The sequence below is a fragment of the Benincasa hispida genome, chromosome 1 (genome assembly GCF_009727055.1).
Source record: "Benincasa hispida cultivar B227 chromosome 1, ASM972705v1, whole genome shotgun sequence".
NCBI classification, from domain to species: domain Eukaryota; kingdom Viridiplantae; phylum Streptophyta; class Magnoliopsida; order Cucurbitales; family Cucurbitaceae; genus Benincasa; species Benincasa hispida.
Window position 1 is genome coordinate 31,825,997 of NC_052349.1, and position 56,219 is coordinate 31,882,215.

Genomic DNA, 56,219 nt, shown 5'->3' on the forward strand with positions numbered 1-56,219 from the left:
ATTAAGCTGTAAGCCCTGAGCTCGAGATTGGTTGTTAAGGTGCTAGTTTTGGCAGCAGAGTTCGTCTCTTTATAATTAATTCGGTATCGTTTATTAATTGCATATATTCAAAAAAGGGTAGTCCCTTCCCCAGGTGCACCTAAAGTGCATATGATGATCCCTTTCAAACTCAGGTTAAACCATGCAGGCTCAACTAAGAAAACCAATGCTGGAGAGCTCCTCTAGTACATCCCTGAAATCCAGGGAGGTGTTCTTGAAGAACATGGCGGACTCCAAGCTATACCTTCTCTGCTACCGAAATCATCAGATCTTTCAGAGAAGACCAAAGCGATGAGCTTACTCGATTCGCACTCGAAAATATGGAGATGTAATAGCTGAAACCGAGCGTTGCAACTTTCATTAGTTTTAGCCCGACCTCAGGTTACTGGACACGTAGGGCAACTGGCCTTGGTTTGCCGCACAACGACTATTCCGCTTGAAGAAATACCACACCACCTTTTCTGGAGTAGGAACCTGAACGGAGCTCAAAACTGGCGCCTTTCATTGGTTATCACAAGTTGCTAGCACTGATAATAGATTCAATTAGAAGGTCGAATGTCTCCTCTGCTCCCCGGGTCCTGGCCCCTTCTTCGATCTTATCTACAGCTTTTGCTCCTTGGCTCCATACAGCTCAGCCTGTTGCTGTAAATAACTTGCTTCTCGGAGTGGCTTCGCACCCAGGTGGTGCGGCTGGAGCCAGAAGATGGGCTCACAGTCGGCCTTTTGTTCGCGGTCACGGTAAGGCATGATTAGTTCCACAAATCTCACTGCACTGACCACTAGTAAACTCCTTCTCAGTTGTACCAAAATGGAGATCTAATTTAAACACCAGGTACAAGCATCACATTTGACACCTGGAGGAAGGGTACACGCCCAACTATGGGTACATCAAGCAAGGTGTTCTACAATAATACGTAGATGAGTTTTGGCTGGTAGAACCACATCTATGTCCATTTCTTAATAACGTGATTGGCCATTCAGATCACTCTGGAATCAGTATAACTGTCAAAAAGTGAGTGACTGGTTCATCCGAAACTCGTTATAGTCAGAATACTCATAAGTCAATAACCGTTGATTCCAAATAGCTTCGTTTTATAGTACAGGCTGGATCTACTACTACCTCGTCCATTGAGTATAAGAGAGCAAAGGATTGGTATTGCAATGAACATCGGAATGATACTAGGAAAATGGTCCAAAGAAACTCGATAGTAGTTCCATGAATAATCTTTGCGGTATTGATTTTTTTGATAGTGGAAATGCCATAAAGCGCGAACCAAAGCCTCACGGTGTGCCTGACTGGCAAAGTCTGCCATCTCCACGGCTTTCCCTTTTGCGGGCAGCTCCTCAAGCCTTCGAGTTTTGATCTTCGCTTGGGCCAGCTCCGAGGCTCTACCCTGGTTTTTCATTGGTTCCTCCCAACCAATAGGCTCTTTTTTCTCATATCGCGCATGCATCATTCAAAGAGAAGGCTCGAGTACATAGACGAGGCGTGGTCCCGGGAATGAAAGCCATTCCCTCGTGCTCTGGAACTCCTTTACTTCGGTTGAAAAAAAAGGTTCAATCTTGTTCAACCGTAGCGTAGGCGAAACCCGGCAAGCCCGCCAGAGTTTGACCTTCTCCGGTCCTAGAAGGAAAACCCACTGAACTTTCCTTCCCCCAGCGGGCAACAACACTGGGAGAAAGACATACTCGGACAAAGCCTAATACGATTATTAGAGGGGCCCGCCTCACCACTCCCCCCTCCCTTTCTCACAGAAGCAACCTAACCAAAGAGAATTCCCCATGAGAAAGGCCTGCCTTTCAGTACGTGAAAGATGTCCTACTCTTTTCACTGTCTTACTTTGGCCTCTCTCTCGATAAATCCAAACCGAGGAATTCTATTCAATAGTAGCGGCTCTTGACTATTTGCATCTTTCTCTTAGTTGGCACTACCTGGCACTTTCCTCATTAAGAACCTAACAAGAGCACTCGTAAAGGCCGACAAATGGATGGTAAGAGTCTCCGTCTTTCAAGCAGCAATGAGAGCTGCAGTTAGTTAGTTCCTGCACCTCGAAAGGGAGCGAAGTGAGTCCCGAATAAAAAAAAAAAGTGAATTTGGAACTTTTAGGAGAATGTGGCTAGAATAGAGATCGCTAGCTTCAACTCACTCTCAGCAGCAGTCTTCAAGTATAGGGGGACTCGATCGGTTCATCCAGGGCTTTGTAGGCGGTGAATCGGGTTGAAAGTGAAAGTCGCCAAAAACTGGTGGAATGCTCTTGAAACCCATTCACTTGAGTGAGACAGAGGAGAGTGGAATTTCGTGTGTAGGGGTGAAATCCAGAGTTCTACGAAGGAACGCCAAAAGCGAAGGCAGCTTTCTGGGTCCTTACCGACGCTGGGGTGCGAAAGCATGGGGAGCGAACGGGATTAGATACCCTGGTAATCCATGCAAAAACGATGAATATTCGCCCTTGGTGCGGATCAGGGGCCCAGCTAACACGTTTGTAATTTAAATCATGCATACTAATATATTATAACACTTATAATATAAAATTATGCATGAAAAATAAATGCATAACCTATGGTGGGTTTTAAAACTATATGACATATGTTATGGCATATAAAACAAACATACATCACATGTATATTTAAATAAAGTTGATGAACCGAGATAGGAAATCTCAAAAATCAGAAATAAAGGCTAACATATTACAAAATTGACTCCACCAGTTTGGAACAAGTGAATCGGGTCTTGAACCGCTCGCCTCGAACCGCTCCACCAAGAACCCTTGCAGTTGATCGTGTAGCAAACTCCTGATCGTCTAGTAACAAGGCGTCGAGTATAGATGATCATTTATATGTGATCGCATAGGTTTTGACTATGCGATAAGCATGAAAGTCTACGCGATCGTGTAGTGTGCATCGAGTATCGCATACCATGTGATCATGTAGCTAATGACTATGTGATGAGCATGAAAGTCGACACAATCGTATAACGAGCGTCGAGTATCGTATACTATGCGATCGTGTAGCTAATGACTATGTGATGAGCATGATAGTCTACACGATCGTTTAGCACACAAGCTTGCGTCGAGTATTATATATCGAGCGATCGTCTACCCATCGAGCGTCTATGCGATTATGCAGCTAATGCAACACGATCGTGTAGCAAACTCTACACAATCGCGTAGCATTAGCTATGAGATTGTTTAGAAAACGCTACACGGTCATGTAGTAAACTCTACACGATCACATAACAAAATCTAAATGATCATTTAGCTCCAACTACACGATGTGACCTCCTTCTTTTCGTCTTCTCCATCAAAACACTCTGCAACTTTTCTTTTGAAGCCTCACTAGTGATTCAAAACTAAACGAATACATACTCGATTATAATTTATTGCCCAAAAACGCAGTGGCCCTTACTGTTGGGAATGTCTTAGATCTCGCAATTCGTAAATTTTGTGTTAAACATTCTATTTATCAATATAAAATTATTGAGTATCTTATTCAATAAAGTTGTTTTGCATTCTATTATGAAAATCCAATAAACGTATCCATGGCTATAGTATGAATACTTTAACTTTATATGTTGACATAAACAAGATCAAGTTAATATTATATAGCCTAAATGGTCTATAAGTATATAGATGAAATTGGGTATCTCATTCTGATAACACTATTGGTTGCAGCCTATTTTGTATAGGTAATACAAATGATGTGATCCACAGATCATTCATGTAGAGACATGTGAGTGGAGGCATCCTATGCAATAAGTTTGCATATAGACTGGACCATGGAATAGTCACTTTTCTTTATAACGATCGTTTACTGTTAAAACTGACTATTTCATACTAAAGTAACCTAGGATAATTCGATCTTAATCCTGAGCTAGCTATGAACTCTTGTTTATTCGAGATTATCTTTGATCTGCATGGGTGAGAGTAGCCCAACAGCACTGCTCAATAAGCCTTCCATTTTAGGGATACGACTGAATGGATAGATGGGGACATAGCCCTGCAAGATGGAATTCGCTCTTACCTGTTTTAGGGTTAGCAGATAGGTTGTTCTCTTAAGTGTTGATTCCAGGTCTTAAACAATCGGGGCCCCGCCTTCTCATGATTGAGAGGGACATGATTCATAAGTAGTATTATGAATCAAATTGTTCATTAGAGGGTCAATGGGAACTTAAGAAACAAGATGTATTTACAGAGGTAAAACGATAATTTTGACCCAGCTGTACTTATGAAGGATCTGTGAAGGATCGACTTATTGATTATAGTTTACATGGACAGAAATATATCTACAGTGGGGAGAGTGCAACTATTGAGCTATAGTGGTGTGTCTTGATAGTTAACGAATAGTGATTAATTCAATTAAAGAGTTTAACGAATTAATTACAGATCGTTGGAGTTCATGATCTATAGGTCCATTAGGTCCCTCTACTAACTCTTAAATTGGAAAACAAATTGAGTATTGATATATGAAATTAGAGTTATGAATTTGAAATGTTCAAATTTCATTTTTAGAGTTTTCGATTGATTGCATATGTACAATTAAAAATGTTTAATTTAATTGAAATAAAATGAAATTAGAATCAATTAATATTTAAATTATGATTTAAATATAAAATTGATTTATTGGTGAAATTGATATTTTATTGATTTAATATTAAGATTCTAAATTAATATTAATATTATTTTAATTAAAAAGTTTAATTAAAATTAGTTTTATTTAAATTGATTATTTTTTAATTAATTTTATAAAACTAATTTAAATAACAAAGGAAATCATTTTTTAAATCATTTTAAGTTAATGGATTTTTCTATTTTTTTGAAAAAACCCACTAACCACTTTGATGGATTATCACCCAAATCCATTTTAATCTTGTGATGATCTCCAAGGAAGAGCTGCCCTCCATGCAACCCTGTATATTTGCATGGATTCTATCTATATATAGAAGCTCCATACATAAAGATCATCAAAAAATCTGAGTTTTACTTATGAAGTGAAAACCTGAAAACCCTACTCATCTCACACTTGTTCATCTTCAATTCAACTTGATTTAAATGTTTCCACCACACATTCCTGCTTGAGCATAGTGGAGAAGATCTTAGTGGTAGTCTTCTTGAAGATTCAAGACTCTATCTTGGTGGATTTCAGCTAAATTCGTGGAAGAAATCTTCAAAGGTAATATGTGTTTCAAACCCTCTTATGAATATCATATGAACAGCATGTTTAAAACTTAAATTAAATGTAGATTAAGTACTTATTGATTCCGAAGTCTTCCGTTGCATGTTTTATTACTCCTTCACTTACAAATTAACTTTGTAAAATTTAAACAGAAACCATAAATAGAGACTTCTATCCCGTAAACATCCATCACAAACCATCCACAAAGATTTATCTCATAAACGCAATGCAGAAACTAAAACCCACCACTACTGTAAACGAATTCAATACATAAATGGAATTTGGAATCAGAACTACAACCTGGCTCTAATACCAATTGAAAGAACTCGTTTTACAAGGAGATCCTTCAGCGTAAGCGGATCGTCCAAATTCCATTTTTATTGAAAATTGAATTTACAGTAAATATACAAGATATGCATTCATAAACAAATTACAACATGCTTTTTACAAAGAAAAATGGTTCAAAAGATATAATCTTTGAAGAACCTTTCTTCGTGTATATCCCTCGAATGGTCACGAGCCTCGAACTCAGCAAAAACTTGAAGACCTTCTTCAAGAACTTCACAAACCAAACGGAGACACTACCACAATGAATCTTTGGAATTCTCAGTGTGAGAACCCAGGAGTAGTGGGCTCTAACTATTTTGGTTTTGAGGGTTTGTTTGAGTTTGAAGGAAGATGAAGATTGAAGAACACAGAACGATTCTATGAAAACTCTATCGTATAGGCAATGAACTTCAATCGTACAGTGTTTCACGTTAGTCTTTTTAGGAAGAAGAGAAACTAATTTCTTTTATTCCTTTTTGCCATAAAACCAAATAAGCACCTACTAAGGTGGTTGGAGTGAAAAAAAGGAATTTATTATTCAAAATAATAAAATAATATAAATAAATATGATAACTAACTTATCATATTATATTTATATTAAACTATATGTTATATCAAATATAATCCATAACCTATAGTTTTAATATTGTATCACAGTATAAACTATTGTTTTTTTTCTCTATTTTATGGCATTTAATATAAATCATATTTATATTAAATTTAACAACTATGAATTACATTCATAGAAAATATTTTTGAATCCCATTCAAATATTTATTTCCTCCAATTAAACTATAATGTATCAAATACATTATAACAATTATATCATATATAATTGAATCAATTTAATTATATCAACTAACCCAAAAACTATAATGTATCATATATACAATTATATTCCCTCTTATTAATTTGAACAATTCAAATTAACCCAAAAACTTATTCTCAACTAAATTCTTTTGAGATACTAAGGGGACCTCATGGATCTGTAGCTGGAAGCTCCAACAGTACGTGAATAATTAATTGAACTCTTTAATTACATTATCCACCATCTGTTAACTATTGGGCACTCCACTAACGACCAACAACTGCACTCTTTGCACTGCAGATATATTTATGTGTCCATTGGATATAACCAATCAACCGTACGATGACCCTTCCCAAATTGCTTGTAAGTACAACTAGGCCAAATTACCATTTTTCTCCTGTAGTTACATCTAACTCATTAAGTACTACTGATCCCTTTAATGAACAATATATCATAGTCTCACTATGACTAAACCCCTCTCGAGCCAGGAGAGGGTGTGGCGTCATATTGTTCAAGACCCGAAATCAGCCCTTAAGGGAACAATTTATCCACTTACCCCTGTTTTGAGGAAAGAGTGAATTCCATCTTGTGAGCTATGTTCCTAGCTCCCCAATCAGACGAATCCCCAAAATGGTAGGCTTATTGAGTCGGTGATTTGGCCACTCTCACCCATACAAATTAAAGGATTGCCCTCATAGGCAGGAGTTCACAACTCACTCAGGATTCAAGTCATGTTACCTATGGTCATCTTGTTGAAATGAAAGTCTCTATTATGAACAGTGTTATATAATGAGACTAAACATTTTGTGGTCCGGTCTTATACAAACTTCTTTGTATAGAATATCTCTGCTCGCATGTCTAATACATAAATGATCAGGATCAAGTCATTTGTAGTATTTTACAACAATTGTAACACCTACAAAGGGGGTTATACTCGTAGTGTCACAAGGATAAGGTACCTAGCCTTATTCATATACTACAGACCATTTAGGTTATCATTTAAGCATGATCCACCTGTATGTCTCCACATACATGTTTAAGTTACAACGATAATCTTGGATGTTAGTTTATTGGTTTGTGGTTAATGCAACTAAAATATCACATATTTTATAGACAAAGAGAATAAAATATCATATATTATTAATCACATAAGAGTTTGTTCATACAAAGTTTACAAACTTTAGGACCCTACGAGATTTAGGGCATCAACCTCAACAGATGTATCAGCCCCATCAACAACCCTTGTTGAAGTCCCAGTAGATCCATTAGAAATTTCACTTAAAATAATTTTGCTTCATGACTCATGATCTTGCATATGGTCTTCTTCCAAGAAGGTAGCATTTGTCAATACAAACACTTTATTTTCACTTAGATCAAAGAAGTACCCACCTCTCGTTTCCTTGGGGTAGCCTACAAATAGGCATATTTTTAACGAGGTTTCAACTTTTTGGGGTTTGTCATGAGCACATGGGTTGGTGATCGATGCAAAATAGGTGTCGCTAATTCTATCTTACCCAAGCAAATGAAATTTATAATGCTCAAACAACTAATAAAACTAATATGTTGTTAAAGTGGAAATAAGAGATCGATCCCAAGGGAACCTCAACTAATTGGCTAAAAAATTGAACTTTAAATTCAAAAAGATAAAAATTGGACCGGGGGGAAGAAACTAATAGAATGCAAATAAAAGTAATAGATTGCTTTAAAAACATAGGTTATCATGATTATGACATTCAAGAAACACATTGGAGTAAATTTCAAGAATGATTGTATGAATGTTCTAAATTAAGAAATTCAAGAGTTACCTTCGGAAAAAATCCTAATTAAAACAAGAAAACTTAATTTTTGTAACCTATGTCACCATTATGCAATAGTGCCAAGCAAGAATTACATACAAGAAATCAATATAATTAAAGCATCAATTATCTTCTATTAATTTCTATTCATCAGACCAAGAACATTTAAGAATGTAGAAAGTTCAAAAAAATATACAAAAGAACTCAAGAATTTAAACTTGGATTAAAGATTTCCCAAGAAATTGCTTACCTAGTCATAGAATTGAGAAGTCTTGAAAGAAATCCTTGAAGATATGATTAAAATCATGAAGCAATTCACTAGGGAATTGTCAATTTTACAAGAAATTCCCTCCAGATAAAAGTAAATTCTTCAAATTCTCTCTAATTTCGAGAACTCTCTGCTTGTCAACAAAAAAAATGAATTTTTCTCCTCTTCGTGAAGTCTAAAACTGAAACCTTTTTGTTCTGAAGAGGGTCTCTACGTTGCAACGCTGCAAATAAGGAGTCCAACACTGAGTTGCACATAGGCGCACGCGTGGCTTTTTAATTTTTCCGTCAACTTTGAAGCGTTGCAATGCTACGTAGAGCGTTGCAACACTGTCCTGTTTTGCAGAAAAATGGTGCATTTTGTCCTTTAGCTTTGAGCTTAGTGTTGTAAGGAGCATTGCGATGCTCTGAGCATTGCTGAAGTATGTTGAATTGATCCTTTTAAGGGGCAATGCGGTAACTTGTCTTGGCTCTGTGATTCATTGGTGTTGTTTAGCTTGATTTAGCTCTAAATTCTTCGAAATAACTCCATTTGTGTCGGGAATGGATTTTACCTATAAAATAGACTTTTTAAGCAAACAAATTGTATATAATTGAGGGATTTAGTACTAATAAGATAGCTCTTTACAAGACCTAGCAAAATACCCCCAACTTTACTCTTGGTTGTCCCGAGCAAGTTAAGAATAGAAGTATGCATTCATTCAAGCAAATATGAATTGGTTGTTTGTTATTCAAAGTTTCATTCATTTATTCAAATGGTCTTACATTTTCGTCCACTCATTCATATACATTCTAATGTCTTGCATAATGATTTGATTCTCATCTCTTTTCTCAACAATCAAGGAAGTAGTGATATAAGCAAGCATTTAGAAATTTAAAGTTTTACTAACAAAAAGTTTTAAACTTATTTTTGAAGAGAAAATGTCATTTTCTTGCAAAGTCATAAAAGAAAAGACTATTGAGTTTTAGTTTATTTAAAGGCCAAAACTAGTAGAAAGGTGAGATCAAACTCTCAATTCTTCTTCATCCTACACTTGCTCAGTTATCGATTTAAGATATACCTAACTTGCAAAAAAGAGAAGCTATTCTAAGACAAGGGTGCTTTTTTAAAACTCATGGACACGAAAGTTAATTGGCATTTCTTTTACCTAGAGGGATAGCTTTCACACTCATACCGTAGGGAACCTATCGTTTTTTTCTCACGGGCCCTAATTGTTCATGATGAATGTAGCTCTTTTCACCTCTATCCATGCACTCACACACACGTTAGTGAAAGTTATGTTAATTTTGCAAGCTTACTTTATTTTATTTTTTTTTTATGCTAGCAATTCTCTTCTTCTTTTTTTAGAAGGCTCTATTTTATTCTCTTTGTCTAGACTTGCTTCTAAAACAAGTTGGTTGTTCTTAGACCAAAGGTTGTCCTATCGAGTAACAAAGAAAATTGAGTAGATATGACATTTCTAAAAGTTTTAAGATTCTAAATAAATCTAAAAAGCTAAGTATTCGATTTTTTTTATAAAATTTTAAAAGAAAAAGAATTTTTCTTCTGAAAAATTTGATTTCAAATTTTGTTTGAAATTTTTAAAAGATCTAAAATTTTATTTGTATCTTTACTTAAAAGAGTGCATCATTGAAATTCCATTGATAAGAATGAAATGATTGTGTAAATTAAATGATGGCTAGAATAAAGTGAATGAGATTCTTTTATTATATGCTTTCATGCATTTATTGCATTCAAGACAAAACGGTCTTTTGGAGTATAAAGAATTCAATGGTCATGCTTTCAAAGAATTGAAATTATGCCATCAAAATGAATTAGAGCCTCAAATTTACCTAGATATTTCATATCAGAGTTGCAAAATTTATGTAATCAGTCTAACTATCAACAATCAATTAACCCGAGCTCAGATGCTCAAAAGTTCCAAGCATGCATTTATGATTCTATATAAATCATTATAGAGTAAAAATTTTCAGTAATGAAGCCTTAAACTGAATTTTTCGTCAACAAAAAAAAAATGAATTTTCTCTTCTTCGTGAAGTCTGAAACTGAAGCCTTTTTGTTCTGAAGAGAGTCGCAGCATTGCGACACTGCGAATAAGGAGTCTAACGTTGCGTTGCATAGGCACGCGCAGCTTTTTACTTTTTCGCCAACTTTCAAAGCATTGCATCACTGCGTAGAGCATTGTGACGGTGCCCTATTTTGCAGCAAAATAGTGCATTTTGTCCTTCAACGTCAATCTAGTGTTGAGCTTAGTGTTGTGATGAGTGTTGCAACACCTCGAACATTGCTGAAGCATGTTGAATTGATTCTTTGAGGGGCAATGAGGTAACTTGTCTTGGCTCTTCTTCTAAAGTGATTCTTTGGTGTCATTTGACTCGATTTAGCTCTAAGTTATTTGAAATAACTCTATTTGTGTCAGAAATTGATTTTGCCTATAAAATAGACTTTTTAAGCAAAAAAATAGTATATAATTTAGGGATTTGGATTTAATAAGATAGCTCTTTACTAGACTTAACAGCTGGACATCCCCAAATTATGAAGTGGCATAAACTACCTTTATGGCCTCTCCATAACTCAAAAGGTGTTTCAGAAACACTCTTTGAGGGAATGTTGTTCAAAATATAAACAGCAGTCTCTACTGCATATCCCCAAAACGAGTCAGGAAGTTGAGCATAGCTCATCATCGATTGAACCATGTTCAACAGTGTTCTGTTTCTCCTTTCTGATACACCATTCTATTGAGGTGTACCAAGGGTTGGGAGCTGAGACTTAATTCTATGTTCTATCATATAGTTTTGGAATCTTAGGTCCATATACTCTCCACCACGATCAGATCGTAGTGTTTTTATCTTTTTACCTAACAAGTTTTCAACCCCAATCTTGTACATCTTGAACTTTTCAAGTGCTTTAGACTTATGTTGCATTAGGTTTAGATACTCATATCTAGAATAATCATCTATAAAAGAGATAAAATATTCATACCCTCCTCAAGCTCTTATATTCATCGAACACAGAGGTCTGAATGTATAAGCTCCAAGGTCTCTTTGGTTCTACAACCTTTTCCAGTAAAAGATCGTTTCATCATTTTGCCTTCAAGGCATGACTCACATACAGATAAAGAGTTTTCTTCTAAAACATTTAGAAGTCTACTTTTTACCAATCTCTCAATCCTATTGAGATTGATGTGACCTAACCTTAGATGCCAAAGATGGGCATTTCTTTAGGAGAAACTCTCAGTCTTTTAATAATTGTTGTCGTTTTGAACATTTCAATATTTAGCACGACTTTTATAACTAACGGTCTTAGTACATACAAGTTACTTTTTATTGAACCAAATCCTAATTCCATGAATACTTTTGTTCAATTAGACAAGAAACTGAAATTAAGTTCATCATGATTTGAGGTACTACATATATGTCATCCAATAACATATATCGTTTCTTGTCCAAAAATAACTTAAGCCTGCCTATAGCAATAGCTAAAACGACCTCACCAGTACCGACTTTAAGAGTCATCTCTCCAGCTACCAATTGTCTCTAGGAATTAAATCCTTGATGAGAAGAATATACGTGATTAGTAGCTCTTGAATCAACTATCCAGGCAGAATCATCATTCTCTACTAGCACGTCTCCAAGAAAAATAAACCAGATTTATTTTCTTCAGAGTTCTTCCTCTTTTGGAGAGAAGTGAGATAAGCTCCATAACTCATATCATAAACTTCAAGTTTCATCTCAAAAGACAATCCTCGTTGATTAACTTCACCAAATTTAGCAATAATTTCTTTCTCTATTTGTCCCTTGATGCTCAATATGGACTGGAACTTATTTAGCGAGCTGACATTACTGGTTTCATTGTCATCAATCCCGTTTTGCTTGAATTGTGATAATTTTTGCTCAAGCAATTCTTGCATTGATTGCATGATCTGATATGTAGTGATCATGCTTTCAAATCTTTTGGCTAATGCATCAAGTATGCTTGCCAAAATGTGAACCCTTGCCTTAGAATTAGCCTTTGTCCATATTTCATATGCATCACGAACTTTTCGTGTTGCATCAGGGGTTGAAACTCTAGGACAATCCTCAGTCATGACAATGTTGAGGTTGTTAACCACGAAAAATATTTTTAACTGAATCTTTCCATGAAAAATCGTATAATTAAAAACGGTCAAATTAGAGGCAACTAACGGAAAATTACAGTTTGACATTTTTGCCAAAAAAGAAACAAATTGATCTACATTAGATTTTAGTATAACTTTGAAAAACATCCAATCCATTTTAGCAAAAACTAAATGAACCCCATATAACATCTAATTTTACAATGATGCTTCAGTGATTTAGGATAAAAGTCATCGAAGGGTGGTCAGTTGTCCCTTCATTAAATCGAGATACTCTCAACCAATTATTGCACCAGAATAACTATTCCTATAATAATCGGTCATCATTTATTTGGTCAAGAAATCATTAACTAGCTTAACAATTTCTCGTAAGTGTGACCGTTCATTTTAGACCCTAAAGTTTTGCCACAATGAGCCAACCGAAGGGAAAAACTGATTGGGGCAAAAACTAAAGCAATCCTATCCATTTTTGGAGTTCGCCTTCTACTGCACAAACCATCCAAAGGGGGATGCTCCCAGGGTGCCTCGAGGCCATGCAAGATCTCATGTTGCAAACCAATTAAGGAGACGTAGGACATGTTGACACACATCCCTCTCCCACTTACTATAAATACTCTCTCCATTCACCTTAATATTGACCCATGCAACACCATCTGAAGGGGGACGCTCCCACGGCCAAGCATGAGTCTCACTGTATGAATATTAAGGGAGAAACATGAGTGGAAAAATTGACGTATCATATACATCTTTTTCCTCCCACTAAATATTTTAATAACCTAGGGTTTATTTTACTTAGGAAAAATATGACTAATTATTTTTACTAAGTGATTGTTAAAGTTTGCCTAAAAGTAACACTTACTTTGGATAGTTTAAAAAAATTTTATTAATGTTCGTTAAACACTTTAACAAACTTTAATCAACAATTGCATGCTTGTAGCAAATCTATCTAATTCACCTTTCCAAGTCAGTTTCCAGGTAGGAGTGTTACGTTTCCGTTAACTTAAATACCCCAACTTAGACATAACTAGCCTCAGACAAAAGATACCTTACAAATACGTTTGCTACAAATTTAATCTTTTATTAAAACCAATTTAATCCTATTAAACTGATTAAAAAGATTAAACTAATTTCTAATCTCACTAGAAACTTGTGATCTTAGGTCTATGTGAATCATATTTTAAAACTATTTTAAAAACTGATTTTACCTAAGTTTGCATACAATTCTGAATTATTGATTTTAATTTCTAATTTCATTTAATTATAACGATTATAAGATAAATAAAAAAAATTAAAATACATTGCATTGTATGACATACTTTATAAAAATATAACAATTATAAAATTATCTAAAGTAATGTCATGCATCATGCAATTCCCATTTCATTACTATATATACATAACATTTATCTATTAGGGTAATGAAATAAATAACATACATTGCATCCATATATCCAAACTATATATTATAACTATTATAATATAAATGATGCATGGTTATGTTATTAATGCATGCAACCATATAGTAGAACACTTATATTATATGATGCATAAGGATGCTATAAAAATTAATCATGCAACTATATATTATAACATTTATAATATAAATGATGCATGAATAATGCATAACCTATGGTGGAATTTTACTATATGATATACATTATGGTATATATAACATAATTAAACCATACATCATATGCATAATTTAAATAGAAATCATGGAACGGAATTGGACTTCTAAAGCATTAATTAAATTAATATAACATTTATAGTAATTTAATTAATAAAAAAAACTAATTATTACAATAGAAAAAGTTCCAACCAGTTCTAAACAAGTGAATCAGGCCTTGAACCACTCAAACTAGACCACGTACTGCTCGAACCAGTCACGAAATGGTCCAGAAGAACCCAAACCACCCGAACCGGAGAATCCACAAACCGAACTAGACCGACAAACCATGAGCTGCACGCGAACCAGAGCTGAACCGTGTGTCTTCTCCATCTCGGAGCATCGTGACGTCGTGCCCTAACATTGCGACGCTACGAAGAAAAGATTTCGTCCGCCGCATTGCAACATCACGATGCTACCGTACAGTCGCCCACTGTATAGTTTCGAACTTCTTCAAAAAACAACCTCCAATTTTACCCTCGTTTTCTCCAGATCGTCATCGGGAACACCACGAGCAACTCAAAACAACAAATTACAGACTCGATAGCGATTAAACGCCCCAAAACATGGGCTCTTACAACCAAATTTGTAAAATAAAAGCTGTAAAAACTAAAAGGTCAATCCTGAAACATCCATAATAGCAAACCATTCAATAAATATTCATCATCATGAATAATTTACAGAATTCAACCCACCACTGTAATTAAATTCTGGAAATAAAAAAATTGGTATTGAAACCGGCTGCTCTTATACCAATTGAAGGAAACTGATGAAGGTCCCTGTGCGGAAGCGAGGATTGTTCCCAATTTTAATTTTTTTCAAAGAACTTTAAATTACAAAATAGAAACAAAACATATGCCTTATCAATCTAGACTTTATAGCATGCTATTAATTCGAGAAATAGGGAAGAAGAATTAGTTACCCTTGAAGCCAAACTTCTCCGTCAATAATGCATTTTGCCTATTTAATGCATTTTCAAAATGTCTTAATTGTTCTATTTAATGCATTTTCAACTTCAACCTTAAATTCTTTGAACTTTTCAAAGGATCCAGACTTATGTTGCATTAAATAAACATACCCATATCTTGAATAATCATTAGTAAAGATGATGAAATATTCATACCCTCTTCTTTCCTTTACATTCATCGAAATACAGAGGTCTGAATGTACTAACTCTAAAGGTTCTTTGGTCCTATGACCTTTTCCAGTGAAGGATCTTTTAGTCATTTTACCTTCAAGGTATGACTCACACATCGGTAAAGAATTGTTTTCTAACTCACTTAGAAGTTCATTCTTCACCAACCTCTCAATCCTATTGAGATTGATGTGTCTTAATCTCAGGTGCCAAAATTGAGCATTTTCTTTTGGAGAAATGTTAAGTCTTTTATTACGAGTTACCACAATTTTAAACATTTCAGTGTTATAAAGGGTTTTAGTTGCTAATGGTCTTAGCACATAAATATTGTTTGCCAACTTTTCAGAACAAATATTAACACCCTTCTTTGGAATAAACACTTTATTTACCGAAAAGTTAATACAATATGAATGTTCTAACAAACATTTTATAGAAATTAAGTTCCTCTTCAAACCAGGAACTACATATACATTTTCTATTAAAATATATTTATCCTGTAAAGTTAGTTGGAGACCTCCCACTACCACAACTGAGACGACGCGTCTAGTTCCAACCCGCATCTTCATTTCCCCAGCTTCTAGTTGCCGTTAGGAACTAATTCCCTGAAATAAAGAACAAACGTGGTTAATGGCACTCGAATCAATTATCCAGGTCGAATCATCATTCTCTACTAAACAGGTTTTCAAAACAAGCAAATCATATTTACCTTACTTGGCCTTTTTCTTTTTCACCAAGTATTTAGGATAGTTCCTCTTCCAATGTCCTTTCTAGTTGCAATGGAAACAGATTCCTTTTGCAATCTTGGCTTTCTTGCCATTTTGGGCAGCAAGTGGTGGGTTAGCTTTCCCTTTTCCACCTTTCTTCTTCTTCTTCCACTTTTTGGTGTCGGAAGAAGAAGGCACTGACTTCGTCCCAGAGGTTGAACCTCTGTTAAAATTCTTAGAGGATGAAGCAATATTTGCTTCATTCTTCTTTTCCTTGGTTTTCCTCAAAGATTGGAAGTTTTGTAGTTCGTAGAGCAAGGTGGTCAGGTTGTTATCAATCCTGTTCATTACAGCATTGCTATGGAATTGTACGAAAATTTCAAGTAAAGATTTCAGAATGTACCAGGATTGGACACCTTAACAAATAATTAAGTTAATATAACACTTATATTAATTTAATTAATTAATAAAATCTAACTATTACAAAATAATTATCAACTGGTTCGAAACAAGTGAACTGGGCCTTGAACTGCTCCAATCAAACCGCCCACCAATGATCTCTCAGTAGCGATTTCTTAACAAACGCTGAGGGATCTCTTCGCAAACACTGAGAGATCTCTTAGCAAATGCTACACGATCTCTTAGCAGATGTTACGCGATTTCTTAGCAAATGCTACACGATCTCTTAACAAACATTATGTGATCTCTTAGCAAACACTGAGTGATCTCTTTCTCATCATAGCGTTGCTTTGTTTTTCCTCTGAAACACACTGGAAATAGCACGAGTGACTCAAAACTTTAAATTACATACTCGATCGCAAACAATAATACCAAAAATAGGGGCCCTTACAAACTAATTTGTAAATTGAAAGCAATAAATCTAAAAAGTCCAATCCCAAAAACATCCAATAATTGTAAACTATTCACATTCACAAACATTCATCACGTGAACATATATAGAATGCTACCAACCAATTCTGTAAAATTAAAATTTGGAACAATAAAAATTGGGGATCTATGCTCTGTTACCAATCGAAGGAACCTTTGAAGGACCTTGAGCAGAAGCGTGGAGATCGATCCAAAATATATTTTCACATAATCAAAATTACAGAGTACAAATGTTATGCATAATCATAAATTTGCAGCATGCAAACAAAAAGGAAATGAGAGAATTAGGGTGAGAGAAAACTTACACTTGAAGAACCCTTCTTCACGTATTTCCTTTCTTCGGATCTATCACGAACAAACTCGATCCAAATGGTCACCACCACGAAAAGAGCCTCCTGTATTCTCTAATGGGATGAGAATCACTAAGGAGTTGTGGGCTCTTAGGTTTTTGGAAGAAATGAAGTAATTGAGAGGGGGGAAAATCAAAGAAAAACTTCTATCTCCTTTTTGGAATTCTGTAAGTCTATTAAGCACTACATCCAAACATGCACTAAAATAGAGAGACATAAGGGGAAGGGAGTTACAACTCCCTCCAAAAACCATTTTCAAAAAAATAAAATAATTTAATATATAAATATATGATAACTACCTTATCATGTAATATATATCAAATACAATTATAACCTATAGTTTTCATCCTCTCAACAATGCATGATATTTAATATAAATCATATTTATATTAAACTTAATTATATGAATCTAATTCACATAATTAATATCTAAATCAAATTCAAATATTTATTTTCTCTCAAATAATGTATCAAATACACTATAGTAATTATATCATATATAATTAAGTAGAATTAATTATATCACATATAATTCATTCCCTCAATTAATTTGAACAATTCAAATTAATCCAAAATTGATTCTCATTTAATCCCTATTGAGCTATAGAAGGGACCTCATAGACCTGTAGATTGAAGCACCAATGGTACTTGAATAATTAATTAAACTCTTTAATTAAATTATTCAGCATCTATTAACTGTTAGGCACTCCACTAAAGATCGACAGCTGCAATCTTCGCATTAAAGATATATTTCTATGTCTATTAGATATAACCAGTCAATAGTAGAATAGTCCTTCACAAATTGTTCGTAAGTACAGCTAGGCAAAACTTACCATTTTGCCCCTGTAGTTACATCTAACTCCTTAAGTACCACTGATCCCTCTAATGAACAATAAATCATAGTCCAAATATGACCAAACCCTTCTCAGACTAGAAGAGGATGTGGCGTCATATTATTCAAGCCCCAGAATCAGCCTTAAGGGAGTAATTTATCTACTTTCTCCGACGTTGTGGAATGAGTGATTCCGTCTTGAGCTCCCCAATCAGACGAAACCCAAAAATAGTAGGCTTATTGAGTCAGTGATCTGGCCACTCTCACCCATACAAATCAAAGGACTATCTTCATATGCAGGAAGTAGTTCACAACTCAATCAGGATTCAGGTCATGTTACCTATGGTCATCCTAGTGAAATATAAGTCTCTATTATGAATGGCGTTATATAATGAGACTAGTCATTTCGTGGTCCGGTCTTATACAAACTTCTTTGTATAGAATATTCCCCCCCCCCCATGTCTCGAATGATCAGGATCATATCATTTTAGTACTTTACAACAATTGTAGCATCTACAAAGTGGGCCATTCTCGTAGTGTCACCAGGATAAGGTATCTAGCCTTATCCATCTACTACAGACCATTTAGGTTATTACTTAAACATGATCCACCTGTATGTCTCTACATACATGTTTAAACTACAAGATAACCTTGGATGTTAGTTCATTAGTTTGTAGATTAATGCAACTAAATGTCAAATAAAACATCACATATTTTATTAAATAAATAATATATTTGTATAATACAATTACATACTATAGGACCTTACGAGATTTAGGGCACCAACCCCAACAGCGGAGACATAAAAGTGGATCATGTTCGAGTAAATAGCCAAAACGTTCTATAGTGTAGGAATAAGGCTGGGTACCTTATCCTGGGACACTATGGATGCAGCCACTTTGTATTTGATATAAACGAAATGATCCTAAATTGTTCATATGGAGACATGTGTGTGGGCGCATTCTATGCAATGAGTTTGCATAAGACCGGACTACAAAATAGTCACTTTTACTTTTTAACACCATTTATTGTTAAGACTGACTATTTCAATATAATGAACTAGGCAACTCGATCTTAATCCTTAGCTGACTATGAACTTATGCTTAATCTATATGGGTGAGAGTGGCTCGATTTCACCGACTCAATAAACTCCCCATTTTAGAGATAAGACTGGGTAGATAGCTGGGTACATAGTTCTGTAAGATGGAATTCACTCCTATCCGATTCTAGGGATAGTAGATAAGTCGTTCTCTTAACTGCTGACTCCGAGTCTTGAAGAAAAGGTCTCACCCTCTCAATGGCCCGAGAGGGCCTTGGTTTGATGGTTTGACTACAAATCAATTGTTCATTAGAGGATCAGTGTGACTTAAGGAATAAGATGTAATTACAAGGGTAAAACGATAATTATGACCCAATTGAAATTACAAACAACCTGTGAATGATCGACTTACTAATCATGATTATATCGAGTGGACATAAATATATCTACAGTGAGGAGAATGCAACTACTAGGCTATAGTGGAGTGTCCCGAGAGTTAATAAATGTTGGTTAACTAAGTTAAAGAGATTAGTCGGTTAATCTTGGATCGTTGGAGCTCATGATCTGTAGGTCCATTAGGCCCCCCTACTAGCTCATATCGAACTAAACCTCAAAACAGTATGATGAGAGAATTTGAATTGTTCAAATTCACTTAAAGAAGTAAGTATTAATTATATGTGATATAATTAATGACTTATTATTTAATTATGAAGTGAAAAATATGGACAGTTGGAAAAACTTAAATAAGATTTAAATATCACATGAATAGGGATTTATGATCATGATTGATGTTATTAATTAATTTAATATTTGATATTAAATTAATTTTATTAATTAAATTATTTAATTAATTATTAGAATAATTTTATTTAAAAATTAGTTTCAAATTAATTTAATTTAAAGATTAATTATTAGAATAATTTTATTTAAAAATTAGTTTCAAATTAATTTAATTTAAAGATTAATTATTAGAATTAATTTTGAGAAAATTAATTTTCATTTAATTTGTTTTGGAATTTTGAAAATTCAAAGAAATATATGTTAGTGGGTTTTCCCCACATTTGAACACTTTTAACACCTCAATTCCCATTTAATAATCTTTGATTTGGTGTCACTTTATGATAAATTAATGAGCATGATTTCTTCTTTAAATAGAGAAAAGATGGCTGAGAATTTTGTTGGAAAATTTTGGCTTTTGAAGTTGTGATTTTCCTCTCAAATTATTTAGCCCCAAATTATCTCCAACTCCAATTTTCTTTTAAAATTCATCACAAACTTGGATCCCACAATCCGTTCTAAGGCTAGAGAATAGTGGAGAAGACTCTAGCAATGGTCACGAAGTGTTCATGATCAAAAACCCAAAGGATTACTTCAATTTCGAACTACACTAAGGGTTGTTCATCAAACTATGTTTTTCTATTTTGAATAAGCATGTTTGATCCTTAAAATTAATGTAATTATAGTGCTTAATATCTGAATTGTTTTTGCTTGCTTGTTCCTAACTCCAACATGAGGGGCAGTTGGCAACGCTTGGCTCGCAAAAACACCCACACTATCGAGACTTTGGTTTTCATCGTCTCACCAAGCATTTACTTTAGACTGAATGAAGTTGTAGTCGACGTTGGGGTATTTTGCTTTAACAATGTCCATAACCAGTGTGACTCCATATTGAAGGTAATTTTCCTCCATCTGACAGTATGCTTCCATTTTTTGGAAGCTCTTAGCCAATATTTAGCATCTGATAGCTTGGCCCAAGCTTTTTGTAATTCAATATCAGCAATGGATAGTTTCTCCTTTAGTTCATTGATCAAAACATCATACTGAGATTGAAGTGTCACTAAAGATTCTTGAGAGTTGGCAAGCTTGGTAGATGCATCAGCATAAAATGAAATTAGATCAAATTCCCCTCGAGAGACAGAAGTTTTCCTGAGAAGTTCCATCTCCTCACGAGGTCTCACACGATTTTGTTTATGAAATTCCACCTCATCGCTTAACTTCTAGCAGGACATCAATATCTTGTAGGACGCCTTTTTTAGAAAAAAATGAGAAAGATGGGAATATATATATATATATATATAGCTAAAAAACATAAGAATATGATCTAATGAAATCCCTTACCATGGGAGGTACTGTAGGTCGGCATGCCATCGGAATGACACTTTTTCGTTTACACCAAACCATTGGGCCATAGCTCGAGTTAAGTATGCATTCTTGTCGCTTTCAGACTCGTATGTACTGTTGAAGTCGAAAAGATATGGAGAGGATGAGTTGGATCCTTCAGCGGTTGAGGGAGTAGGAATTATCACGATTTGGTTAAAGACATCGTGATAAGGAAAAGTATGGATACATGGGTGTTGGGAAGGTGGTTCGTCATATGAACTTTGAATGGTGCCAAACCTCATTGATGCACCCATAAAAGTTATAGGGATAAAGTTTGTAGAGTGAATTTAGGAAATACGCGCATTAATCCCAGTCCGGCCTCCATTCTTTGGTGTATAGTTTTGCAGGGAGCCATGTCTAAAAAAATAGGTGGTTAGATAAAGCTCCAAAGTAATTCTTATTGGGATTGAAGTCCTAAATCTAGTGTATCTTGTGGTTTGTAGTTTTGTTAACACAAATTATTTATCTAAAATCAGAGGTATTTTATATGACATTTAGACAACATTAATTCAATCCAATAAACTAAGATCCAAGGTTATATGATGTCACTTGAACAGTGTGTGGTTGACATACAGGTGGTTCATGTTCAAGTAATAACCTAAAAGGTCTACAGTAAATAGATGAAGGTTGGTGCCTTATCTTGGTAACACTATGGATACGACACACTTCGTAATTGTTACATGAGATGTAAGTGTTACAAATAATATGAACCATATTGTTCATGTAACGACATGTGAGCGAGGGGTATCATGTATAAAGAAGTTTATACATAAACAGAACCGTGAAATAATTAGTTTCTCTTTATAACGCCATTACTTGAATAAACTAATATTTCACTAGGATGACCATAGGAGACTTGACCTTAATTCTAAGTGAGTTGTGAACTCCTGTTATGATTGAAATCTTTTGATATGTATGGGTGAGAGTGGCCATGATAGCCGACTCGATAAGCCTACCATTTTGGAAATTTGTTTGATTAGGGAGCTAGGAACGCAGCTATATAAGATGAAATTCACTTCTTCCCATTGAGAAAGTAGATAAATCGCCCCCTTAGCTAGTTTCAGGTCTTGAACAATGAGGCTTCAACTTCTCATTGGCCTAAGAGATATTAGTTTATAGTTAGACTATAAACTGTTTGTTCATTAGAGAAATCAGTGGTACTTAAGGAGTTAGATGTAACTACAGGGGTAAAAGGGTATTTTTGACCCATCTATAGTTATGAGCATTTGTGAAGGGTCATCGCTCTATTGATTAGTTATATCCATGGATACAAAAATATATCTATAGTGCGAAGAATGCAGTTATCGGCCTTTAGTTGAGTGATCAGTAGTTAATGAATATTGATTAATTGGATTAAAAGAGTTTCATCAATTAATCTCATATCAGTGGAGCTTCTAATTTGTAGGTCCATAAGGTCCCCTTGTTAGCTCACTAAAGAATAGTAATGAGAAATTATTTAAATTGTTCAAATCAAATGAGGAAATTCTATATTAATGGGATTAATATATAATGGTTAATTATAGATATGATCTATAATCCAAATTATGTAAGAGAGATATATTTGAATAAGATTCAAATATTAAATTTATATGAATTGGATTCATAAAGAGATGCATACATATAAATATGAGATATTTATGTGTTAATTAACTCCATATTAAATATGATTTAATATAGTTATTTAATTGATTAATTAATGGTTAATTAATTGATTAAGAAATAATGGAGATTGGAGGTTAGTATAAATATATGATATTTATGATAATTAAATAAATGTATATTAAATAGGATTTAATATATAGTTATTTAATTAATGTGTCAATTAACTAAATAAGGGTTATTTAATTAATTAGCACTAAGGGTATAAAAGGAAATTATTAGAGAAATGATTAACCCTTCTCCATATAAATATATCTTTATAGCCCACTTAGGGCAAGGAGTTTTTTTACACAAGCCTCTACCTTTTCTCTAACTTCTCTCTAGAAATTCTCTACCTTTTCTCTAACTTCTCTCTAGAAATTCTCTATCTTTTTCCTCCTCAAAAGTTCTTGGAACACTCTTCCAGATTCTTTGGAATCCTAGAAAATAGCAGGGTAACTTTGTTGGTGGTGTCCTTCTTCTTGGAGAATTTTGAGATCATTGATAAAAGTGGAAGAGGAAAGCTAAAGGAATCGACAAAGGTGAGCTTTGATTTCTTCTCTTCTTCCTCTTTTCTAGCATGCTTATGTTTTTGTTTGAATGTTTATCCTACAACTAGATGTTTTTTTTTTTTTTGTTTACATAAAAATTGAATGTCTAAATGCAAGGCGCTCACACGCTTCCATGGAAATTCGATTCCTTCAATTCTTCATAGCTATTTGTGTTAAAATAGAGAGAGAGAGATAACCAACCATACCAGTATGTGTTGAGAGGTTGAGCTCAAAAGGTATCAAGAAATTCTTGTTGAACCATGTCTGGACCATAGCGGAATAAGTTGTCAGTCAAGAGGGTTGAATCTCGAAAGGTGGGCGGTTGCGCTAGTCAAGGCGGGATTGCGATCAACTGTAGAAAGAAAAGAAAAAAATTGTCAAAGTAAGTTGTAAAAGTTGGTCCCGGTTGAGTGAACATGTGAGAAACTTACTAAAAGTCCAAAACTTGGTCAAGACCAGGAAAGAAGGACCTCCACAGTCTAATGCGAGCTAGTAGCCACTGACAAAAAACCATTGTTTATTCCACCCTTTTATGGTAATCGAACATGAAATAATGGAATTTCCTTTGTGAATATTAACATAATAAGAATAAGATGAAAATTTTAATTTTTTGTGAGTATGAAGAGACATAAATTCCTCCATGGTAATGTGATTTGGGTTCCCTGGCTGAAGCCATAGAACGTAACAACCTAATAGGATATAGTAAGAGTTGGGAAATAGTTGAAAAGGCACCACATTTACATAAGCTAGAAACTGTGGAATAAAGGGATGGAGTGGAAGCCTAACTCCATAGGTAAACATTGAATAATAAAAAGCTACTTCACCTAAAGGTAGGTTAAATGGCTCTGCGCCTAAGGAAGATTCTCATAAGCACCGAGTCAATAATCCTAAATTTATTTCTAAGGGAATCTAAAATATCTATGTTTAAGAGACCTGAGAAAGGAACGTGGGGAACCAAACCATTATTTCAGAACCCAACCCACACCCCCTCTGAATACAATTTCAAGACCTTTGATTGGGAACAAAATCGATATCATCAGAGTCGATTGACATATCGACCCTAGAATCTAAGACTTGAATGTTCTCCATGAACAAATGTAAGTTAAGTAGGAGATTACCGTAAGGAGTTGTTTGGATTAAGGTTTTGTAGATGCCTAGAAATAAAGGATGCTTAGGCATAGGATGTCTAGGAATCAAAGACTATTGCGTTTAGTTATATATGGGAATGAGAATAAGATGTCCAGGAGTGTATTATACTTTTTCATGCAATTATAAAATATTAAATTAATAAAAATTAATTTCAATAATTAATTTTCGTTTGTTAATTTATTTTTATTACATTAAGGTATTAAATCAATTTTAAGTCATTAAAATTTAACTAAGTTTACCCACTCACCCTTCAGTTTAATATGTTTATTATCAATTTAATTTTTTTATATTGTACATTTATATTATCAATTTTTAGTCAAAAAAAATATTGGTAGTTAATTTAAATATCTATTTTTTTCCTGTAATTTTGTTGATTGAATAGTTAATTAACTAATTGTTTAATGTCAATTATAAGCCATATATATACAAAAGAAGTTGATATAAACTAATTTATTTTAAATCATCAAATAATAGAATATGTAGTACAAGGATAAAATAATTACATATATAGATCAAGAAATGGTAAAAGACTAAAAAACTCATGTCGAGTCGATATTTTACTCGCTTCTTCCCAGTTTTCTCAAATTAAAAATTATCACTGATAGCAGCTATCAGTGCTGCTATCGGTTGCTATCGCTGATAGCTTCTATCAATTTCTATCAATGATAGTTGCTATCAGCAATAGCTTTCAATTTGAAAAAAAATAATACAATCTTGAAATATTAGCTTTTAATTTCCTATCAATTATCAGTAGCTATTATTGATTCACTTTCATCAATTAGAATCAACCTTGAAATATCAATACTTAAGGCTATTAGTGGCTATCAATAATAGATTTATAAATAGTGATCAACTTTGAAAGAAGACCAACAACTTTGATTACCACAGTAGCTATCACTAATAATCTTTTATCATGGCTATCACTAATAGCAGCTATCAGTCTCTATCACTGATAGACTTTTATCAAATAGAATCAACACAGAAATATTAACATTTAAGGTTATCAATGTTATCACCTTTGAAAGAAACTTGATATATAGATATCACCTAAGATCTATCATCGATATCACTAACATCACTCATATTGTGATTATCAGTGATAGCTTCTTTTACTGATAACATCACTGATAAGATGCTAACAATGATCTCACTGATATCATGCTATCGGTGATAGTTCTCTATCACCGATAACGTGCTACCAGTGGTAGCTTCTATCACTGATAACGTGCTATCGGGTAGCTTCTATCACTATATCGGGTAGCTTCTATCATCGATAACATGCTATTAGTATTAGCTTCTATCACTAATAACATGCTATCAGTAGTAGCTTTTATCAATCATAGTCGTTGAATACCTTTTTGCCCCTTTCTTGTCCTTCCCAAACATTTATAAGTCCCTTTTCTTTTTTATGATAGCTTCTATCACTGATAAACATGCTATTAGTGATAACTTCTAGGCATTTCACTTACATTTTAGTTCGAGATTCAACTTTATTAATTAAATTCACTAATTTGGCTATCAATGATAGATTTCTATAAGTGGCTATTAACTATGAAAACATAATCAAAGATTAAGCTATCAATGATAGAAAATATTAGTGGCTATCACCAATAGACTTTCATTTGCTATTTATATTTACTGTTTGTTATAATAATCAAACTTAATGATGGCTTGTTGGTGTTTCTTGTGAAAAAGAAGAAGAAGAAGAAGAAATTCAAATAAAGGAAAGAAATTTTTTTTTTTAAAAAAAAAAAAAAAAAAAAAAAAGAGAAATAGAAGAAGAAAACTGAAGAAAGGAAAGAAAAATAAATAAAAAAGAAAGGAAGCAAAAACCAGAGAAATGAAAGAAAAACTTAGAAAAAGAAAAAGAAAAAGAAAGGGAAGAAGCAAAAAATCGGAGAAAGAAAAAAAGAAAAGGGAAGAAGCAAAAATCGAAGAAAGAAAAAAATAATAATAAATAAAGGAATAAGCAAAAACCAAAGAAAGAAAATAAAACTAAAAAATGAATAAGCAAAAAACCGAATAAACAAAAGAAAGGAAAAAAGAAGGAAATGAAATAAAAGAAAAAATAAAGGAAAGAAAAAGAAAGGGAAAAACCAAAAGAAAGGAAAAAAGAAGGAAATGAAAGAAAATAAAAAAATAAAGGAAAGAAAAAGAAAGGGAAAAACAAGGAAATGAAAGAAAATAAAAAAAATTAAAAGAAAGAAGCAAAAATCAGATACAGGAAAGAATAAAATTTAAAAAAAAAAAAAAAAAAAAAGAAAAAAAAAAAAATTAAAAAAAAAAAAAAAAAAAAAAAGGAAGAAGCAAAAACTTAGAAAGAAAAGAAAATGAAAAAATGAAAAAATGGAGAGAAGAAGCAAAAATTGAAGAAAATAAAGAAAATAAAAATACTAAAAAAAAGTATACAACAAGATAAGACAAGGAAAGGCAAAATTTAAAATTTTAAAAAATTCAAAAATTGACTAGTCAACTCATCCATATTTGCAAATATTTTAAAGATGTAACATATTTTTAGATTTTTTTCTCTTATTCTATTATATATTACAAATATCCAAAGAATAACCATGATTATAGATTAAAACTAGAAATACAAGAGTAGAAGATTGTTTAATTGAAAAAAAAATAACTTATTTCAGTATTAGTTAATTAATTAATATTTTTTTAAAGACTAATTAATAATTTTAATAAATAATTTATGATGTTAATATATATTACCAATAAAAAGGGATTTAAGCAAATATAATTATAGTTATTCATATTTTTTTTAAAAAGATTATGGTTTTTCATATTAATTTATAATAATAGAATAAATTATTATATTAGCATTATTATTTATAAAATTATTTATATATGTCAATTATAAATTTAATGTAAACCTATTTATAAAAATTAAATATATTAACCACTATGAGCAAAGAAGAAAAACAAATCAAATGAAAAGATAAAAAGTAAGAGAGGGAAAACCCATTGGAAATGAAGAAAACTCATCTATTTGGGTGGTTATAAAAAAACCTTCATAGATGGGAATATGAAATGCCTTGGAATAAGATATTCTCATTCCTAAGGTTAAAAACTTGTATCAAACATGGTGATAGAATATCATTTTCCATTTCCACCTCTTATTCCCATGAACCAAATGGGTCATAAGGAATAATGGAAGAAAGATGAAAAAAGTGGAGTGTGGTGAATTTTGATGGCAAAGTGAATCCTTTTTATAAGAAAATTCGACACAAAAAACGAGAAATTTACCAAGGTTGAGCTTGAAGCAATGGATACCTTAGTTTGAGAAAGAACTCTCGAGCTAGGCTTTGTTTAAAGGCTATACACAACCGAGTCCAAGAAAGGGGCAACTGGCCAAAGCCTTAATTTCAAGACACGCTCTCTCTTTTTAGTTGAACAATCTCTAGAGTGAAACAATTCGATATTTTCATATATTGATTGATGGTGTATACCAGGTCCTTAATTAGTAGCTTAGATTGATAATCGCTCCTTATCTTTGCAATTTAGATCCCTTTCCACTTTTTTTTCTTCTTTTAGTTCAAGAACATGTGACGTGCATGTTTCAACCCTTTGACTCATTGGCCCATGGTATTTATTGTACCCAAAGATTTATATAAGTTAATTTCTAGAACCTATTTAGAATGTTTTTCCAAGTGTTTAGAAATCTCATTTTTAGTACTTAAAACCCTTTGTTCAAGCACATGAAAATTCATCCAAACATACCTTTTATTTTTTCTATATTTTGTCTTTCCATAAATTCTCCTAAAAATAAATATTACAAAAAAAAATCAAATAAAAGAGAACTTACATACTTATCTCCACTTTGTAAAAATATTTCCAATATTTCATTATAACTTTAACGCCAAAAATGTTGGAGGTGTTTCCATCTACATATACACATATATAGAAACTCTCAAATTCTCATACAGTCACACCATTATTTCTTGAATTGAATCAAGAGCAAGTATTAAAGAAATATTCAATTCAAAATTCATGGATTTGTAACTAAATAAAGAGACATCTGAGTTTAAATCCTATCTTGATCTTCTAGCCCTAAAATGTTTGTGTTGATCGGAGAGTAATTAATTTTGATACTTATTTAAGAAAGGTTAAACTCCTCAAGTGTAGTGTTGCATTGAAATGATAAAAATAAATAAATAAATATTAAGACACTAAACCATTGTTTCCTTTTTAAAAAAATCACAAACGAAATTGAATATTTTAAGAGAATGAAAAAAAGTGAACAATTTAAAAATATAAAAACTCAGTATATACACTATTTTTTCTCTCCCTTACGTCGAAGGAGAAGGAGTGGAGAGGAACAAGAAGACTAATGCCGACAAAGTTCGCCTGAAGATGAGAAAAAAAGAGGAACGGAGCATGTGAGGAGTGTTTGGCCTAAGGAATTAGGGAGTAGGTGTCGCAAACTCCAATTCTTGTTTGACTCGAAAAATTTATGTGCGCCCTCAACTAAACAATACCAATTTTATGTTTTATTAAGTCGAACTTCAAGAGTTCATAACTCTTCAGATTTCACAACTTCACACATGGTCCTAAACATCCCTTAAAAATACTAGTTTAAAAATAATTGTTGGGATGGTACCAGCACGCAGCGGAAGCGACAAAGATCGATAAGTACTCTAATTTATTAATTAAAGCATGCTCAAATAGAATTTATTTCAAGACATACCTTTGAAGAACCTTTCAAATCTTGATTTCCGGACGGTAAAAAACTATACATACATTAGAAGTACCAAGATGCAAAAACCAAAGTTTGAAAATAAAAGAGACTAAAGTAGAATGTCACTAAGAAAGGCCAGCCAAGGTTTATCCGTTCTATATCCTCCTTTGCTCTTCATTGGATCGCTCAAATGGCAATGGCTTCAGCTCTGGCCGTCAATGGACTGAAATTGGCTACGACTTCTCAAGCTTATCTGGAGAGCAAGGCTGCAAACGACACCAAGGCTCTATTATCGGAGCTCTCCCGCCAATTTGACGGCCTTAGATGGGTCTCCGGCACCGGCGGCAGCATTGCGATCACGGTTCACGACTACTCCATTCCCAAGAGACGACGGCTAATCGCTATGTCGCCTTCTGGTGGGCATTTCTCCATCTTTATCTCCCTCTTTCAAATCTTTTCTTCCTCTTTATTTTCTTGCATTTTCTGGTCATTTTGTTACTTTCATTGCTTTCAATTGAGCTAATTGGATCTGTTTGTCTCTTGGGAAAGTGATTTTCGAGGTTCCCCGATTTCCCTGTAAGTTGTGTTTGCTTCTCCTTTCTCTGAATTTGCTACGAAATCTAAAATGGGAAAGCTGTTTTAACTTTTGTAATGTTCGATGCCATGGTCCAAAGTGGTTTTAGACAAACACTTAATTAGTGTTTCTCGAAGAAGTGTTTCATTGAAGAAGCACCGTCTCAAAATCATCCATCTAACCCACCCTGAAAGGGTGTATTTAGGAGTGCTGTTAAAATGAATGCTCAAGAGTTAATCAGTCTAATGTTTGGTTCTATCCTATCCTTATTGAAATGCTTCTCAATCTAGAACATAAACTAGAACTAAATGCTTTCTTACTGAACAATTTAAGGTGCTTTATACGTTCCTCACAACCACATGTGTGTTACTTTCAAACATGATGAATTTGGATGCGGTGCTTCTGGCCACATCCGAAATATTCCCTACTATTCTCTGTCTAACAAGCTTGGCTGTTTGTAACCTTATAATTCAACCAATTGCCCCTTCTTTTTGCAGAAGAAGATTCTTGTTCTTCTTATGAACCAAAAATGTTTTGCTAGGGTTCAAGCTATCGAGAACTAGACTATGGGGTGTCTTTTTCATGGTGCAAGATCAGCTGCTTTTCCACTTTTTTTTTCTTTTAAAATTTTTTTTTCTGTTTGGCAAGAGGGTATTTTGTACAACTCAACTCCTTGCATTAGGGTAAAAAGAGCCTGTTCTCTTTTTTTATTTTATTATTTTCCCCTCTAAAAATTGATTGCTTGGATTGGAATTCATGGATTTAGATTAATATTCTTTTTCTTTTGTTGGATTTTACATAGGTGTTAAGAAGGAGAGAATGCTACGTGAGGACACCTGCAAGTTATCTTATGCTGGGTCAATCTTATATTCACCACCTCCAAAACCATTTTCATACGAACTCCCAAACTGTTTTGATTGTGGACCACTTTTTATGAAGGTATAGTTACCAGTCCTCTGTACAATACTGATCTGGATAAGGACTCCAAAAACATCATGAACCAATTATAAGCTAATCATGACCTTACTTGAACTGAATCTATTGTATAGATTGTACAATTGTGTCCTTGAGTTCGAGAGAAAAGTTATAGTAATGCTATGACCTATTATCTTACAAGCAATGTCTCCTATACCTCGAGACACTAACTTAGTTGATCTCTGCATGATGAACCAACCGAATAACCAAATAAAAAAAATAACAGAATAACAGAATATTAAAAGACTATGAGAGCTGCCTTAGGCCCTTATTTATAGTCTAGCCTCCAACAACCAAATAACAAAAGTAAAACAACCCAAAAGATTGTTAGGAACTAAGGTAGTATGGCTAACTTTGTCTTACATCGATTAGAATGGGATGACCAATGTGATACTTAAGTAGCTTGGCTCTCACCTCAATAGCTGGCTCTTGAGGTGTGGTTCTCCAAGGTACTCAAGTACCTAACAATAGTATCAAAGTCAGTTGTCGACGTTCTGACTGGGTGTTTCTGAGTGAGGCACCATCGGTCTAGCCGCCGGGACGTCGGCTTTCCAGGGATGAGGTATTGTTAGGAACCAAGGTAGTATGGGCTACCTTTGTCCCACATTAGTTAGAATGGGATGACCAATGTGATATTTAAGTGGCTTTGCTCTCTCACCTCAATAGCTGGCTTTTGGGATGTGGTTTTCCAAGGTACTTAAGAACCTATACAACAAACTACCCAGCTAACTAATTAAAGCTAAAACAGAAACAGAACACAGAAACTGTGCAGAGAATAGAAAAACCCAAGACAGCCCTACATCAAGTGTTTGCTAGTCTGTATGGCTCTTACTTAGCTTCAGTGGATATCTGATCCTCTCTTCTTTCTCCTGTACATTTTATGATTACAGTGTTTTTTTATTAAACACGGCGACAATAATTATAGTTGTGGCATTAATTTATGTAAGGAGTAGTTCGTTATGTGATTTTGCGCCTTAAATCTAAAGTTTATTCAGCACTGTATATACTTTTTCTTGTCATCCCCATTTGTTTGATAACAAGAAGTTCCTTTGAACTTTGTGGATGACGAAACCGCTGATTTCATACAGTTGCAAGAAATTGATTTTGAGTCTGTCTTAATCTTTCATTTGTTTCAGTTTAATCAATAACTTGATTTTACAGGCTGATTGTTATCACTATCTCTTTGATGCTGCTATTAAGCTTCATCAACTAGGCATTGATTAGTCTTCTCCAACTCAGGGTCGGATTGGGAGCATCAAAGGAATTTCAAGCAACATTTCTGTGAAGGCTGGGGTCCAGGGTTTAGATAATAAAAATGAATCATTGCCAGTGAGTAAAATTGCAAAGCTTAAGATTTGAGGTTTTAATTTTTCATTCTTTTCATTTACCTTTGAGGTAAGCCATTTTTGTATCTGGGTTAGGAGTGTTTCTTTATAGTTTGAGCTCAATCTTCTTTTCAATTGTGGTTCATTTCTCATTTATATTTTGGATGCAGCGTTGCATAGTTCTTGATATCGAAGGGACTACTACTCCAATATCTTTTGTTACTGATGTCCTCTTTCCATATGCTCGTGATAATGTTGGAAAGCATTTGATTTTAACATATGAAACTGCAGAAACTCGAGATGACATTAAGTTGTTGCGTTCACAAGTAAGATTGTTTTATTATGCTGCAATCTGTAGAATATCTATTCTGTCAACAGTATTTACTTGTGCATTCCTGGTCTTAATTAGACTGGAAAACAGCCTTTGCGCTACGGCAGTTGAGAGGCTATTTGGGAGTTGTTTTCTGAATTTTCTGTTTATCAATAAAAATGTGTTCAGGTTGAAGAAGACTTGGAGAAAGGAGTTGCTGGAGCTGTGCCTATTCCTCCTGATAATGCTGGGAAAGAGGAAGTCATTGCAGCATTGGTTGCTAATGTTGAAGCAATGATAAAGGCTGACCGCAAGATAACTGCCTTGAAACAATTGCAAGTAAGGAAGTAAAACAGTCCAATTATCTTACTGCAATTCATTTGGCAGATTTTCTGGGTGAGCTGACTTCTAGCTATGCAGGGTCATATATGGAGAACAGGATTTTCAGGCAATGAATTGGAGGGAGTGGTTTTTGACGACGTGCCAGAGGCGCTTGAGAGATGGCATGCTTCTGGCATTAAGGTAATTCCATCACCCCTCTTGACTCTTGTTAAAACCTGTACAAGTTGCTATTTGAGATTAACTAGAGAAAGGTCATCCCAATTCTCTTGCTCCCACACCAGATTTAGACCGGACTATCTCTAGATGTTTAGAACCCAACTCACGTCTTGCTTTAGTGGAAGAATGATCCAACCTTTTTCAACAAACTATTGACCCAAGTGAGGAAGAAATGATGTAATTACCAATAAAATCAATACGATCTTTCTTGATTTCTTCCAATTCAATGGGTCCAAGATTTGAGTTGATGTCGTTTTAAATCCTCTAAATCACATTGGTACGTAGAGAAGACTATACTCAAGCTTACCTAAATCACTTTGAAGCAAAATTTTTGCAGATGTGTTCACAATTTTCCTCACAATGGAATCTATTTAGGGAAAACTAGACTCAGTTATTAGATAAGACTGACGATTTTATACTTGGGTTAGTAGATGACAAACCTATATGATAATAGATGTATCTTGTGATTGATTTGCCTTCATTCTCATCTGGAAGTCCGGTGATATTTGAACAAAATTTCTCCAGCAGACATTACGAACCAGGAATAACTTGTCATTTCTGGCACGAACAGGTCTACATATACTCGAGCGGCAGCAGGTTGGCACAAAGGCTTATATTTGGGAAGACTAATTATGGTGATCTAAGAAAATACTTATCAGGATTCTTTGACACTGCTGTGGGGTAACCAATTGCTGCTCTTTTTGTTTTCCATGTTTTAATCATACTCAATATTACAAAAATGATGGTGGAACTGCTATTGTATCTCAGGAACAAAAGAGAAATAAGCAGTTATGTTGAGATTTCGGAGTCTGTCGGAGTTGATACGCCATCAGAGATATTGTTCATCACAGATGTCTGTCAGGAAGCTGTAGCAGCAAAAGCAGCAGGTAATGAGTCTGTACTTTTAGCTACTCTTTGTTGTTAGTTTATGGACGAAAAATGAGTAAAAACCTCCCTTTTTCTTTTCTATAATCCATTCGTGCTATAACCAAACTGCATTTGGCTGAAAAGTTCTTGTGAAAACCATCATATAAAGTTCCAAAAAAATTGCAGATTTACTAATTTCATACTTCTTCGAATGCAATCCACGACGTTTCAGGGCTGCAGGTGGCGATCTCAATCCGGCCAGGAAATGGTCCACTGCCTGATAATCACGGCTTCCAGACAATCACTTCCTTCTCTGAAATCTGAAATGAGAAACTACATTTTGTAATTACATCCAAAGAAACCTGCAAATGATCAATTACATCACAGCTTGACAACTTCACCCTGAAAGACTGTTCCGTTCAGAGAGTTTCCCCCATTTTCTCCCTCAGCCATTGTTGTTTAAAGTTTGAACTGAAGAAATGTTTTTTGTATGTACAATAGTGGTTGTACTTAATCTTGTCTAGGGCAAGCCTATGTAACAAAACTCGGATCAAAATGCCAGTTTTTCACTTTTGAAGTGTTGTAAGTAAAGCAAATAACAGATACTATGGCCCATTTTAGCATTGATTCGTTAGGTATTCTTTAGAAGAACTATTTAACTACGTCCAAATCACCAATTAAAGCCAAAAGATTTAGCCAATGAATTGGGAATAACATTAATCATTTAGATTTATCTTTGCCAATCTTGGTTTGAAAATTATTAATATTGTGACTAATTGATAAAATGCCTTGAGTTGGTTATTATAGTTAGTGGTTGTTATAGTTTGTCGGTTATATTAGTTTGTAGGTTATAATAGTATGTATTAGAAGTATTTTTAGTCGAGATAATAATAGTCTATTTAAGATGCAAACTATTTTAGTCTTGATAAAAAATAATAAACATTGTAACAAAGACCAGATAAAATGAATAGGAAATAGTAAACATTGTAGCAAAAAAATGGTTTGAAATAGTAACACTGCACTTAATTATATAGGTTATAATGGTTTAAAACACCAACTATAATAATTGGAACACCAAACATAGAGAGAGCTATAATAGCTCATTTCACCAACTTTGAGTCGAGGCCAAACACCCTCTTAGCCGTTGCAGGGGTACAATATGAATTTCTCACAACCAATATATTCCTTTATCTCTTAAAATTTAAGGGGGAAAAACACTTATGCACCAACTACTACACATCAATAACTGCATATTACGAAATGGAAATAAGATAAATCGTTGAATAAACAAATAGTTAATGTGAAGCTATAACTTCGTGCTTACATTTATCCTCCTTAGACTACATCAGTTCGAACGAATTCATTCCAGGAAAGAAAATTACACAACCCAAAAACAAAAGAACTAATAAGCCCTGGCATTGAAATGCTGAGACAGATTTTCCCAATGAAACTTTTAAGAATGGATGAATGCATGTTCGGATTTTAACATATACAATCAGATTAATGTCATGTTAAACAATGACTTACTTTTATTGTTCCTAAGGAAGCAATCCTGATTTCACCCCATAAAGAGGTTCCATGACATCCTTTACCCATTTCACCTCCAACTGATTGAATATCACCAGAGCTTACACATACCTGATAAGCTCAACAGCAAATTTTCCCTTTTTTGTTGAATTTATTTCTCCAATCTGAATATGAGGAAAATAACCAGAAGTTAGAAATGCTAAGCTCAAGAATTTACAAACTCAGTGCCACTAGTTTTGGTTTCAATTCAATTGGAAAAGCTCAGCTCACCTTTAGTCTCCCTTTTCCACTAACAGAAACAATATCACCAGTCTTCAAAATGGTTCCATTTTTTGTAATTGGCGTCCAATTGACACGAACATCCCCACTACTGCTCATGTAACAATTTCAGGTTCATACACTTTCACAAAAGAAATAGAAGATAAGGCATAGCAACATCTTATTTCCCAGAAACTTTAAGAAAGTTGTCAATTTATCATTCATCATCATATGAAGGCACAATTTAACCATCTACAAATACTACAGACGATGTCTAAAGTTTCAGATTAGTTAAGTTCAAACAGGCAAATCAGCAAAAGATATAAGCAAACCTACATTAAAGTTTGTCATGTATCACCCAATTAATGTAATCTCAAATGCTTTCTTTGGTTTCGAGCAAAAGGTGTACACTTTTGGGTTAAGTCAGCTCCATTCCACTAGTAAAAATGGGGAATAGAAGAGAAGCACTATTGCGTAGAAGTCAACATAAAAAGTATGTTATAAAATTATACATTTTCTCTTTAGGGATTGCAACTTAGACAAGAGTTCTGCAAATTGTCCATTTGAAAAGTTTAATCCTTCTTATATAATGGTTGACACTTCCAAGAAAAATGGAACTCTGAAGGAACAATGTTACTGTTTTTGTTCAATATGGTACAAAAATAGATAATTGACTCATTCCATACTAACATTAATTGTGTGAAATAAATATGATAGTAGAAGACTGGAAGCAACTTTACCTGATTAAATCCACCAGTTTAGATCGAGAAATCTTGAATCCAGCACTTGCTAGAGCATCCACCCTAAGAGATGCCTCAATGGTTTTAAATGTCTTAGTCCTGCAAATGAAATAAGAAAACACTACATTAAAATAATCATGGAAACCAATATCAAAATTTACCGGTATAAATTCATACTTAGGTGGTTCATAATCAAGAGCTGTCAATGGAATCCTCGTACAAGAAACTGTGACATTGCCAACCTGAAATTAAAAATGACATAACAAATAAAGAGATCGGTGAAGAAAATTTTCAAAGAGTTTTATTATCTATTCGGCCATGCAGGCCTCACCAATAGATATCTTAATTTGTTTAATACACACAAGAAAACGAAGTCCATAAAGAGGCATGGAGGCAAGCAAAGGACCAAATCTCCGGTAAAACATTTTTTCATTCACATATTAATTTATGTAACGTCATGTAGAAGGAACCACCCAAGATAATGACACTACCTTGCGCAGTGATGATGCCAGGAAGTCAACAAGTTCTGGAACAACGACTACTTGAGCTCCCTTTTCTTCCTGAAAAAAAGGTAACACTGATCAAACTTTTGTTACTGAGGGGAAAGAGAGAGAGGGAGAGAGAGAGAGAGAGAGACTGGCCATGATAGCCATGTGGAAATTTTTTTATCGAAAACCTACAAATTTTACACAAAGCTACTTCTGGAAATAGACAAGGCATGGAATTTGCCGTTGTAGCATTTATCTAAACTGAATCTTTTTCATAAATTTTGTTCCACGTGAAATGACTGAAAAAATAAAATTAATATATTCACATTTCTGATCAAACTTTTGGACTCTATCAGTAGGCGCCAAGAGCATGATAACCCAAAACACAACTTTTACCATCAGTTTTTGGGATTTGTCAGAGAAATTTATACTTTCTCAAAATAAAACCAACCCACAGATGACCAAAGTGTAATGCGTTTATAATACTTCATGAGTCACAAGTTCAAACAATTATTATAAGATAACAAATCATTAGAAAGAAACCATCAATAGCAATGGACATGAAGCATCAAATGTGCAGTAAGAATGAGAACAAAATAGTTGTAATTATACTTAATACTGAATATAATGATACCTGGAGTATGATATCACCAAGCTTTTCCCTAGCAATCCCTGTTCCAAGAATTGCTCCAAGGAAGTCCCCATGTGAGCAAGGGTGAAACATAAAATTTCCTGTGATACTAGGACAAAAATAAAAATAAAAATAAAATAAAAATAAAAATAAAAAACCCTTCAAAAAGAAGTAGAACAAAATAGTAATTGATTTTACCGCTCAAATATATGGACAAAAGTGAAGGATTAAAGAACGATACCTCAATGCTGAAACTATGTCTGGATCACTCAGTAGTTCATCTGCATGCCCAACAGAAATCCGGCAGCGCTCTGCCTAAAGATTTTGGCAACTTGAAAGACGTGTGGTGTCAGCAATATATCTTAGATTCATAAACCCAATCCCCAATTGAAGAAAACAAGCAAAACTTCTATATTTTCACCTCTGGGTATCCTCCCTGAGCTATTGCTTTCACGTCAGCTAGTTTTTGTAAAGCTAGTATTGACTCTTTCACCACAGGTGGGGTGAGAAAATTTGTATGGAGAACTACTCGTCTTGATAGTGAACGTTTGGCCTAGATGAAACCAAAAGGAGTGAAGAACAAGAATCATCCCTCACAAGTCACAACCAAGAGACAAAGGGGTTACTATATTGATGTTTCTTATACAAATTTCATCAAAATGGAAGGGGAAGAAAAAGGACTAGCTTTTTCCCTTCAAATCTATAGAAATTTGTGGAGTCGTGCTTATTCAGTCTTCACAGCATGATTAAAGAAGGCAAGGAAAAAGAAAATATAGTGCAACAAGATTGTTAAAGCTCTAGTCTTGGATACTAACATGTCATTAAAAGTTTATCAGGATTCAATACCATCACAAGAATATGTTTCACGTCGACAATGACACCTTTATCTCCAACTCCATTGAGTAAAACATCAATATCTCCCTTTACAGCTTGCACTAATTGGCATATTCCTGAAATGGCATTTGGACGATTATTAGCATGCAAATATTGAATTGTATAAGTAAAAATACTTGGGTTAACATTCAGGATTAGAAGAAGCACTTAGTCTTTTCCTTTATCCCATGTTTTCATTTTTAGAGTTACAATGCAAGTGACAAAAATTAAGAATTTGATAGATGTAGGAGACAGTCTGGTGGATACATAGTTTAAGAGGAAGTACTTCTTTCCAAACCAAGGTTATTTTACTCAAAATTTATTATGCTTATCTGCAAGTTCAACATATAATTCTCCTTTACTGATATTTGAGTTATCGAATGCCCCACATGGGCTTCAACAGACAACAGGGACATTAAGTTACTAAGTTCTCAACCAGAAGGTGGAGGCCTGAAACCCAATAGGCACCCTTTAGGAACACCTGCAAGCTTAATATTAAGCTAAAAATCTCTTTCACAATTGAATGACATCATCAAAAGGAAAACCATAACTGCACAAGCGAAATGCTACAGCCACTTCATACAGTAGGAAACAATGTGCTAAACGTTCTAATTTACACACTTTTTAAGAAAGCATTTTTCTTAAAACATAGTGCTAAATTACCATAAAGTGATTGCCGGTAAATCACTTTTTTGGATTATCAACTTTAAAAAAATGATTTTAAACCAATATGATTATTAAAAAATGATGTAGTATAACTTACGAAACAAACTAGATTTTAAGGAAAGCATTTTTTGCCCACCAAAAACACTTAGAAAGCTAATCTGAACACGCCCTAAATCATCCATCATCCTCTCTCAACTAAATACTCCTCGGGCTTATCTCCTCAATTAGCCACCATCCTTTCTATAGAAACAATCACGGTTACAGTCACCCTTTATGTCATTCATTTAAAATGGAATTAAACTCATTATAGACAAGTCCAGAAACGGAAGATTAATTCTAATCGGTACCCAATACAAATCGCAAAATCGCCTGAACTAAGTGTTCGATTATTTTGATCTTAGCAAGCAATCACGATGCAATTAAAGGATAAACCGCCCACCAAACAGTAACAATTCATATTTTTCTATAACATTGAGAGGGTTTTGCATTGCTCAAGAACAAGGAATGGTGAAGAAGCGAATCGAAACCTGAGGACCCCAGAGGAGAAGAGGGAGAAGAGGGAAAGCGGGCCTCGTGGAAGGAGAGCTTATTGAGATTGACAGCAAGGGGACTTCGGAAACTCGAAGATTGAGCTGCTCTTCTTAGACTCCACCGAGCTCCAATGCTCGTTGCGGCCATGGCTAGTGCAAGTGCTAGTGCGTAAGCGTTCCAAACTTTATGGTTAGTGCTTATACTTTGAATTTTATATATATTGTTCTTTTTATCCTCTTTCAATCACATTTTATATTTAAACGTCGACTATAAAAACTATAAGTGTGGCTGGACGGCCAAGCTCAAGCATGGAGTAGATTAGGTTGAGTGGTTCGTGACTCTCTTGAATCTTTCATGTGTATCGGTTTTGGAACTTTATTAATGGTCTATCAAATTGTCGGAAGCTCAATCTATTAATGAGGGGTTTAAGAAATTTTCCTTCGCCTTTCCTACCATATTGAGATCAAATATGATGCTAGGTTGGTGGTTAATCGATTAATAATTGCTATGAGAACTTCGAATAGTTGAACAATATTATTGATGAGATCGTTGTTTTGGTGAAGCATATAGATATTTTCTCCTTTTCATTCTGCTCGAAATCAAATTGCTCACTACATAGCTCATTTCACTGCAGATTTTGAGAACTATTTTGGTTTGTTTGTTTCTTCCAATTTGGAAGATGTGAGAAATTTATGGATTTTTTAGGTTCACCGAGTTTAACGAGTATGTATTTGACAGACAACCCGAATTCTGTTTTTGAAAACTGTTTTCGGATTATGTGATCCAAAAAATGTAAATTCTGAAAACAACATTTTTATATTTCATTGTATCCAGAATTTGAATTTTAAAATTTTAAATGCAAAATTATATTAAATAAAGATTAAAAAAACACTTAGAAATATAGTATGTCAGGTTATAAACTCAATTCAATTTTTTAAGAATATTAAAACATGTGTTATGTAATTGTTATAAATTAGATTAAATTCCAAATTCGGTCTCTATAGTTTGGATACAGTTAAAAGTGTTTTTATCAAACTGCAAGAGTAAATTCTAATTATAATACATAAAACCTCTAAGGACAAAAGTTTCAATTTATCCTATACATTACATGACATTAAAAAATAATAATTATACAATTTTTTAACATAAAACCATATTCATAAATAGATTATTATTAGTTTATTGTCAACTAATATTTAGTAGATAACTACAACTAGTTTGCAATTTTTTAAATTATAATTCAATTTCTTAATTATGCTACCTAACACATATATGAAAATATGAAATACAACTCTGTTTTCATTTAGTTCATTGTTTTCAATTTTATGTTATCAGATTCTCTACCAAACAGACACTTATTTTTCTTATTAGTTGGTGGATTAAAGAGATTTGTTCAGCTGGGTACCGTCTACTTCTTTGGAGCTTTAATGAATATATACCAAAATTAGTTTAAAGTAGAGAGATTAAAATGGATTATAAAGATAATTTTGTCATCTCCAATGATAAAATGATATAAATTTGGTTTTTTTAAATGAAATATTCTATGAACATCATGTTTTATCTTGGAAGGAAACTATTTTGGATTAAATTGTTTATTATTCTTGTGGTGAAACTCATTTACAAACTATCATTACCAAGTATCGCGAGTGTCATGCTTCAACTGTTTGTGACAAAAGAAACTTAAAATTTTAAATTTAAAAAAAAAAATGTTAAATGACGTATAGATTGATTACGAAGTTAAAATTTAAATCCTGGAAAAGGCCCAAACACGAGACCTGAGCCCATGGGCTCCAAAACGAATGCACGTCAATTGAGCCCCTATTGTGGTCTATCCCATCAACAAGAATTTATTATTAGGTTATCAAGAGAAATGGTAAATTTTAAACTTTCATTTAGAAAAATGATAAAAAAAAAATTTTAATTATAAAAAAAAAAAAAAAAAATTATATAATAGAAAATACTAATTAGTAAACGACAAAACTACCATAAAACAACAAAATTAAATACAAACGAGAAGGCAAAGATACATTGTTTAAAAAACAACTTGAATACCACAAGTACATTCTACCTAAACATTCTATAACCACAAATATACACGATCTAAACATTCCATAAGCAAAAATTAAAAATCACCAAATATGATCCTTATCGCTTCCGGTTACCTATAGAACGCGTGTATAAAAGAGAAGATGACAACCAAGTGGTGGGGGTCATTAGAAACTTATGGATGTCCACAACGATGAACTTCCCTCAATGTGAGAAATATCAAAGTTGATTGTACCAGTGAAGTTGTTAATGCCAAATAAATATTTGAATGAATTGCAACTGTAGGACGATATGACTATTGAAAATATGACTGCATTTGACACCAAACCAGTTGTATGGAGTTTCATCACATTCATTCTATGTGACCATCTTACTCATAGAATCTTTGAAAGTCAACGGCCCAACTTTAAACACTATCAATCTCATAACGTCATTGTTGAAAATGATGTTCAAAGTAGAAACAAAAGCAAAAAACATGTGTGCAAATGAAAAAGGTCGGTGACCTAGCGAGGGTGGTCGTCAAAAGTTAGCCAAGATGATCGAATTCAAGAAAATGTTGTTAAACCAATGATCACAAACACGAGATTGATAAAGAGAAAAAGTGATTTTGGTGGTGGCTAAGTGAAAAAAGATGAATAAGATGAGATTTCAATTTTTTTTATTATATTTTAATAATAACGATGATGATGATGATGATGTTGATATTAATAATAATTATAAATTGAACAATATATATATAACACACATGTTTCAAATATTTAAACTTTAATTTCCATTTATATGTTTTTTTTTAGGTCCAACAAGCCATTTTTATGCATTTCTATATGAAAAATTGAAAACATCGAAAATATGGGGAAAAAAAATCAAATTAATGTGATAACAATATTTATAAAATAATGAACAAAAATATTTTCATACAATTAAATTTGTAGCAGGCATTTAAACAAATCGAAAGTTAGTTAAATAAAATCAAATTTGATAATAAAAGATAAATTTAAATATAAATTGTAGAGAAAAATCAGAAAGTGAGCTCGTTTATTTATAATTACATAGTATTCATAATTCCATTTTCATTTAAGTTGTATTCATAATTCTGTTTTTATTTAAGTTTCAACAATTACACTGTATTTATAACTTCATCAACCACAAAACCTACGAAACGAGCCTAAGTCGTTGTAGAAACATAGCAAAAATAACAAGAATGCAAAATGCAAAAGTGAATATGCATTTGTTTGTCAAAAAGACAAATTAATGGTATAATAATATAATAAAATGATAATGAATAAAAGGTGATTAGAAAAATACAAAAAAAAAAATGCTAAAATTTAAATGAAATATACAGTTTGTTAGATAATAATACGTATAAAATATTAAGTAAAATCCTAATCATAATAAAAGATTTTAGTTCGAATTTAAAATAATAAAAAAATAAAATAATGTAAAATCTAAAGATATATTATAAATAAAAATCAAGATGGTAATAAACAGATTAAAGATTGATTAATTATGAATATTTTTCGAAAATTGGTTAAATCAAATCAAAACATATATGAAACCTCAAATTCCAATTTTAAAATGGGAGAAAAATTCGGCATTTTTATCTCTTGAATATGTTAGGTTGAAGACTCATAACCGACCAAATTTATGCACGGTATAACAATTACACAGTACTCGAAAAACTGCTAATCAACCATACCAGGGGGCAATTTGGGGATTAAAAAAATATATGTCATGTGCGCAACACGCTTTTGTGAAAAATATTATTATTTCCATTTTTTTGCAAAAATCAAAAGACAACTCTCGATTTTGCTATTTTCTCCCTTTTTTTTATTAGGATTTAGCATTTCGTTATATTGCAAATTTGGTTGTTTTATTTCTAAAGCATCAATTCCTCCCAATTTTGAAAGTGATATTTAGTGTGTAAATGTAAGGTTTTGTTGGATAACAATTTTGTTTTATTTTTTTAATTCTGAATTTTTTTTATCATATTTATGAATCACTTGAGTTCTTCATATAAATTTAAAAATAAATGTAATTTGAAAAAAAAAAATAGTTTTTAAAATTTAGTGTTTGGTTTTTGAAAGAAACACAATGAAGTAAATCAACATAATCAAATAGATCAATTTCATAAAATAGGGATGAACTAACTAAAAATTCAAATGGAACATAAAAGCGAAGTATAATTTAAATAAAACAGTTATGAGGTAACATATGCAAAATTAATACATAATATTTTTGGGTATTTTCAATTTTGTCGATTAGAGAAAGTTGTCGATTTGACATTTATATAATAAAAAATCTTAATTAGATCGTTGGAAAAAAAATATTAATAAAAAGTTGATATAGATATATCATTAAAAAAAAAACGTATGTATTGATATATTTTGACATTATTTTTAAGACATTTTATTGAATGATCGTGTAACTTTATGTTAAAGAATATGAGATATTAATTAAATTGAGAAACTACGAAATCCGTGGTTCGAATCTCTTTACCTACAATTATATAAAAATACACAAGATAGTAATTACAAGAAAAGAAAATTCTAATATGAAGAAACTAATTTCTCCAACATAATTCAACCTAATTCTCAATTATTGAACTAAAAACGAGACTTACCTAACAATTTAACCAGATTTACGTATATCATGTGTATATTGTATAAGCCAAATTGAAAGTTTTAATAAACTATCTCATTTTAACTCTTAGTTTGTTCCTTGTATTAAAGGTTTTGTTTTAATTTCTTAATTTTTAAGTTTATTTAATCTTAAAATTTCAAATATATTCATCTTAGTTTCAAAACTCCTAAGAGACCACCATTTAGAATTATTTTTCTACTAATGTCCACTTGCTTAAATGTTGGTTTTCAATCTATATAATTTGAAATCTATACTTAACTACTAGTACACATTCTCGAAACTATTTCATCAATGTGCTAAAACCAAAGTAAAGGAAAATACTAGAATAACATTCACGACGTAATTTTTTTAAATAAAATTTAAAATATTGGTTAGAATATCATTTTACTCCTTGTACTTTGAAGTTTGTTTTAATTTAGTCCTTATACCTTTTAAACATCAATTACTAGTCCTTAAACTTTCAATCAAATCTTAAATTTAGTCCTTAATATTAGTTTATTATTGATTTTTTTCAAAAACTTTTTATTATCTATTAGCATTTTTGCTTTAAATTTTAGAAATATGTTCATCATTGTATTTTATTGCATGAATATCAATATCATTGTGGAATTAAATTCAATAAAATTAATTTCATATGATAAAATTTAAGATGTATTGAAAATACAAAAACTAAAAATCAGCATTAAAAAATATAAGTAGGGTGTTCAAAAAATTCGATGACTCGAAAAAATATTAACCCAACCTAACCCGTGTGACTTAGGTTGGGTTGGGTTGGATTCGAATAAATGAAAATTTTATGGGTTGAGTTGGTTCACGAATTTACCTAATATAATCCAAACCAATCTCAATTTATCATTAACTTTAAAATATATTTTTTAATTACTTATACAAAATTATTTTTATATATTGATTTTAATTTTATTTAATTCCAATTTTTTTTTAATAATTTATTCTTCAACAACTATTAAAAATAGTTTCTTTGTACTATAAAAAGAAAATTTTCACTATATAAATTGAAATTGAGTTATTAATCTTAATTAAATATATGAAAATAATTAAATTAGATTTTTACATATTAACATTTTGTTTTTTTTAGAACAAAATTTTAAATAAAAATGACTCGATTAACCCGAACCAATCCAACCCAAATATTTTTAAGTTGGGTTGGGTTCATTTTTTAATAAGTGTTATTTGGGTTGAAAAAATTTACAATCCAAACAATTGAATTGGGTCTAAAAAAATCTTTCACCCAACTCAACTCTACTATCAATACCCATAAAAATCGAATAACTTAAAATATTGGAACCAAAATCGTAAATTAAAATATTATAGGACCCACACAAATAAATAAATAAAAACATTGAAGTTCTACCGGCAGATGCGCAGTAAAAGGGCGGCCATTAAACACCCGGCGGGGCCCAACTGTTTCCAATGGTTCACATGCGTCCCGCTTTAAATCTAACGGCGTATAAAGCTCCACGTTATGAAATAGTAGTTAAGATCATGCGGTCAGTAATTACGTGAGTGTTCGTGTCAGCACCTGATTCGATCTCTGGGTTTCCCTTTTTCTCACCACCCAATGAAGATGTCATTAATGACGTTGTAAAAGAAAAAATAAATAAATGACATGATTAATTTATTTATTTTTAATTTCCTTCTTCAACAGGTGTGTTTTGATAGAATCCTATGCATTAGTGTTGGTACAATCACACAAACAAAAAAACATGTGTGTTTATTTTTTTTAAGCTAATTGAATATTCTAATATTTAATTTCTTTAAAAGTTATTATATTCTAATTTATTTAAGTCTAAAGAAATTAAAATAAGTATTAAGAATAGTTAAAATATTTAGTCACCAAGACTAGATTTTGATAACCATTTCGTTTTTTATTTTTGGTTTTTTTAAAAATTAAGTCTATTTCCTCCCATTACTTATATTGATTTACATCTTTTTTTAAGTAAAATGGTTGAATTCTCAACCAAATTCAAAAAACAAAACAAGTTTTTGAAAAGCCATTTTTTTTTATTTTTCAAATTTTGGTTTGATTTTTTAAATAATTAGTAAAAAGATAACGAGGAATAAATCTGACGGTGGAAATAGTGTCTATAATTTAATTTTTTTTAAAAAAATAAATAAAATGGTTACTAAACGGTGTCTTAGAGTTTGACACCTGTTTTTTTATAATAAAATTCCAGCTTAAAATTTTTGTTTCAAATTATAAAAAATACCCATATACTTTGTACTTTATGTTAAAAATACCCTTGAATTATCAAAAGTTTTAAAATATCCTTAGCAGCCATTTGGATTAAGATTTTGTAGATGCCTAGAAATAAATGATGTCTGAAAATAAGATGTCTGAGAATAAAAAATGATTGTATTTGATTATGTATGAGAATGAGAATATGATGTGTTATATTATTTTATGCCATTATAAAGTATAACACGAATAAAATTTAATTTCAATAATTAATTTTCGTTTCTTAATTTACTTTTATTACATTAGGTTACTAAATCAATTTTAAGCCATTACAATTTAACTAAATTTATTCACTCACTTCTAGTTTAAAATATCTATTATCAATTAAAAATTTTTTATTGCACATTTATATTATCAATTTTTATTAAAAACATATTGATAATTAATTTAAATATCTATTTTCTTTTTTTTCTTCTGTAGTTTTGTTAATTGAAGAGTTAATTAACTAATTGTTTAATATTAATTATAAATTATATATATATATATACACACACAAAAGAAGTTAATATAAACTAATTGGTTTTAAATGATCAAACAATTTTAATTTTTTTTTTTAAAAAAAAACTATGATTATGATTAAAACTAAAAGTACAAGTATACAAGATTGTTTAATAAAAAAAATTAACTTATTTTATTATTAGTTAATTAATTAATATTTTTTTAAAGATTAATTAATAATTTATGATGTTAATATATATTACCAATAAAAAGGGATTTAAGCAAATATAATTATAGTTATTGATTTTTTTTTTAAACAAAAAATTAAGGTTTTTCATATTAATTCATAATAATAGAATAAATTATTACATTAACATTATTATTAATAAAATTAATTATACATATCAATTATAAATTTAATTTAAACATATTTATAAAAATTAAATATATTAACCACTAGCAACAGAGAAAAAAACAAATAAAATGGAAAGATAAAAAGTAAGAGAAATGGAGAAAACTCATCTATTTGAGTGGTTATAGAAAACCTCCATAGATGAAAATATGAAATGTCTTGGAATAAGATATTATCATTCACAATGTTAAAAACTTATACCAAACATGGTGATAAAATATCATTTTTCATTCCACCTCTTATTCCCATGAACCAAACGGGTCATTAAACTTTTTAAAAAAAAAAGTTAAAAAATACTCTTATTGTTAGTTTCAAATGGAAAATGTTAGAGTTTTGTTTAAAAAATATCTCATATTTTCAAAAGTTTCAAAATTACCCTTCAACTTAAAAAAATACAAAAAAAAATGTATTAGTATATGAACAAAAGCTTTTAATACTTCATTGCAAGAATGTTTTTTTAAAAAAAAAAATTAAAAAATACGTCTATTGTTAGTATGATGATCAATTTGTTTAAAATTTTATTGAGTTCGAAAAGAACCCATTTTAAAACAATTTTTCTAATTCTTACTCTAATTTTCTCAACAACTAAAATAAAAAATAAATCTTTAAGTTAAAATATAAAATCTAACAAAATTCCAAAATCAAAATGATCTCCCCTTAAAACATACCAAACGGAAAATAGTTAAATGAAAAAATTTATTTGACTATTGGCACACACTCAACTACAAACTTACAACTTTGTTAAACATTTAAGTCTTAAAATCCTTTGGTGCTTTCATTATTCTCCTTCTTTTTATTATAGTCCTTTTACCTTAAAAGAAGTGTGCATTTTTGTTTATTTATTATTTTTTAGATAAACAAATGTCAAATAGTTAACAAAAAGGGGAGTAAAGAGGTATTGAAGAAGAGATGGGTGAAAAAAAGAGGGAAAATGGAGAAGTAAGACGGTATTTTTGACATTAAACACTATTGATATCTATGATGATTGTGTATATATTAACATGATGATTGTGTGCATGAACCTTGTTGACTGAAAGTAAGTTTTGACATTATGTGGGTTGGTATTGGGAGACAAAATATTATATTAATTACACCTTTTAAAAGAATATTTTTTTTTTTTAAAAAAAAAACCTAAATAGATATTTTCAAAATTTAGAGATAAAAATGGAATACACTTAAAAGATCAACTAATAGGGTATTTAATCATTTTGATAATTCAGAAAATCTTGTCAAGTAAAATCACCTAACCTTTACATGTCATCAATCGTAAATTTATATTTCAGAAAAGAACAACACACCGATGTGGTGCTTACCACAAACATTCCAATGTTAAATTAGTTTTCAGCAGAAGGGTTAGAGCAAGCTTTTAGGAAAGAAAATTAACTTACTTAGGAAGTGTTTGATAAATGGGTATGACTTATTGGATTGGGTGGGTATTTATTACCCATGTTTGTTAAGCTCATAAAGAAAACCTATGGGTTATTAAACCCATTTTTACCCACTCAAAACTCCCATTTTTTATCCCCTCAAAACTAACCCTAAAAATCATATATTTTCATTTCTTTCTCTCTTCCCTCATCTTTGCCGTTTGGATCCAGATTTTTTTTTTCCGTCAAACCTATGGGTTATTAAAACCCATTTTTTACCTACTCAAAACTCCTCTTTTTTATCCCTCAAAACTAACCTTAAAAATCAATATATTTTCATTTCTTTCTCTCTTCCCTCATCTTTGCCATTTTGATCCAGATCTTTTTTTTTTTTTTTTTCTTTTTTTTTTTATCGTCAAACTTTTGGATTATATTTTCATTTCTTTTTCTCTTCCCTCATCTTTGCCGTTTGAATCTCCCAAATATACTATCCATATTATATAAAAATAAACTGTATGATATGTGAAATTATAAAATTAAGTTAGCAAGATTCAATATATATACATACAATATATCAATTAGTAATTGGGATAATTAGCTTCAATATATATACATATAATATACAATATACCAATTAATTGAGCAGCAATATGAAATATATTTTGTTGGTATGTTTTACCGATTGAAGAAAATTAGAATTATTAAGTTTTTGAAAAGAATATATGAAAAATAATCTATTATGTTCTACAGATCGAGAAAAAAAATTGAGATTGTCCAGTTTATGTCATAAATAATTTGAGAAAATGCGTGTATATTTGAAAATTAATTAACAATAACAAAGCATAAAACTAAAAAATAAAAGAATGAAATAAAAAACAAATAGAAAAAAATAGAACTATTCTCATTCACAAAAAAACTTCATTAGATCCTCCAACACAACTCAACTCTGCACAATAAACGCAAACAATAATTACCAACTCAACTCAACTCTGCAAACAAACACAGGCAATTTAACTCTCCAGATAATAATTACCAACTCAACTCTCTACTTTTATCACATACCAAATACACCCTTAATGTGTAGATTGTTGGGGTTGATGTTCTAAATCTCGTGGGTCCTGTAGCTTAAAATTGTAATGTACAAAAGATTTATTTATTTAAGAAAATAAGTAGTATTTTATTTGACATTTAGTAGCATGAACCCACAAAACCAATAAACTAAGATCCAAGGTTGTCTTTTATAACTTAAACATGTATGTGGAGACATATAAACACGTATGTGGAGACATATAGTTGTATCATGTATAAGTGATAACCTAAATGGTCTGTGGAAAAGGGAAAGCTAACCTACCAGCTACTGCCCAAAAGAGCAGAAAGCCAAAGTTGCAATAGGAATCTGTTTCTATTGCAACTATAAAGGACATTGGAAAAGAAAATGTCCCAAATACTTGGCAAAAAAGAATAATGCCAAGCAAGGTAAATATGATTTACTTATTTTGGAAACCTGTTTAGTGGAGAATGATGATTCAGCCTAGATAATTGATTCGAACGCCACTAACACGTTTGTTCTTCATTCCAAGGAATTAGTTCCTGTCGACAACTAGAAGCTAGGGAAATGACGATGTGCGTTGGAACTGGGTATTGGGGATAATGCCTTAAACTCTTGTGTACTGTAAACATTGTTTTGTACGTATGCTTGTGATGTATAATAGGGTGTTGGTGAACGATTGGCTTGACATTCTAGCCAAAGCGAGAGGAGACAATCGGGTCTTGGTGAACGATTGGCTTGACGTTCTAGCCAAAGCGAGAGGAGTTTGTTCCCTTGGAGAGAGCGGGATTTTGCTGAAGAAAAGTTCTTCAACTGGTAAGTTACCTTGTTCTCTTGTTTGTCTGTTCTAAGCATGCTGATAATTTTATAGTATGATGCATATCTGTATGTTTGAATGTAAATGTGGTAATTTTGTCACAATGTCTTTGGAAAGATCTGCTTCTGCTCAGAGGTACTCTTGAATAAGAGTTCCTTCACTGGACACGTCGTCTCATCTGTGGCAGTAGGAGATCTCCAACTGACTTTACAGAATAAATATATTTTACTAGAAAATATATATGTAGTTCCTAGTTTGAAGAGGAATTTAATTTCTGTAAAGTGTTTGTTAGAACAATTATATTTTATTCATTTCTCCATAAATAAAGTATTTACTTCAAAGAATGGTGTTAATATTTGTTCTGCAAAGTTGGAAAAAAAATCTTTATATGCTAAGATCGTTAGCAACTAAAGCCTTATATAACACTGAAATTTTTAAAACTGCGGTAACTAAAATACTTAGAATTTCTCCTAAAGAAAATGCCCAACTTTGGCACCTGAGATTAGGGTACATCAATCTCAATAGGATTGAGAGGTTGGATAAGAATGGACTTCTAAGCGAGTTAGAAGAAAATTCTTTACTGATATGTGAGTCATGCCTTGAAAGGCAAAATGACTAAAAGATCTTTTATTGGAAAAGGTCACAGGGTCAAAGAACCCTTAGAGCTAGTACATTTAGACCTTTATGGTCCGATGAACGTAAAAGCAAAGGGAGGATTTGAATATTTCATCACCTTTACTGATGATTGTTCAAGATATGAGTATATTTATTTAATGCAACAAAAGTCTGAAGCTTTTGAAAAGTTCAAAGAGTTTAAGGCTGAAGTTGAAAATGCATTAAATAAAATGATTAAGACATTTCAATCTGATTGAAGTGGAGATTTTTTGGATCTTACATTCTAGAACTATTTGATAGAACATGGAATTGTATCTTAACTCTCAGCACCTGGTATACCTCAACAGAATGGTGTATCAGAAAGGAGAAATCAAACCTGATTGGACATGGTTCGATTTATGATGAGTTATGCATCCCTATCGGACTTCTTTTGGGGTGTTACCAGAACACCTTTGGTATTATGGAATGATTGTAAAGGTAGTTTACGCCATTTCAGGATCTGGGGTTGCCCAATACATATGCTCAAGGCAAATCTTAAGAAACTGGAACCTTGTTCAAAATTGTGTTTATTTGTAGGCTACCCTAAAGAAACGAAAGGTGGTTACTTTTATGATCCTAAAGAAAATAGTGTTTGTGTCGACAAACGCTACGTATCTAGAAGAGGATCACATGCGGGAGCATAAACACCGCAGTAAGATCGTATTGAATGAAATTTCTAAAGAAACTACTGAACCTTCAACAAAAGTTGTTGAAGAATCAAACACCTCAACAAGAGTTGTTGAAGTTGGTTCATCTAGCAGATAATGTCCACCTGAGGGGCCTCAACCTAGTGGGAGGATTGCAAACCCGCTTGTCTGTTTTATGGGTTTAACAGAAATCCTAGCTATGGTAGCTAACGGAGATAATAAGGATCCATTGTCTTACAAAAAGGCAAAAGTGAATGTTGACAAAGATGAGTGGATCAAAGCTATGGGTCTCGAAATTGAGTCGATGTACTTCAATTTGATTTGGGATCTTGTAGATCAATCTGATGGGGTTAAACCTATAGGTTGCAAATGGATTTACAAGAGAAAATGGGATGCTGATGGGAAGGTGCAAACTTTCAAAGCTAGACTGGTGGCAAAAGGTTATACCCAAGTTGAGGGAGTCAACTATGAGTAGACTTTCTCACCTGTTGCATGTTAAAGTCTATCCGGATCCTCCTGTCCCTTGCCTCATATTATGACTATGAGATCTGGCAAATGGACGTCAAGACTACCTTTTTGAATGACAATCTTAAGAAGACCATTTATATGCAGCAATATGCGGGATTCATAACCCAAAGTCAAGAGCAAAAGGTTTGTAAGCTTAATCGGTCCATCTATGGATTAAAGCAAGCTTATTGAGCTTGGAATATAAGATTTGATACTGCGATAAAATCTTATAGTTTTGATCAGAATGTTGATGAGCCTTGTGTATACAAGAGGTGCAAGAACCATATTGAATGGACTTTTGAGTGGAAGCGGATCTTCCAAATCCCAATTTTTTAGAATTGAAAAATTTTATAGAGAAGAAGAAAAAATTGTGAATTTAAATTTAAACAAACATATAGCATGCTAAAAATAAATTAAGGTTATAGTAAACCTCATCTTTGAAGACAATCTTCACGAATTCATCCTCTGTGAAATTTACAAACCGAAAATAAAATTGGCCAATTGGGCACCACCACAAGGAGATCTTGTTATTCTTTGAGATGAGAACCCAAGAGGAGTGTGTTCTAGCTATTTTGGATTTTTGAGGGAAAAGGGGATAGAGAGGAAGAGATGAAGATGAGACTGTTACTTTTCTCTGAGATCACTTACAAAAACTTAACTTTATGTGTTTTTGCGGGAAGAAGAAGTGACCAACCAATTTTCCCACTTCCACGATTAAGAGAGAAAAAAGGGGAGGGAGTTACACCCTTCCTTAATTAATTTTAAATAATTAAATATTAAAAAATATATTTAATTAAATAAATAATTAAATATATATTAATATGGTAATTACCTTAATATATAATACATGTTAAACTATATGTTCTATCAAATATAATATATAACCTATAGTTTTAATATTATATCATATACAATATAACTTATAGTTTCTTTTCTCCCACTAATGACATTTAATATAAATCACATTTATATTAAATTTAATAATATGAATCTAATTCACATAATTAATATTTGAATCATATTCAAATATTTATTTCCTCTAAAATAAACTTTATATTAAATGTATTAAATACATTATAACAATTATATCATATATAATTAATTTAACTTAATTATATCATATATAATTAATTCCCTAAATTAATTTGAACAATTCAAATTAATCCAAAAATTGATTCACATTAAATCCAATTGAGCTACTGAACGGACCCTATGGACCTGTAGCTTGAAGCTCTAACGGTACATGAATAATTAATTAAACTCTTTAATTAAATTATTCACCATCCATTAAATATCGGACAATAATTAATTGCACTCTTCATACTACAGATATATTTCTACGTCCATTGGATATAACCAATCAACAATACGATGACTCACTACTACAGAAATTGGATTACTTGACGTTTTTCCAATGTCAAGTAAAAGTATACTTGACACTTATAAAAGCGTCGAGTATTTGAGTGTCAAATATAGTGTGATAACTTGACTCCGAAAAAACGTCAAGACAAATGTTTCTTGATACAATATTCGTGTCAAGAAAGATAATACACTTGACATTGGTGGTATGTCAAGTTTATCGATTCTTGACATTGATTACATATCATATATGATAACTCTCTGACGTTTTTTATGTGTCAAGTATATGTTTTTTTTTTTTTTTTCCAAATTAAATGCCCCAATCGATATTCTCATTTTCTGCCTTGTATTCCAATAATACAATTACATCAACTAAATAAACACTATACATTTAAGATCTATCAACTCAATATATTCACTAAAAATCCATATGTTCAACTATGACCTTTCATATGAACCCTCCTCACAAATTACAATAATATTTCTCTTTCACATGTACATGCACAAAATAAAATCTCAACTATTGCTTTTGTGTACAAAACTCAACTTTCAACAAACACAAAAGTGACAAATTGTTTAATAAGTAACCTCTCAACAAAGTACATTATTTAACCTATGCATTGAGCTTTGAAGTCAGATCGAGAACTAAGGGTCAGGCAAGCCATGTTTAAGCAAGTCAACTTGTAAAATAGAATAAAGGGCGATAACATCAAATTTCAAAATATATGAATAAGTGTTAAGATAAAACGACAAAAAAGTCATGCACAAGGAAAATGAACATATAAACTATTCAACATAAACTTAGCAAGTTAATGATTCTCCTAAACTTAATAGGAAACACAACAAACTAGAATTTTACAAAAAATATATAAACATAAACCAAAAAACCTATAAACACATACAACTCAATTGGAAAACTGACCAAAAATAAGTTGGGACCTAGCTGAAAAGTATCTGAATACATCTGAAACGAATCCAAGCTTCAGACAAAAGCTTCATGTGTTGGAAAAAATTATAAAAAGAAATAGATTGAACAAGAAGTTAATGAAACTCATGAACTAAAATAAACTCTAATAGAAATCATAACAACTCATGGAAACATAAACAATAACTAAGTTATGACTATCATAACTGCAGGATAATAAAAACACTCCAACACATATTCTAATCACCTCACATTACATAATGAAACATCTAAATCAAAGCCACAAAGCACCATCACCCAAAATTATAAGCAATTGGTTATTAATAGAGCATTTAAAACACTTGGACGAGCAAATCAACTAATCCCCTCCACAACATTTTTCCTATTCATTTGTCTTTGAGAGAAGGTTGAATAGATTGAACATGATACTTTTCAAGACACAATACCTTTTTTTAATCACTCAATTCATTCATAAAATTGAACCCAAAAGACAAATTTCTAGTAGTAGTAAAAGGAAAACCTCTATATCCAAAGTACCTTGTTGATAGCATTTAGTTGGATCTTTTGTACATTTCCTACACCTAGAAAATAGTAGTATAGTCAATTCAAATCGATGAGGATCTATGCATTGGAGCACTATAGAAATGAAACGAATATACTTCTTCAAACTTACGGTTGCGTGGGATTAAATTTATGGAGAAGCACACCACGTTGTGCTAATCCTTTTTCAGGAACTCAAATGTATGGCCTTCCTTTTCGGATCATGCATGTACATAACTTTTGAAGTGTGAATGCTCTCCCTGCTGAGACAAACACAACAAACCAAAACAAATCACTAAAGGCATTTCCCTAAACACTAATCATCCTATCCAAGTATCCATAAACAACTATTCAAGTGTAAAGAGGTACAATGATGGGATGCGTGGGTATGTCGTCGTTCATGAATCATCGCTTCCTAGGGTCAGCTAAAAAGTTCATAGCTCTAAAATGAGAAAAGGAAAACAAATAAAATCCCCATTTTTCTTTAGAGAAAAAGACAAATATATGCAAACCCAACACTACGAGAACTGAAGAACTACATTACATCCTCTTTTTAAGAAAACAATTCAACAATTACGAAATGGAAAATCAAACTATCGACTTAAAGGTGATAGTAGGTGTCTCATCCACATGACTATACTCGAATGGACACATTACCATCTCTTGACACTATTAATTAATAAACGTTGTGGCTGATATTCCTCCACACACTCCATGATACCTTAAAGGATAAATCTCAGCGTTCACAAGCCATGGCACAAGTCCCATTCCTGGAGAGAAGAAGATAATGTAGAGAGCAAGACCAATGAATGCAAGCCACCCAAATTTTCTAGGACATCTTCTTGTGTACCAGTGTCCATCTCGATTTGAGACCAAAAACCTGACAACAAAACAAAGTTTAGACAAAAAAAAAAAAAAA

At 32.3% G+C, this 56,219-nt stretch overlaps 2 protein-coding genes across 3 annotated transcripts; one reads left to right on the forward strand and one right to left on the reverse strand.

Annotated features, from left to right (window-relative positions):
• Positions 1-29,381: 29,381 nt before the first annotated feature.
• LOC120086848 (probable bifunctional methylthioribulose-1-phosphate dehydratase/enolase-phosphatase E1 1) lies at positions 29,382-34,559 on the forward strand. Its single transcript, XM_039043666.1, has 9 exons — positions 29,382-29,736; positions 30,697-30,833; positions 32,109-32,198; positions 32,365-32,520; positions 32,694-32,843; positions 32,925-33,026; positions 33,634-33,743; positions 33,831-33,949; positions 34,162-34,559. Exons 1-9 carry the CDS (start codon positions 29,511-29,513, stop codon positions 34,251-34,253), a joined length of 1,182 nt encoding a protein of 393 aa, XP_038899594.1. The 5' UTR covers positions 29,382-29,510; the 3' UTR covers positions 34,254-34,559.
• A 613-nt stretch (positions 34,560-35,172) lies between these two features.
• On the reverse strand, positions 35,173-39,850 carry LOC120086856 (putative RNA-binding protein YlmH). Of its 2 annotated transcripts, none has more exons than XM_039043677.1 (10): positions 39,640-39,849; positions 38,420-38,523; positions 37,995-38,126; positions 37,815-37,888; positions 37,577-37,682; positions 36,946-37,014; positions 36,632-36,696; positions 36,455-36,553; positions 35,727-35,826; positions 35,173-35,620 (listed from the first exon to the last, which is right to left on the reverse strand). In XM_039043677.1, the coding sequence occupies exons 1-10, from the start codon at positions 39,788-39,790 to the stop codon at positions 35,558-35,560; spliced, it is 963 nt and encodes a 320-aa protein (XP_038899605.1). In that variant the 5' UTR covers positions 39,791-39,849; the 3' UTR covers positions 35,173-35,557. The 2 variants fall into 2 exon arrangements, 1 of the variants encoding a protein (XP_038899605.1); XR_005484350.1 differs by having other exon boundaries at positions 35,572-35,620; positions 35,727-35,856; positions 39,640-39,850.
• Between the last annotated feature and the right edge of the window lie 16,369 nt (positions 39,851-56,219).

Excerpts from the sequence above, each read along its gene's own strand:
- LOC120086856 (XM_039043677.1), bottom strand. The coding sequence starts at position 39,790 with ATGGCCGCAACGAGCATTGGAGCTCGGTGGAGTCTAAGAAGAGCAGCT. Across the intron at positions 38,524-39,639 it reads TTCTCCTCTGGGGTCCTCAG|GAATATGCCAATTAGTGCAA; the intron begins GTTTCGATTCGC and ends ATGCCATTTCAG. Across the intron at positions 36,554-36,631 it reads CTTGATTATGAACCACCTAA|GACTAAGACATTTAAAACCA; the intron begins GTATGAATTTAT and ends TTTCATTTGCAG.
- LOC120086848 (XM_039043666.1), top strand. The coding sequence starts at position 29,511 with ATGGCAATGGCTTCAGCTCTGGCCGTCAATGGACTGAAATTGGCTACG. Across the intron at positions 32,521-32,693 it reads TTAAGTTGTTGCGTTCACAA|GTTGAAGAAGACTTGGAGAA; the intron begins GTAAGATTGTTT and ends AAATGTGTTCAG. Across the intron at positions 33,744-33,830 it reads TTCTTTGACACTGCTGTGGG|GAACAAAAGAGAAATAAGCA; the intron begins GTAACCAATTGC and ends ATTGTATCTCAG.